Source organism: Chrysemys picta, chromosome 22, assembly GCF_011386835.1.
Source record: "Chrysemys picta bellii isolate R12L10 chromosome 22, ASM1138683v2, whole genome shotgun sequence".
NCBI lineage: Eukaryota > Metazoa > Chordata > Testudines > Emydidae > Chrysemys > Chrysemys picta.
The window spans coordinates 21,173,756-21,227,860 of NC_088812.1; the positions used below are offsets into that span (position 1 = coordinate 21,173,756).

General features: G+C 50.8%; 1 protein-coding gene across 1 annotated transcript; it reads left to right on the top strand.

Annotated features, from left to right (window-relative positions):
- The first annotated feature begins 3,548 nt into the window (after positions 1-3,548).
- LOC101937260 (adhesion G protein-coupled receptor E3-like) lies at positions 3,549-32,428 on the top strand. Its single transcript, XM_042858943.2, has 16 exons — positions 3,549-3,644; positions 8,940-9,005; positions 12,418-13,647; positions 16,068-16,144; positions 16,733-16,822; positions 17,385-17,568; positions 18,501-18,620; positions 19,656-19,855; positions 21,121-21,291; positions 24,843-25,037; positions 26,279-26,514; positions 27,249-27,315; positions 28,767-28,858; positions 29,603-29,771; positions 29,882-29,986; positions 32,025-32,428. Exons 1-16 carry the CDS (start codon positions 3,614-3,616, stop codon positions 32,058-32,060), a joined length of 3,069 nt encoding a protein of 1,022 aa, XP_042714877.1. The 5' UTR covers positions 3,549-3,613; the 3' UTR covers positions 32,061-32,428.
- The last annotated feature ends 21,677 nt before the right edge of the window (positions 32,429-54,105 follow it).

Sequence of the window (54,105 nt, forward strand, 5' to 3'; positions counted from 1 at the left end):
ACTAATCAGGAAAAAGATCTTGGAGTCATTGTGGATAGTTCTCTGAAGACGTCCACACAGTGTGCAGTGGCAGTCAAAAAAGCAAACAGTATGTTAGGAATAATTAAAAAGGGGATAGAGAATAAGATGGATAATATCTTATTGCCCTTATATAAATCCATGGTAAGCCCACATCTTGAATACTGCGTATTGTATGTGGTCTCCTCATCTCAACAAAGATATACTGGCATTAGAAAAGGTTCAGAGAAGGGCAACTAAAATGATTAGGGGTTTGGAATGGGTCCCATATGAAGAGAGATTAAAAAGGCTAGGACTTTACAGCTTGGAAAAGAGGAGACTAAGGGGGGATATGATAGAGGTATATAAAATCATGAGTGATGTGGAGAAAGTGAATAAGGAAAAGTTATTTACTTGTTCCCATAATATAAGAAGTAGGGGCCACCAAATGAAATTAATGGGCAGCAGGTTTAAAACAAATAAAAGAAAGTTCTTCTTCACTCAGCGCACAGTCAACTTGTGGAACTCCTTGCCTGAGGAGGTTGTGAAGGCTAGGACTATAACAGGGTTTAAAAGAGAACTGGATAAATTCTTGGAGGTTAAGTCCATTAATGGCTATTAGCCAGGATGGGTAAGATATGGTGTCCCTAGCCTCTGGTTGTCAGAGGGTGGAGATGGATGGCAGGAGAGAGATCACTTGATTATTGCCTGTTAGGTTCACTCCCTCTGGGGCACCTGGCATTGGCCACTGTTGGTAGACAGGATACTGGGCTGGATAGACCTTTGGTCTGACCCAGCACAGCCATTCTTATGTTCTTAACATTAATACCAAAATTTTTATCTCAGGTGTGCGTTTACAAGTATCTTTATGATATCATGCCCCCTGTTCAGATATTCTAGTTTGAAGTTAGTTTGTTCATTACCCATGCTGTCCTTTGACTCTCTCCCATGTAATCAGTCACTGGATTTTCTTTCCCTCCAGTGTTCCCCTCTATGTGGGCTCTTAATTTAATCATGTTTCTGGAATTTCGCTGCCTCAGAGTCTGGCAAGATAGGTGTTTAGGGGGATCCTGCACATTGGCTGGCCCTTTGGGGAGTGGTTAGGGTGACCAGATCACCAATGACAAATATCGGGACGCGGGGGGGGGGGGGGGTGACGTGGGGGGGGCGTGGCGGGGGGCGGGGCCAGAAAAAAAAAAAAAAACCCTTCCTCCGCAAGTGCTGGAGGGAGGCCCGGGAGACTCAGGGGAAGCGCGGGGCCGGGGTGAGTAAGAGTCCGGCCTGGTCCCGAGCAGGCAGGACTCAGTTGGGTGGTAGGGCGAGGAGGGGGGCGGCCCACGGGGCCAGGCAGTGGCTGTTCTCACCCCTGGGCAGCGGGACTCGGGAGCAGCCACTGCTGCAGCTCCCACTGCCGCGGGGGAGGAAGCGGCCATGGCACTTGGCGGCTGCGGCTCTGGCGCCCCCGAACCCCCCGAGCCGGGGCCTGCTGCGGGGACCCAGCAGCGCGCACGCTGCGCCCAGCCCCTGGCCAGTGTCTGGGCTGCTGCCCAGCTGGTGCTATCGCGCGGCGGCCCCGGAGTGGGGGCAGCAGGCCCCAGCCCCCCCGTCCCGCAGGGGAACGAACGGGCCTGGGCTGCCGATGCCTCCGCCCCGGGGCCGCCGCGCAATAGCACCAGCTGGGCAGCCCAGACGTGCCTAGCCAGGGGCTGGGCCCAGCGTACGCGCTGCTGCAGGCCCCGGCTCGGGGGGTTCGGGGGCGCCAGAGCCGCCGAGCGCCATGGCCGCTTCCTCCCCCGTCGCCTGGCCCCGCGGGTCGCCCCCCTCCTCTCCCAGCCACCCAACTGAGTCCTGCCTGCACTGGGACAGGCCGGACTCTTACTCACCCCGGCCCCGCGCTTCCCCTGCGTCTCCCGGGCCTCCCTCCAGCGCTTGTGGAGGGAGGGGGAATGGTGAGCCTGGGGAAGAGGCGGGGATTCGGGGAGGGAGCCAATCGGGGGAGGAGGGGGCGGAGTCGGGGCGGGGGGGGGGGGGGGCGCGAGCACTTCCGGGCTCGAGGCTCGGGGCATTTTCTTGTTTGTCCGGTTGTCCCGACCGCACGTCGGTCGGGACGCGGGACAAACAAGGAAATATCGGGACGGTCCCGATAAAATCGGGACGTCTGGTCACCCTAGGAGTGGTCTCCCAACCCCAGGACTGTACATATGCAGAAAATCCAGCTCCCCTTTTGGGGTTCCCCTGTGTTTCCTCCTCCCAGCACTGAGACCTTCTCTGCCCCCTAGAGGGCTGTACTGTGTGCTCTCTGGGCTAGGTGTGTTTACCCTTCGATCATATTCACCTTCTCCCAGCAGCTTTCCCATAACTGCTCCCTGTCTCTCACCAGCCTGGGGGAAAACACCCCCTTCTCTGTCAGTTGGGTCATTTTTATTCTGGAAGACTGCCACCTGGCAATTTCCTGGTCCAATCTCCTCTGTTATCACAGGCATTGGAGTTGCATCTTGATTTCTAGAGACACAGTTACTTTCCAAAAGCTTATGAGAAATAGCATCCTGAAAAACTGGGACCTGGATTGGGGTATCCTTCTGTCACGGAGTGTAGGGGAATCAGTGCTCTGCACCCCTCTTCCTGAGATTCACTGTGACTCTCAGCCAGCCAGGAGAACAGAAGGTTTATTGGACAATACGAACGCAGTCTACAGCAGGGCTTGTAGGTACAACCAGGACCCCCTAATCAAGTCCTTTTGGGGGTTCAGGGAGCTTAGACCCCAGCTTGGGGTTCCCTGCATTGCACCACCCAGCTCCCAACTCAAAACTCCCAAATCCCTCCAGACGCTTTCTTTTCCCCTCCCCTCTGCTCCGCCTCTCCTTTGTTCAGTCTCCCGGGCAGAAGGTGTCATTTCTCCCACCCCCCTCCTGGCTCAGGTTACAGCTCAGGTAGCTCAATGTAACTCCCAGGCAACATTCCCAGGTCAAATCCGCCCCGCGGGTCCCCACTCCGTCACACCTTTGCCACTCCTTTCTCTGTCCCTGAGAAGTCAGCCGTGTGACTGCTCCCCTCCAGGAGGTCAGTTACACAGTTCCTTCTCAAAGCCTGGGTCACAGGCTGAGTGCCTGGATGCACAGATGCTGACCCAGCCATCCTCCTAGTGTCCTGGGCATCCTGCCCCAAGTGACTAGTGAGGAGACATTCCTGTACCTCCACTATTCCTTCCCCAGTTCCCTCCTCTGGGCCCCCCCCAAGACACATTCCACTGTGGGTCATCAGCAGAGATTGTACCTAGAATCTTCTGCACTAAAAGCATGAGCCTTTTACCCCTTTAGCTAAGAGATATGGAGCATAAGGACTGTCTGATTCCCTGTTGCCCTGTGAGGGCACCCAGCACACTGCAGGGGTGAGGGAAGATAATAAATAATAAAGGGCCCATCCCCTTAGTGGGATCAGTTACTGACTCCAGTGAGGTGAACTTGGCCCAAAGACTCTGCTTCCAGACACCAGAGATAAATAGACAAAAGAGGAAGATGCTGTGACTGAGTGTGTGTCAGTTCTGCTTTTGGTCTTGTTTCTAGTTAATAAGGAAGCTGCCAGGGTCAGAATCCCAGAGCTTGTCTTCTGAGCAGCCATGGGACGCCGAAGCTTCGCATTTCCTCCAGGTAAGTAGAACTCAGTTAGTGATGACAGAGCCATGATGTAGGGGAGAGTGTGGCAGGCAAGCCACTATCCTCTGAATAGCTGGGAGTAGCCAGCTGGCAACTAATTGGAGATGCCAGGGAGGGGAAGCTAGAAGGGTTCTGTCCTCAGGTATTTCGGAGGTTCCCTGGCCTATCAGGGGACATCTACAGAGCCTGTGGCAGGGACCCTTGACAGACTCGGGTTTGTGCTACCATGATAAAAATGGCTGTGCAGACACACTTTTAAGTTGTGGTTTGGACCAGCTGAGGCCCATCCCCCTCCCTACACTTCAGACCCTGACCTCCCTTCCAAGCCACAACTTAGAATCTTGGTGTACGCAGCTACTTTTAGCACAGTCGCACGAGCCCGAGTCTGTGGAGCTGGGTTCTGAGTCTTGCTGCTGCAGGCTGCTGCGTGGTGTAGATGTACATTCTGTGACCAGTTGGGCTTCACAGGTGGTCAAAGAGCAGCTGCAGCACCAACTGTTGGCTAAAGAGATTAGCAAAATACATGCTCTCCTGCAAACTTATTGTGCATGTTACCCCTCTCTAGGGTGTGTGTTTGCTTCCTTGCTTAGCACTGGGCTTGCTGACCCATGAGGAACAGATGGGAGAAGGTTATATCTGACAGAACCCAAAATGACAAGGGCAAAGGGGGAAAGTCCGTGTGGGGATTGTGTGAATTTTGGTAACGATTTATGATTCCTGTGCATGCTTCAGTTTCCCTCTGGCCTTTGTATTTCTGTGCATTGAGCGTAAAGGGACGTGATGTGGTAATTGACTCAGCAGTCTGGTTGGAGACCAGAGTCACTAACAAACTAAGTAAAGAAAGTCTACACATGTGAATGGAGGGTCTGGAAGAGACAAAGGAAACCCCAGTGGGCAGGACATTCACTCCTAGTGACCAACAGCTGATAGGAAGGAGATTTCCCGGCCCCTTGCAGGGCAGCAAACCAAAAGCCCTGAGTGGGAGAAGAAATGGGAAAGGTGACTGGTGGCTGGGTTTAGAGCTGAGCTTTCAGAGGCACAGGAAACACACCTGGAACTAAAGGAACAGAGATGGCGAGAGAAAGCCAAGATGGTTTCTTTCTATAGCAACCTGGCCCATGGGAGCCCTGGTATTGGTCAGCATGGACCATGTCTTAACCTGGGGAGTCTGGCCCAGAGAGGAGTCAAAGACAATGCAGGGATTGGGAGTGTCAAGCTGCCCTGCAGGGACTCCAGGGCACAAGTCCCAATCTCGGGGCAGACTTGTAGGAAACGGGGCACAAACCCCAGATTGGTTCTGAGTTCTATACTTCGATTTCAGCAACCAGTATCCAGTGTGACCTCCTCAGGCACTAGAACCACCTCAACATGGAGTCACCGACAGTCCCCTTAGGCACTCTGATCTACCTCGCTACCCAGGGGAGCCTCGCTTTGTGACAGATGGTCCCTTACACCAAGAGTCACAGCAGTATGCAGGTTACTGCCAGTCCCAAAGGACCCCAGGTCAATTGTGCCCTAGTTTCTCACCAAAGAAAGAGCATGTAGCCAGTCCTGTAATAAATTAAGTAAAGATTTATTAACTGGGGAAAAGAAATGAGAGCTATTTAAGGTTTTTAAGGTTTTTGAGGTTTTTAAGCCATGGTTTGACAGCAGAGTCAGACTCCAGTGGGAGGTTCGTTCTTTACTCCTTCAGGGAACAATGCTCTCTGAATATTTCAAGTAATGCCAGGCAGCCTTTTCAAAACAAGGTAAGAATGTATTAGCCACTTGGCCTACAGAATCTGACAGTACTTACTTTAGCATAGAGAGAGGCACAGAATCATAGAATCATAGAATATCAGGGTTGGAAGGGACCTCAGGAGGTCATCTAGTCCAAGCCCCTGCTCAAAGCAGGACCAATCCCCAACTAAATCATCCCAGCCAGGGCTTTGTCAAGCCGGGCCTTAAAAACCTCCAAGGAAGGAGACTCCACCACCTCCCTAGGTAACGCATTCCAGTGCTTCACCACCCTCCTAGTGAAATAGTGTTTCCTAATATCCAACCTGGACCTCCCCCACTGCAACTTGAGACCATTGCTCCTTGTTCTGTCATCTGCCACCACTGAGAACAGCTGAGCTCCATCCTCTTCGGAACGCCCCTTCAGATAGTTGAAGGCTGCTATCAAATCCCCCCTCATTCTTCTCGAGACTAAACAATCCCAGTTCCCTCAGCCTCTCCTCATAAGTCATGTGCTCCAGACCCCTAATCATTTTGGTTGCCCTCCGCTGGACTCTTTCCAATTTTTCCACATCCTTCTTGTAGTGTGGGGCCCAAAACTGGACACAGTATTCTAGATGAGGCCTCACCAATGTCGAATAAAGGGGAACGATCACGTTCCTTGATCTGCTGGCAATGCCCCTACTTATACAGCCCAAAATGCCGTTAGCCTTCTTGGCAACAAGAGCACACTGTTGACTCATATCCAGCTTCTCGTCCACTGTGACCCCTAGGTCCTTTTCTGCAGAATTGCTACCTGCGTTGTCTCCCTGTGTGGTTATTGCCAGCTTGCTCAGGAAGGATAGACAGGGGAAAAAGGGAGGAGGTGTTGCCTTATATATTAAAAATGTACACACTTGGACTGAGGTAGAGATGGACATAGGAGACGGAAGTGTTGAGAGTCTCTGGGTTAGGCTTAAAGGGGCAAAAAACAAGGGAGATGTCATGCTAGGAGTCTACTACAGGCCACCTAACCAGGGGGAAGAGGTGGATGAGGCTTTTTTCAAGCAACTAACAAAATCATCCAAAGCCCAAGATTTGGTGGTGATGGGGGACTTCAACTATCCGGATATATGTTGGGAAAATAACACAGCGGGGCACAGACTATCCAACAAATTCTTGGACTGCATTGGAGACAACTTTTTATTTCAGAAGGTTGAAAAAGCTACTAGGGGGGAAGCTGTTCTAGACTTGATTTTAACAAATAGGGAGGAACTTGTTGAGAATGTGAAAGTAGAAGGCAGCCTGGGTGAAAGTGATCATGAAATCATAGAGTTTGCAATTCTAACGAAGGGTAGAAGGGAGAACAGCAAAATAGAGACAATGGATTTCAGGAAGGCAGATTTTGGGAAGCTCAGAGAGCTGATAGGTAAGGTCCCATGGGAATCAAGACTGAGGGGAAAAACAACTGAGGAGAGTTGGCAGTTTTTCAAAGGGACACTATTAAGGGCCCAAAAGCAAGCTATTCCGCTGGTTAGGAAAGATAGAAAATGTGGCAAAAGACCACCTTGGCTTAACCATGAGATCTTGCACGATCTAAAAAATAAAAAGGAGTCATATAAAAAATGGAAACTAGGACAGATTACAAAGGAGGAATATAGGCAAACAACACAGGAATGCAGGGGCAAGATTAGAAAGGCAAAGGCCCAAAATGAGCTCAAACTAGCTACAGGAATAAAAGGAAACAAGAAGACTTTTTATCAATACATTAGAAGCAAGAGGAAGACCAAAGACAGGGTAGGCCCACTGCTTAGTGAAGAGGGAGAAACAGTAACAGGAAACTTGGAAATGGCAGAGATGCTTAATGACTTCTTTGTTTCGGTCTTCACCGAGAAGTCTGAAGCAATGCCTAACATAGTGAATGCTAATGGGAAGGGGGTAGGTTTAGCGGATAAAATAAAAAAAGAACAAGTTAAAAATCACTTAGAAAAGTTAGATGCCTGCAAGTCACCCGGGCCTGATGAAATGCATCCTAGAATACTCAAGGAGCTAATAGAGGAGGTATCTGAGCCTCTAGCTATTATCTTTGGAAAGTCATGGGAGACGGGAGAGATTCCAGAAGACTGGAAAAGGGCAAATATAGTGCCCATCTATAAAAAGGGAAATAAAAACAACCCAGGTAACTACAGACCAGTTAGTTTAACTTCTGTGCCAGGGAAGATAATGGAGCAAGTAATTAAGGAAATCATCTGCAAACACTTGGAAGGTGGTAAGGTGATAGGGAACAGCCAGCATGGATTTGTGAAGAACAAATCATGTCAAACCAATCTGATAGCTTTCTTTGATAGAATAACGAGCCTTGTGGATAAGGGTGAAGCGGTGGATGTGGTATACCTAGACTTTAGTAAGGCATTTGATATGGTCTCGCATGATATTCTTATCAATAAACTAGGCAAATACAAATTAGATGGGGCTACTATAAGGTGGGTGCATAACTGGCTGGATAACCGTACTCAGAGAGTTGTTATTAATGGTTCCCAATCCTGCTGGAAAGGCGTAACGAGTGGGGTTCCGCAGGGGTCTGTTTTGGGACCGGCTCTGTTCAATATCTTCATCAACGACTTAGATATTGGCATAGAAAGTACGCTTATTAAGTTTGCGGATGATACCAAACTGGGAGGGATTGCAACTACTTTGGAGGACAGGGTCATAATTCAAAATGATCTGGACAAATTGGAGAAATGGTCTGAGTTAAACAGGATGAAGTTTAACAAAGACAAATGCAAAGTGCTCCACTTAGGAAGGAAAAATCAATTTCACACATACAGAATGGGAAAAGACTGTCTAGGAAGGAGTACGGCAGAAAGGGATCTAGGGGTTATAGTGGACCACAAGCTAAATATGAGTCAACAGTGTGATGCTGTTGCAAAAAAAGCAAACATGATTCTGGGATGCATTAACAAGTGTGTTGTGAGCAAGACACGAGAAGTCATTCTTCCGCTCTACTCTGCTCTGGTTAGGCCTCAGCTGGAGTATTGTGTCCAGTTCTGGGCACCGCATTTTAAAAAAGATGTGGAGAAATTGGAAAGGGTCCAAAGAAGAGCAACAAGAATGATTAAAGGTCTTGAGAACATGACCTATGAAGGAAGGCTGAAAGAACTGGGTTTGTTTAGTTTGGAGAAGAGAAGACTGAGAGGGGACATGATAGCAGTTTACAGGTATCTAAAAGGGTGTCATGAGGAGGAGGGAGAGAACTTGTTCACCTTAGCCTCTAAGGATAGAACCAGAAACAATGGGTTTAAACTGCAGCAAGGGAGGTCTAGGTTGGACATTAGGAAAAAGTTCCTAACTGTCAGGGTGGTTAAACACTGGAATAAATTGCCTAGGGAGGTTGTGGAATCTCCGTCTCTGGAGATATTTAAGAGTAGGTTAGATAAATGTCTATCAGGGATGGTCTAGACAGTATTTGGTCCTGCCATGCGGGCAGGGGACTGGACTCGATGACCTCTCGAGGTCCCTTCCAGTCCTATAATCTATGATTCTATGATTCTATGATCTTAGATTTTAAACAAGTTTTGTTCATCTTCTCTCAAGTATTTTTCCTCCTTGGACTGTTCTGGTTTCTACCACCAGCAAGTGCCCAGAGGACAAACACAACTGGTAAGTTCTCAGGTTAGTGAAACATAATGCCTTGTGTAAAGTTTCTGTGCCCATAATAAGTGAGTCGCATATTAAGTGTCTGCAATGAAACTGGTATTGGCTTGGCAGTTCTCAGCAGCATTATCTGGACTCTAATGTGTGGGTTCACTTCATCTGGGTCATTAGGAGTAGTAGAATGCCCAAAGGGGTGGGTACATCTCAGGTTCTAAACAGGCTCTGAAGGGAAAACCCAGAATTTCGAGAACAGGAAAGATTGGGTGTCAGGGATAATTCCTCCTTCTCTGTGTTCATTTATTCATTCACTCCCTCTTTGTCCCTCTGTCACTCCTTAGGGTATTCCAGTTTGTCTGCTCATACTCTGTCCCCTGGTGGACAAGAACCTCTTTCTGGAGCTATGTCCCACTGAGAGGTCTTTTAATAGTGTCACTAGGCCATACTGAAAAGCCAGCTGGAGACTTCTGGAGGTCTGTCAGAAAGGAGCGAGGGAGAATGAAGTAGCAGTAACTCTGGGTCTGTCCTTTTGGCAGCTTCCCCTTTAAGAAGCTGTTAGTATTACAGGATTGCAAATGAAAATTGAGTTCATGATTAATTTCATGTGGAAACTAGAAGCACTGTAAAATCCTACAAATGGAGCTAAATTCTGAGAGGCATTGAGGACCGGCAGCCAGGGCCGGCCCTAGACCAAATGGCACCCCCCCCCCCGCCTCCATTTGTTAAACTTTTAAATACCTTATTTTTTATTGCATTTGTAGCTCATTTCATGACATTGATGCGTGATTTGTATGCATGATTTATCCCTGTCTCATAAGACTAACTGGAGATACTAGGATTGCCAGGTGTCCGGTTTTCGACCAGAATGCCCGGTCGAAAAGGGCCCCTGGAGGCTCCGGACAGCACCGCTGACCAGGCCTTGAAAAGTCCAGTTGGCAGTGCAGTGGGGCTAAGGCTGGCCCTGCCAGCCCTGGCTCTCTGAAGCTCTCTGGAAGCAGCCGGCATGTTCGGCCCCTAGGCGCAGCGGTGATCAGTGAAGCTCTGAGTGCTGCCGCCGCTCCCAGCACCAGCTCCGCAGCTCCCATTGTCCGGGAACTGTGTTTGATGGGAGCTGTGGGGGCGGCAGCTGTGGGCAGGGGCACTGCGCAGAGTCAGCTGGCTGCACCTCCGCCTAGGGGCTGAACATGCTGGCCACTTCCGGGAGCAGCATGGAGCCAGGGCAGGCAGGGAGCCTGCCTTAGCCCCACTGCACCACCGACCGGGAGGTGCCTGAGGTAAGCGCTGCCTGGCCGGAGCCCCCACCCCCAAACCCCTGCCCCAAGATGTAACCCCCTCCTGCAATCCAAACTCCCTCCCCCAGCCGGCATCCCCTTCTGCACCCCAATACCCTGCCCCAGCCCTGAGCCTTCTCCTGCACTCTAAATCCCTTGGTCTTTGCCTGGAGCCCCCTCCTGTATCCCCAAACCCTCATCCCCACCCCTACCCCAGAGCCCGCACCCCCAGCCGGAGCCCTCACCCCCTCCTGTACCCCTATCCCTGCCCCAGTGCAGTGAAAGTGAGTGAGGGTGGGGGAGAGTGAGGCGCTGGAGTAAGTGGGGGTGGAGCCTTGGGGAAGGGGCGGGGCCAGCGTGTTCAGTTTTGTGCAATTGGAAAGTTGCCAACCGTAGATGATGCCCTGCTCCGTGTATAGTCGCGAGAGCATGGCTGACAACATTCTAGGAGGCTGGAGGAAAATGTAGTTCTCAGAAAATCTGGAAGGTTCCATGAGATCCTATAAAGGTTCACAACATTCTAGGAGGCTAGTGAAAAATGAATCCACATATGGAATACCTGAAACATTTTACTTCAAACATTCTGGTTTCCCTTTTGTCTCTAACAACAAAAACAGGACTCCAAGCCCACGGCCCCACAAGCCTGGCACCCAGGTGGTTGCCTGGGTCACCTGCCCCTAAATCCAGCCCTGCTGCCACCTCCCATTGAGCCTAAGAATGATGGGCCTCAATCTCTTCTCTCATACATCAGTGTAAATCAGGAGAAATACACTGAAATCAATGGCCGTCATATGGTGTAAGGGACAGGAGAAGAAGGCCCAGCATTTCACAATATCTCCCCTCATGGATCGTATTAAAGGGCCTGAAGCTAGACAGCCAGATTCTCAGCTAGTGGAAATTTAAGAAGCTATATTACTTTTGGCCTTAATTTTGTTTCCACTCAGGGCAGAGAGAGCGAGCTCTGGGAGTGAGGATAAAATGTTTATTGGGAGATAAGATGTTTCTGTATCTCTCTATAAAGAGCCAAGTGGGATGTCAGCTGGGGGTAATGGGCAGAATCCTCATCTGTTGTAAATCAGCAAAGGTCTGTTGTAGTCAGTGGTGCTACACTGATTTACACTAGCTGAGGATCTGGCCCTATATAACTAAAAGGGAAATGAAGGAAACTCATTAAATAAAAGTTTTATTTAACTTTTTAAATTGTAATTTTATTGATCTGTTTCTTATGTGTGTTTAATAAAAGGTTCTCTCTCTCTCTCTCTCTCTCTCTCTCTCTCTCTGTATATATACATATAACAGTGGTGCTTACAACAGAAGAATGTACCAGTGATAACTTGATACAAGACCCCAAACCACACTTATGTGTTTAATGTTGTAACAGTACAAAAGGGTTTTATTATCACCTCAGCCCAATAGGCCCAAGGCACCTGCCCTTCTCAACACAACAGACTAAAGTTCTCTTCCCAGCATTGATTTTAATGGTTAGAGCACAAGAGACTGAGAGTCAGGAAACCTGGGTTTTATACTTAGTTCTACTGCAGATTTGTGGGGTTAGTTTGAGCAAGCTCCTAACCCTCTCTGTCCCTTAGTTTCCCCCTCAGTGCAATGGGGACAGTAATATTGACGCATCTCCTGGTGGGACTGAGAATTATTTAATGTCTGTCTGTAAAGTGTTTTGAGCTTAGACAGGAGGTGCTAGGGAAGGCAAACAATTATTCTTAGAGCTGAGTCCAAATCATTAAGTGATCATCTGGATCTGAAATTTTTCTGTGTTTCCATGAGTGTTTAGATCCAGGATTCTGGTTCTGAACTATTATAGAGATCAGGGACAATCGTCGAGTTCTGATCCAGATTGGAACATTCCCCGAAGTCGTGTTTGGTTCCAAGGCCTTTGTTGGGTTCTAAGCTGTCTAAGTTGTGCTTGTTCATTATTTAAAATAATGTTTACTATTAATAAAAAATATTTTAATTTAGATTAAAAGTATAATGGGAAACATTTCTAGCTACATTAAGGTTTTCAAGCTCCTTTTCTTTTTTGCTGGACCTTAATTTTTGGCCTGAACAATGTTGATCCAGTCTCTTTTACTCTATCTACCTCTTGCCAGTATCTCTCTCCACCTCCAACGTTTTATTGCTATTTTTCCTTCCAGGCACATGTCAGACTGAGACTCTGGGAAGAGAATTCATCACCTCCTACATGGACGACTGTGGGAACTCTAGTCAATTTGAAGTGCAAATTACTGGCTACTTTGCCTTCACTTCAGTGTCTGTTTCCATCTCCAATTACACGGGTGATGGGGGAAGGTTTGAGGAGAAGATTATGGTAAATCAGGGAGAGATGGTGCGGGTCAGCCTACCAGAGTCAGTGGGAATTAAGGGCACTACCAATTTCTCCAATGTGGTCCTAGTCAAGGCTGACAAAGATATCTCAGTAGTGTCCGTCAGCAACAAACATGTGAGCCCTGAGACCACTGTGCTGTATCCTGTCTCCAGCTTGGGAAATGAACACTACATAGTGACTCCCTCTACAGAATCCTTAGCTAGGTACCCAGAGTTCTCTGTTATGACATACCAAGAGCCCAATTCCGTGGAGGTCCATGTGAAAGGCAAGTTACATTACCTAACACAGGTCCACCCCACTGGCTCCAGACTGACAATTAACCTCCGCGCTTTCCAAGGCATCCAGTTTCAAGGCATAGGAGATCTGTCTGGCACCAGGATTGTCTCAAAAAAGCCAGTGGCCATCTTGGTTGGCCAGAGGTGTTTTTGTAATAACACTAAATGCAACCATGTCTTTGAGCAGCTCCTACCAGTTTGCAGCTGGGGTACAACATACATCATTCCTCCCTTACCCAGGCAGAAAGTAGATGAAATAGTCTACATCACTGCTTCCCAGAGCACAACTGTGTTGTATCAACTAGGGGAACAGGCAGAGACTGTTACTCTAGCAGGAGGCAGTGTACTCCAGCGTCCTGTCAAGCCCTCGATCCCAGTCTACATCTCTGCTAATGTGGGCATCCAGGTGGTGTTCTACAGCATGGGTGCAGCTATGTCTAATTCCTCCCACGCCTTCCTGATGAATGTTCCAGATGTTGCCAGTTACTGCCGGATGTATTCTATAAATGCCCAGGAGGGCTTCGAAAACTTTGCCTTGATGGTGGCCAATACAGCAGAGACTGGCGCCATCATCCTAGACAATCAGCCTGTAAGGGATGTGGTGTGGAACCGAGTCGCTGGCACTGAGTTCGTTTGGAGCATGCATACGCTTGCATCTGCCATCAGATCCCATGCTGTGGAACATCCCAGCTCTCCATTTGCGCTCCTGAGTGTTGGCACTGCCGCCATGGACAGCTATGGGATTCCGGGTTCCTGCAGGAAGAGTGAGTAGCATGGGTTTTAAATCTATTTTGACCACAGTTTGTGTCCATGCTGCAAAGAAAACAGTGTCACAGCCAGGCAGGAAACCATGGGCCTGGTGTAAAGTCTGTTGATTTTGATGGAGCTCCATTGAGTTACACCAGCTGAGAATTTGGCCCAGCACGGCATCCTAGGCCACCACTAGCCACAGTTACTCAGGCTGTGTCCATACTACAGCAGTGACAGCAGCACAGCTACAGCGCCGCAGCTGTGCCTCTGTAGCACTGTAGTGTAGCCACTTGGGACAGCGATGGAAGGGGTTTTTCTATCACTGTAGTTAATCCACCTGCCGAGAGGTGGTATCTAGGTTGATGGAATAATTCTTCTGTCAACCTAGTGGTGTCGACACTGGGCTCAGGACGCCTTAACTAAGTCTCTCAGGGGTGTGAGCTGCACTGATCTAGTTTCAGCCCAGCTCATGCAGTTACGCAGACAGGGCCTCCGGGGGGGGGGGGGGGGCAAGTGGGGCAATTTGCGATTGGGTCTTTGGCGATATTTTGGCGGCGGGGGGCTGTTCAGTGCTGCCGAAGACGCGGAGCGACTGAAAGCGCCCCCGCCGCCGAAGACCTGGACCGCCGCCGTGTGAGTACAAGTGCCGCAGCTCCCCCGCTTTGCCCCAGGCACCCTGACTCCTGTGGGCGGCCTTGTAGGCAGATGCTCGCCAGCTGTTCTGAACTGGTTAAGTACTGTTGCACTTTTCCTCCGACACTTGGTTGTAATGCCCTCTCGGTACCAAAGAGAATTTTGGTGCCTGGTTCTTACTTGTGCCACTCCTGTGCTTTTGGCAGGTAATAGAAAGGGTGGAGGAAAAGGTAGCTTTAAGCCACCTTTGTGCTCTATGCATTCTGGGACCATGCAGGGATGCTGTAATTTACCCTCTGCTTCCCATGGCCCCTGAGAACCAGGAAGTAGCTTTAGCATGGTGCAATCTGACCACATCCTTGATCTGCCTTGCATATGAAGCCAAGTTCATGTAAAGGCCCTTCTACCAGTTCCACACGAGCTGTGGAGGGTCCCTCCACAGGGAACATTCTTAGGAGCCATTTACACCCAGTTTAAGCACCTTTTCCAGGCCAGAGCAACATAAAGCTTCTAGTGTAATTTAGGCTACGTCCTCACTACGGGGCGGGGTCAATTTAAGATACACAAATTCAGCTACGCAAATAGCGTAGCTGAATTCGACATATCGGAGCTGACTCACCCCACTGTGAGGACGTCGGCAAATCGACCTCCGCGGCTCCCCCGTCGACGACGCTTACTCCTACCTCCGCTGGTGGAGTACAAGCGTCGATTCGGGGATCAATTGTCGCGTCCCGAAGAGACGCAATAATTCGATCCCCGAGAGATCGATTTCTACCCACCGATTCAGGCGGGTAGTGTAGATGTAGCCTGAGGCCTGCTCAATACCTGCAACTTCAGTAAACCATAAGTCAACCTAAGCCTCAGTGTAGGTAGCACTAGGTCAACAGAAAAATTCTTCTCTTGTCCTAGCTACCAGCTCTCAGAGGTGGATTTACCACAGCAATGGAAGAACCCTTCCACCACTGTAGTCAGTGTCTACACTACAGTGGCACAGCTGCAGCTGCGCCACTTTAGCATTTCTAGTGCAGACACACCTTGATGAGACTCAGGCCTTTTAGAAGTACAATAGCAGGGTTAGAACACTTCTGGGGAAGGGAAACTTCTCGAGTCTCGGTGTAAGAACAAGTCATGTTGGTTATCTCCAAGGATCAAACCTAGGACCTTGTAACTGCATGACCTACTACTGTTTGAGCTATGGGACGAACTCCCATAGCTAGAGATGTAGCAGAACCAGACCCGTGGTGGACCATCCCCTAGAGGACACATAACACACACTGATCAATGAGATACACAGACAAAGCTTAAGTGAGTATTAACCAGGTGATGTGTGGACACACACCAGGCTTTTAGGGCCGAATGTATTGCTGACTGTTTAGAGACTCAGTTGAAAGTTGTCAGATGGACAGAGTTTAAGGGATCAATGGAGTTAAAGGGAGACAGCACCTGCTGGGTTTAGGTAGATCATCAACTTTGTATTCTGGTAGGAAGAAAGGATGGCCCTTGTGGCTAAAATGCTAGGCTAGGACTGACGTGATCAAGCTTCCATTCCCAGCTCTGTCCTAGAGTCACTGTGTGTGTGGCCTTAGGTGTGTCACTTAGGCCAAGGTTTTCAAAATTGCCTTGTGATTTTGGTTGTCTAACCTGAGACCTTAAAGGGGCCTGATTTTCAGAGGGTGAGTGCTCAGCACTTTTGAAAGTCAGGGCCCTTTTAATATGTCTCAGATCACGAGACACTTCTGAAAACCTTAGCCCTGCAGATGTTGACCTGATGTAATTGTCCTGCCTCTCTTTCTGTTGCTAGATGTTACCTTTAAATGCCAGACTGAGACTCCACAGATACAAAAGCAGTTGGAGATGTGCAAAGATGTCTTTCTGAAGGTACGTGGAAGGGGTTTATTTGGGTTTTTGAGGGTTTTTACAAAGAGTACATAGAATACTTTGAGCCTGAGGATTCTCTGTCTATCCAGGGTTTACCACTGACTTCAGTGGGAGCAGAATCAGTCCAACACCAAGTGCTTTTGAAAACTCAACCCTATCATGGTGTGTGACACCCCCACAGTCTATCAGAGTTCTGCAGTTAAGCCACCAGCCAGAGATATAGGAAGTCAGAGTTTGGTTCCCATCTCTGCCCCAGACTCACTGTGGGAATTTGGGCAATTTTCTCAGTCTCTCTGTGCATCGGTTCCCCACTTGTAGAAGGAGGATAATAATCTTTACAAACCCCTGTGAGGAAGGGAAGGAGAAATTCATTAATATGCATGAAAGCTTCAATACTATGTGATATATCAGCGTGTCTGTCGGCTTCACCACACTTAGCCTTAACATGTCGTAATCTTTAGGCATTTCAGTGGCACAGTCCGCCAGCCATAGGTCAAAGCAACATCGCTCTGCAGAACCATTAACCTTAATTTTGGTTGGCATTTCCATGCTTTCAGAAATAACCCATTACCTCTGATTGTTCTGCAGGGCGGCACCAGTGAATTTTGCTCCTTCATGAATTCAACCTTAGTGAATTTGGAGACCATGTGTGCCCAGGACAGAGCAGCATCGCTGGAGGTCAGAGCTTCTGCCCCTACATGTGTGGGCACTCTATGGCCAAATGCCCTGAGCACTGGAATAGCAGTCTCAATTTGGGGGGAGTTGTAGCTGCTCTTCAGAAAAGGTGTGTGTGTGTGTGTGTGTGTGTGTGTGTGTGTGTGTGTGTGTGCGTGCTCTCTAGCTTAAGTGGCAGGGGATCTGGGTTCTGTCCCCACTGGTCCTAGGAAGATCCAGATTGCTTCCAGGGGCAACACAGAGAGAACCTAGATGCCTGCTGATTTGTTGCAATGTTCTCTGGCACCTACACTGAAGGGACCAGGGATGAGGAGGGAATGACACAGGGTTTTGGCCCTACCCTGGCTTCAGCCTACTGTGGAGTCCTGAGCAAGCTTCAGTAGCCTCACTCGCTCTGTAAAGGGCTCCCTCTTTGAGAATGCTGCAGTCCCACTGAGTCGGGAAGGTCACTATGAACCCATACGTCCCCAAGAGGGTCATTGTTTCCCTGGGAGTCTGAAGAATTTGGCTCATGAACCACTGAAATCCTCCCTCCTTCTCAGGGTGTTTCCTTTCCCAATCCTAGGAAGTTGCTGGCCCCTTTGGTTCCTTCCTGAATAGCTCCACCCTCAGTGCTGGTGGGAACGAGAGCAAGAGGGAGGTGGCCTCCGCCGTGACGTTCCTCCTGCAGAGTGTGGAATTGGCTGCACTGACTGCTGCTTTGAAGTCTCCGGAAATGAAGATCCAGACCGTGACAACAGAGTCTATGGGTGAGGAAGATGGGAGACTCCCACATCGCCTCGTGGCGGCTCTGAGATAGGGGGTTATACTCTTTTCAATATAGAACAGTCCTGCAGCCTCTCTCGGGGTTTATAACCCAGCCATGGGTGGCTGGTGAATGAGCCATTGAGAGACACTAGCCCCCGACCCCTCCCTCTCTGCCCATGGCCCCACCCCTCCCATTCCACCCCCTCTCTTCCATTGGCGCCCAGAGCAAACTGCCGCCCCCTGTGTTACCCCAGCCCCATCGCGTCAGGCGGGCAGTGCAGCGGTAGTGCCCCCACTCCTGGAGTGCCGGGCAGCTGAAGCATCGGGCGGATGGGCAGGCAGCGTGACACGGCATGGCCCCAGCCCCAGCGCCCCCAGCCCTGGGCCTTGTTAGCACTGGCCCCAGCCTGCCTGCCCCAGCCCCTCAGCCACGGAAGAGCGGGAAGGGAACTGGAAGCGGGCAGGAGAGGGCCTGAGGACAGAGCATGAGCATGTGCATGCCAGGGTGTTTGGGGAGGCACAGCCTTCCCCAGCCTATGCTACCCGCCACCCATAAACCCAGCCCAGGGGCTTTGCAGCAATGGCAGCTGCCTGAGACGGTTTTAAAAGCAATGCCAATCTCCTGTCGCCACAGGCAGCTGCCATTGCGTCCTCCTTTCACTCCCTACCCCAGCAAAACCCCTTCCTGCTGCTTCCCCTGCTAAAGCGCTGAGGTGCGTCAGCAGGGAGAAGTTGTCTTCTGCCTCTTGGCACATTGACATCTTCATGGGGACGCAGGGATGATGGATCATAGAAGGTCAGCCAGAGGGGCTCAGGGAAACACAGAGAAATGGAGGTGAGGAGAAAGGGGTGGGGAGTGGTGGGATTCAGAGAGAGTGGAGCTCCAAACCTGCCTTGCCCTTGCAGCAAGAGGCTTTGCCATTTCCCTCCCCAGCTATCGAGACGCTCCTCGTTGTCCCGGCTGCTGGTCCCTGTGATGAGGTCTTCAGGCTGAGAGCTCTGAATGAGACAATGCACATTCACTGTGATACGGTCACCCCAGCACCCACAGAAGGTACTATCCTGGTGGTTCCCAGGCACTAACCCCTGTAACTAGACACCAAACCCCAGCCCTAGTTCTCCCCTTCCTCTCGCTCCAGGCTAGCCTGCTTGCCTCTGTTTTCCTAACACTAGTGCGGATCTTGTTGGCTGAGCCAGTGTTTCTCAGGCCATTGAGCTCTGCAGAGTCCTTCCCACAGCATGAAAACTGTGCAATGGGGGGGGGGGGGCAGGGAGGAGAGAGAAGCTTTGATAGGCATATGAACTGGTCCAGAGAATGGAAAGATCAGAGATCCGTTGGTCCAACACATGATGTCCTAATGATGAGCCCAGCTAGGCCCCAGGTTGACGTGTGTGACTTCCTGGAATGGAACCAGGATGATATTTACTGATTTTACTCCAATTTTCAGGCCAGTATGACCTAACTGGGACTGGTTCTTAATTCTTTATCACCAGGGAAAGCTCCTCACTAACCAACCCCTCTGCCTCTCCTAACCAAGAAAAACTATGGCTTCACATCAGTGCCTTTCACGTCGGGCTGTCTACTTAGCTGGATAATGTGCAGTATGGGGGTATGATTTTTAAAGAGCATTAACGTACTGTGCATTAATTGTTCCATATAGACCCTACTAGTGTGCACTAAAGGTTCCCTAGTGTGCTTGAATGTACATTAATGCACTTTAGGAATCACACTCCCATAGGGCACGCCAGATGTTTCCAACACAGAAGTTCTGTGGAAGAAGAGGGAGGAGGCAACATACTCTAGTGGTTAAAGCTCAAACTGCTAGCCAGGACTCCTTGGTTCTTTTCCTGCCTCTGCCCCAGACTCGCTGTGACCTTTGGCACCTGGCTTGCTCTTTCTTTGTCTCAGTGTCCCTGTGTCTATGATGCATCCGAAGAAGTGAGGTTTTTACTTACGAAAGCTTATGCCCAAATAAATCTGTTAATCTTTAAGGTGCCACCAGACTCCTTGTTGTTTTTGTAGATACAGACTAACACAGCTACCCCCTGATACTTGTGTCTATGATGAAGCATCATTTCATGTTTTCAGATTCTGTGGCTGTTGCTTTTATTTCTTACTCCACCCTGGACTCCATCATTGACAAGAGATTTGTCAACGAGGGAGATCTAATGGCTGATGAGAAATTGAGGAATTTTCACCTGAATTCCAGGGTGGTGAGTGGGGCTGTCGGAGATGGGAGGCTCATGAACCTCTCCAAACCTGTGAACTTCACCCTGCGCCATAGACAGGTGAGTGTAGATCCTTTTAATTTGCTCTGTGCCAGGGACTCCAGCTGGTCACTTCAAAGGTGCGTCTCCTGCAGGGCATCTGAGTTGTGTTGTCTTTCTGGACTGAGAAACTGTTATCTGAGAAAGAGAGGGAGCTTCTTCAGTCCTGACACGGGGGCTGTTCTGGGGAGGACGTTACATAGGGTTCACAACAGGCCTGATTGGATTATGATTCATCATGTAAAATGCTCAGGAGTAACAACTGTCTGGCTCACCTCTTAGAGCAGGAATAATTGGAAGGCATCTCCCTATAGCAGTGGTCCCCAAACTTTTGAGGGTCGCACCCCTCCAGCCCATTCACGCTCCTCCCCCTGAGCCAGGGCCGGAAGCGGGGCTGTGGCTTGGGGGGGATGGGGAAGGACATAGACAGGGGTAAGGGGGCTGAGGCTCAGGCCACAGCTGGGGGTGAGGCTGGGGCTCAGGCTGGGAGCAGGGCCAGAGCCATGGCCGGGGGCTGAGGCTGGGGGCAGGAGTGGAGCAACAGCTAGGCTGTGGTGGGGGCCAGCAGCTAAGCCCATGGGCAGGTGCAGCTCCGCTCCCAGCCCCACCACTGCCGCCAGCCTGGGCTGGGACTGGAGCCGCAAGGGGCTGGGGCTGGGAGTGAAGCCATGCTGAATCTGGGGACGGTGCCAGACATGGGGCTGGAAGTCAAGGATGCAGCTACTGGTGGGACCAGAGCAGAGCTCAGGGTGGGGAAGGGCTGGGTGGTGCTCCCTTTTCGCACCCCATGGGGGCTGACCCAGGACCTGTCATGTCCCTCTGATGGTTCCTCCGTGTCCCCATAGGGGGGCGCACCCCACAGTTTGGGGACCTCTGCCCTATGGATAGTGGAGTTCAGGGAAACAGCATGAGATGGTGCCTTCTTTGATGAAATAATGAACTTGCTAGCGTGCATGTGGGTATTTGTGGGCAGGTGTGTGAATGCCTTTTAATGCCACAAATCAGAACTGCACAATTGTGTGTCATAGACCCTACAGTGCTGAGAGTTAAGGGAATTACCACTTTAGCTCTGGGCTCAGGGGCTTGTGCTATTGGAGCTGGAGGATCTCGCTTGTATTTCCACTGCCAATGGGAAGTCCCAAATGGCTGTTACGTGCAGCACAATGAGAGCCATGAACCCTTTGGTGAGATCAGGTTTATTACTGTCTATTAAAGATATGTGACAAAAGAAACAGTGTTCTCCCCATGATCCAGTGAGGATGATGATGGGGTGTTTTTGTTTCCAGGCAAAGAAAAAGGAGGAAGTGGTTCGCTGTGTTTACTGGAAATTCAGAGCTGGGAATGGCACCTGGGCTGAGGATGGCTGCACCATTCTCTACACGAACAGCACTCACACCAACTGCAGCTGTAACCATCTCACCAGCTTTGCACTCCTTATGGGTCTCACCAGAGTGGAGGTATCTCACTGTCAGACTCAGCTCAAAGGGCTGGACTCTGAGCTCCTGACCTGGGCAAAATCAGTGGGAATTTTGCCTGAATGAAAGCTGCATAGGAACCTCAGGGTATAATCTGTGGCCACACAGGATGGGTCAGGGTCAAGGGGGCTGGGCTGGGATTGTGATCTGAGGTGCTTAGAGTAGCCCACACTGACAATGCCAAGGCCAGGATAGGCTGTAAAAAGGAGAGCAGATTCCCCCAAAACTGGTGATCGTGTTTTCTAGAGCATTACACTGTTGACTCATATTTAGCTTGTGATCCACTCAAAGCTGTCCTTAGGCATATGCAGCTGCATAGGTGGCAGTGTAGGGTACCTGAAAATTTGTGGCACCCCTGGATCCTAGTATCCACCTCCCACCTCTTCCTTTCCCTGTTCTGACCCTTTCTGCAGGCTCCCACAGCTAGCTGCTGCAGCCTGGTGACTCTTACTCCGGAGGGGATCTAGTAACTTAAAAGTGAAAAAGTCTCCAGCCTGCCAGACCTATTAGCACAACATTGAAACTGTTAAAGAGTCATTCAAATGGTAATGAAGCCATTTAACAGGCATTTGCCAACCTCCAGGTATTATACTGTCAGGTTCTGAGTTTACTGACAAAAACAGTTGTGCATTACTGTACTATTTATACTGTATTATTTATACTCTGGTTTCTCTTCAGATCGTATAAATCTTTCGCCTTTTACTCAGAACATGTTAGTCTACAGGACCTTACTTTAAAATTTGCTTTAAAAATATATCATTAGAAGATTGATGAAGATTATAAAATCACATCTCTAAAAAATCCTTGTATAGGTTTTTAGATCCACAATTTGAATACTCATCTTTAGCCTTAAATGCTTCGATCTTCAGACTATAGTTTTTTAAATACATCCTTCAAAAGACCACTCTTATCTAAAATACACATTTTAATTTTAATTACTATAGTACAAAAAACTTGCTTCCAAAGTCTTCCTGTCCTGTCTGTCCATCCCTTTCTCCGGTCACCTCCCCCCGCCCCCCAATTGAAGAGAGGCTAGTTCTTAAAGGGACAACATCCCTTTCCTTCCAGATAGCTGGACAAATGAGTTTCCCTTTCTTTACTTCTGACTATTTGATGAACTAGTTTTAAGAGAACCCTCCAGCAAAATCAGTACCTTAGTAAGATATTAAATCCTTTGTTATGCCTAAAATCTTTGGAAACATATTTTTTAAAGTTAGTGAAATTTCATGTCTGTTGTCATGGAGATCACACAAAGTAAATTAGTGTTCCCTTTTTCTAAAAGCAATGAACATTGTTATGAACACACTAAACCTCTGTGACTGATTCATTTAAACTAATGTCTTTGTTTCAGTGAGTTAAATACACCTCTACCCCAATATAATGCGACCCGATCTAACACGGGTTCGCATATAGCGTGGTAACCCTGGGGCTCTGGCAGTGGGGCTCGGGCAGCGCTTTAAAGGGCCTGGGGCTCCGGCTGCTGTGTGGAGCCCATGGCCCTTTAAATCACCGCTGGAGCCGTGCTGCTGCTACCCCTTGGGCTGCAGTAGCGGGGCTCAGGTGGCCATTTAAAGGGCCCAGGGCTCCCCAGGGCCGGTGCCCCGAGCTCTTTAAATCACTGCTGGAGCCCTGCCGCCGCTACCCCGATATAACGGGGTTTCACCTATAACGCGGTAGGGATTTTTGGCTCCCGAGGACCGCGTTATATCAGGGTAGAGGTGTATGTAGTAATCTGGAATGGTTGCTTTATGAAGGCTTAAGAGTACATTTAAAATATAAAATCAGCTTAGAAATACTGATTAAGAAAATGTAAAACAGAGAAGAGCTGCATCACGTATTCCATAATATTTAATGTTGTATTCAGCAGGACAGCTGACTTGCCCTTACTACAAAGTTTTTGCAAATAAATCTCTGACAAACTTCAGGGTATATCAAAATACCTGTGACGGACCTTTTTTTATTCCTAAATGTAGTGCTTTTAATTAGGTACCGTCTGCATGTCTGGTCTTCATCTTCTGGCATTCAGTGGAAAACAAGCTCCATTTTCTTTTGAAAAAAAAAATACTCTTCTGCAATTTCTTTCTAATGTCATTAGCTTCATTTGGGTTCAGGGTTGGCTGGAAGGAGGTGAGCAGGGAGGGGGAGGGAAGAGAGGAGGGAGACAGTGGGGAGGGGCGATGCCTGGGCAGAGTGGGGGCAGAGCAGGGGTGGAGTATGGGTGGGGCCACAGGCAGAAGAGGAGGCTGGGGGGGAGCCTTCCCAAGCTGCAGCTTCATCCACTGCCCAAGACAGCAGGTAATAGCGGGTTGGCTCCCACATACCCAGCAGGCGCTGCAGTGTCCTTAGGCAGGGACCATATTTACAGAGCTGAATGCGCCAGTGCCGTGCTGTGATGGATTCGGTCACAGAGACCCCCTTGGGACTGTCACCTGAATTGCTGAGATTACCTCTGAGACCGTTTTCCCTGCCAGCTTGGGACTCCAGAACCCTGCCTTGTTGAGCCAGACATGCTAACCTGCGGCAACACAGACTTAGGGTCTGAACCACACCCCCAAAGCTGCAGTCTTTAACAGAAAACCACTCAGCAGGTCACCTATCTCCATCACCCAGACACCCAGTCCCAACGGGATCCAAACCCCAAATAAATCTGTTTTACTCTGTATAAAACTTATCCAGGGTAAACTCATAAATTGTTTGCCCTCTATAACACTGATAGATAGATATGCCCAGCTGTTCGCTCCCCCAGGTATGAATCACTTATTCTGGCTTTAGCAATAAACAAAAGTGATTTTATTAAGTATAAAAAGTAGGATTTAAGTGGTTGCAAGTCATAACACACAGAACAAAGTAAGTTAGCAAGCAAAATAAAGCAAAACACATAAGTCTAAGCCTAATACATTAAGAAACTGTTTAAGGGAAAAATCTCACCCTCAGAGATGTTCTAATAAGCTTCTTTCACAGACTAGGCTCCTTCCTCATCTGGAGAAAATTCTTTCCCCGGTATAGTCCTTGTTAGTTCCAGCAGGCATCTTAAGTGAAAAGCAGGTACTTTCTCATGACTGAGACCCCCCCTTGTTCTGCTCCACCCCCTTTTATAGCTTTGGCACAAGGCGGGAATCCTTTGTCTCTCTGGGTCCGCACCCTTCCTTCTAAATGGGAAAGTACCATATTTAAGATGCATTCCAGTATCATGTGACATGGTCGCATGTCCTGTGTAGACTAGCCCTGACTAAAATCAATATATACCACATCTACCGCTTCCCCCCATCCACAAGGCTTGTTACCCTGTCAAAGAAAGCTATTAGGCTGGCTTGACATGATTTGTTCTTGACAAATCCATGCTGACTGATATTTATCACCTTATTGTCTTCTAGGTGTTTGTAAATTGATTGCTTAATTATCTGCTCCATTATCTTTCCCAGTACAAAAGTTAATCTGACTGGTCTATAATTCCCCAGGGTGTCCTTACTTCCCTTTATTTACTATATAGCGTCCCAGGGCTCACTGGTGATTCTCCCTTTGCTGTGTTACAGGACAGTGACCCTCTGACCATCATCACCTATGTGGGACTGACCTTCTCCCTGCTGTGCCTCCTCCTCGCCATCCTCACCTTCCTCCTGTGCCGCTCCATCCGCAACATCAGCACTTCCATCCACCTGCAGCTCTGCCTCTGTCTCTTCCTGGCCAACCTGCTCTTCCTCACCACGGTGACCCGCAGCAGCAGTCGGGTCTGTTATCCACTTTTATTCTTGGTTTAAAATTGAGCTGTGTACATATCCTCTGTCAGCATTTCTAAAGCTCCCCTCACTCCAGCACCTTTTTATACCCTCAGCTGGACGGTAATGTTTATTCCATGCTCTTTAGTCCTGCAGAAATAATTATTTACTCCCCATCCAAAAGAAATCTCTATGGGTGAAACCAGTCCTTCCCTTTTCCTTGTGGGCTCCATCCTTCATCATTCAGACAAAGGAGCCCCGATTTCCAGAGTCCTCTCTGCCCCCACACTGATGGGCAGATGGAAGACACCTATACCCTGAAGCCAGGGCTGGCTCCAGGCACCAGCCTACCAAGCAGGTGCTTGGGGTGGCACCTGGAGGGGGGCAGCGTTCAGGCCCGAGAGCGGGGCCGCAACTGGGCTCGCTGCCCTCCTCCCGGCGCTCCGGCCGGTCGGGGAGAGCGGGGCCCCGGCCGGGCTCTCCGCCCTCCTCGCCGCGCTCCAGCCGGCCAGGGAGAGTGTGGCCGCGGCAGGGCTCTCCGCCCTCCTCCCGGTGCTCCGGCCGGTCGGGGAGAGCAGGGCCCCGGCTGGGCTCTCTGCCATCCTCACGGCACTCTGGCCGGTCGGGGAGAGCGGGGCCCCAGCTGGGCTCGCCGCCCTCCCAGCAGCGCTCCGGTCGCCAGGGAGAGTGGAGCCGTGGCGGGCTCACCACCCTCCCCCGGCGCTCTGGCCGGTTGGGGAGAGCGGGGCCCTGGCTGGGCTCGCCGCCCTCCTTGCAGCGCTCCTGCCACCGGGGAGAGCAGAGCCGCAGCCGGGCTTGGCGTCCTTCCCTGCTGCACTCCCTGCCGGGGGGGGGGAGGGGGGAGATATAGAGAAGAGAACCTACACCCTCCAGGTCTCTCCCTATTATGAGGACCGAGAACTTGTTTATATCCCTGCTTCCTTTCCTAGGATTCCTTACAGTATCCAACAATTTCCATGATTCATTTGGGAACTACAACCCCCAGAAACCATCTTTTCTGAGTGGAGATCAGAACTGGGCTGGACTCTAATGATTGAAAGGGCCAGCCAGCTTGCCCTTAGACAAGCCCCCCTTAGACTGAAGAATGTATGGTCTCTGAGCGAGCTCTGTAACTGGAGAGATGTGTTAATAAAAAGCCCTATGTGATCCTCACAAAAGTTCCCCCACCTCCAAATTCAGTATTTCCTTTCCCAGAAGCAGTGTCCCAGAGCTCTCTCTCATCCTGTCCTCAGGTGGTGTGTGCTGTCATTGCTGGCTTCCTACACTACCTCTTCCTGGCCTGCTTCACCTGGATGTTCCTGGAGGGGCTGCACCTCTTCCTCACTGTCAGGAACCTGAAGGTTGTGAATTACACCAGGGCCAACCGGTTCAAGAAGAGATTCATGTATCCATTCAGCTATGGATTCCCAGCCCTGGTGGTGGCCATTTCGGCAGCGGTGAATCCTGAAGGCTACGGAACTTCCAAACAGTACGTGCAGCGCCCATCCCAAAGTGGAGCTGGGATGTGGCTTCCATGCGTTTGTCCGGCTCACCCCAGGTCTGACTTAAACCTAGATTTCCCTGCTCAGCCTCCCTGGAGGCTGAATGACCCTTCCCATCCCCAGGGACACTAAGCTACCCCGAGTGCTTTAGTTGAGATGCGCACCTGTCAGACAGTTACACGCCTCGCCCCACTAATGATGTGGAAGAACAAGCCAGAAAGATCCCAGCTTGACTCCCAGGTCCCAGGCTGGATTTGTGGTGCTGGTGGGTAGGAAACAAATGCACCTTCTTACTGTGTGCAAATCCCTGAGAAGCCTCTCTCTAAAGTGAGCGACTCCATTAAAACAGGGTGTGGTGTGTTCTAGACACCTCAGGCTTGATCCTCAGCTTGTGTAAATCAGGGCAGCTCCACTTCCTTCAGTGCAGCGAGGCCAATGTCCATCCGCTGCATGTCTGGCCCATCATCAATACTGCGCCCATCCACCAGAAAGGGTCATTTGAGGAGGTGGAAGAGGAAGTGGTGGCTGAAAGCAGGAGATGCTGAGGTAGATGCGGAGGGCTGTTTCCTTGCTGTCTGCAAGAGAGTTGGCCATGTCACAGGCAGGCTGAGATCCATTTCGCTTTTGAGAGCCAGCTGTCCCGTGACACCCCCTCTTTGCCCCCGGGGCTGAAAAAGGGTAGTAATCCCATTAAAGTCACCTTCTTCCTCCCTCCCTGTAGCTGCTGGCTCAGCCTGGAGAGAGGATTTCATTGGAGCTTCCTGGGTCCAGTCTGTGCCATAATCCTGGTGGGTACCTCCCAGAACCACAGGGCCCCATTCTCCTCTCACCTCTGCAACCCTGTGGACTCCAGTGGAGCCAAGAGAAGAATATCTCCCAGAGAATTTAAGATGAAAGAGTCCTATAAGATCCCATTTCATCCACCCCTCTTTGGCCAGTGCAGGATTTCCCCCAACACAACAGCCTAGATTCTATGGAGGCAGTTAGGCCTAATGGGTCGGGCACTGGGTTGCATCAGGAGACCTGACTCTGCCACTGGCCTGCTGTGTTAACTTGGGAAGTAGCTTCCCCTCGCTGTACCTCTGTTTCTCCTCCCACCCTTTGTCTGTCTTGCCCATAGGCACTGAAAAAAATTAGTGGATGCTCAGCATCCACTGGCAGTCAGCTCCCCCACTCATCATCCCCCCCCCAATACCTCCCGTCCACTGGCAGCCATGCCGATCAACTTCTCCCCCTCAATCCCAGTGCCTCCCACTTGCCGCAGTCAGCTGTTCTGTGGTGTGCAGGAGGCACTGGGAGGAAGGGGGTAGAACTGCGTGGGAAGAGGTGGGGTAGGGGTGGGAAGAGGTGGGAGCTTGGAGAAGGGGTGGGTGGGGGCGAGGCTTGGGGCCAAACAGGGGTGGGAAGAGGTGGGGTGGGGGCTTGGGAGAAGGGGTTGGGTGGAACGGGGCCTCGGGCAGAATGGGGGGATGGAGTGGCCCGGGACCTGGGGGAAGCTGGTGCCTGTGGTCTTGCCTAGTTATTTTGCAAACAAATGCTCCAAGACAGGGGCTTCCCCTTTCTAGGTGTGAGTACAGAACCCAGTGCAGTCTCATTGGAGCCTCTAGGTGCTACCATAATATGATTAATTATAATATGTCATTACTTATGCAATGCTACAATGGAAGCAAGTGGAACCTCTGCCGGAATGAGGATAGTTTTGTCCCTTGCCTTGTCTGGGCTGGTTGGTAAATAACCCAAGTGATGGGGAAAGGGAGGTGGCTGCAGCATCGGGAGTTTGAGGATGGAAGGGTACATGTGTTGCAAGAGATAAAGATAGCAAATGTACTTGCAGATTCCTCCCCATATCAGGCAGCGGGTTACGAATTAATTTCACCTCAGAATTGAAGGGAATACTCTATAGACGGGATCTAGAAGCTTTGGGACAAATCACAGGGCTCTAAATCTGGAATAACTGCAGACCCCACTGGAATCAGTGGAGTCACTCCAGATTCAGATAAGAGCAGAATGTGGCCCTCTGGCTGTAGGATCACATGTGATGCATTGTAGCCCTGCCTATGCCAATAGTTCCCTACACAGCCTGGGACCAAGGTCTGGCAGGGAATGGTGTGTGACCCACCTTGACGAGCAGTCACTGCTCTGCAGCAGTCTGATCCCATAGGATTGTTCCATGCCTCAGCCAGAGAGACTGGCCTTGGCTGACATGTTTTACAAGGAATATTTCATGCTGTTTCCACAGATAAATTTAACATTTTTTCTTGTAACCCTCTGGATCCTGAGAGACAAACTCTCCTCCCTTAATGAAGATGTGTCCACTCTCAAAGACACCAGGTAGGACAGCGCTAAATCTACTAGAACAGAGGTGGGCAAACATTTTGTATTGAGGGCCACATCCGGGTGCGGAAATTGCATGCAGGGCCATGAATGTAGGGCTGGGGCTGGGGGTTGGGGAGGAACAAGATCAGGGCTGCCAGCTGGGAGTGCTGGATGGAGACATGAGAGGGGAAAAGATTTTAGAACCAGATCAGAATATTGAGGCTTCAGAAAGCCATGGTATTACTGCACATGCCTAGTGCTTTGTAAGGAGAAAGGCAAGTCTGTGCTGCTATTCAGAGCTGGGCCATGTGCTACTTAGGGAGGAAACTCATCTCTTTTCCCTGGGGCTGTGGATACTGTCGAGGTAAAGTGCCATCCATTGAGGAGGAAGGCAAGTGTGGCTTACTGTTGCTTTGTAGCAACCCCTCTGTTTATTTATGGAACAACATACATAGGTTCCCAGGAGCCCAATATCCTGTTCCCACTTGATTAAAAACAAAACCGTAATGAGAGATTGAACCATTTACTTTGGAAGAACCACCTGTGAGAGGGGAAAGTATGTGTCTGGGAAGATGGTTGGGCACGATATTGTATTTTGGATTCATAGGCATATGTTGCCATTGTGTTCGCCTTGACAGTAACCCTAAGACACAGTAAAGTGGGTGCCAGCTGTTTTGCCCCACACCACCCAGAGCCCCCTGACTCAGTAACTCATCATAGGGTCATTATAACAGGATCTCTCCATCTGCCTTTATCCAGACTACTGACTTTTAAAGCTATCGCCCAGCTATTCATTCTGGGCTGCACATGGAGTCTTGGTCTCTTCCAAGTCGGCTCAGCAAAAATGGTCATGGCGTATTTATTCACCATTGTCAACAGCCTGCAGGGAGCCTTCATCTTCCTGGTGCACTGTCTCCTCAATCGCCAGGTAATGCCCCTGGCACGTCATCAGCCACCCAGTGACTTCACGGGCCTAGCAGTGGCCTGGTCTGAGGGTGTTAGTTACATGATGTAGTGACCATGTCCCTTATTCTCCAGGTGAGAGAGGAGTACAGGAGATGGATTAAAGGCACAAGAAAACCCAGCCCCCCAACCCAAACGTTTAGTCTGTCCGTGTCCACTGTCACAACCAGCCCCAAGATGGTAAGAGATCCTCTATTCTGTTCCAATACCAGCATCCAAAAGTCACATCCATCTGGGCCTGTTGTAGCTCCTGAGGTGCCTTGTCCTCTGAGTGACACATGCTTGTTTTAATCCATCTGAGAATGGCATTGGGAGTCTTAGTGAGATTCAATTTCATCCAATTCAAGGGGGAATCCCAGGTCTCCTAGAACCCAGCACAGAACTCCTCCTTTCTTGTGCACCTCCACGTTCCCTTCCCTTTGCTTCTTTGCAAGCTCCATGCATCACTCACTGTGGAATGGGCTGAGAAGGTGTTTGGCTTTGACACACATTCAGGTAATTATCCAATTGGGGAAGCTCACAAATCAAAACCTGGGTGGAAATCTTGTCAGTGCAGATGGGCCATCCCCAACGCAGCGTTAGCACTGGATGGAATTTCCTCTGGCTCCATTACCTCTACTGGGAAAGGATCCAGAAGCTTTGTCTGGAGGGAAAAGTGGAGCCTTATATCTGGAAAAACCTCCCTGCTCCAGTCCCAGCACGACACACCACAACCATTGTCTGGAAGTGGACATTTCTGGTTTATTTAGAGCAGCCTATATTAACTGGGGCCATGCTCCTCTTGACCTGCTGCTTACACACAAGGAAGGATTGGTAGGGAAGTAGAAGTGGGTGGCAACCTAGGCAGCAGTAACCATGGGATGGTTGAGTTCATGATCCTGACAAAAGGAAGAAGGAGAGTAGCAAAATACGGACCCTGCACTTCAGAAATGCAGGGAAATGATGAGCAGGATCCCCTGGGAGGCTAATATGAGGGGGAAAGGAGTCCAGGAGAGCTGGCTGTATTTTAAAGAAGCTTATTAAGGGTGCAGGAACAAACTATCCCACTGTGCAGAAAGAATAGCAAATATGGCAAGTGACCAGCTTTGCTTAACTGTGAAATCTTTGGTGAGCTTAAACTCAAAAAGGAAGCTTACAAGAATTGGAAATTTGGACAGATGGCTAGGGATAGGGTCCAGAGTGACCTACACAAATTAGAGGATTGGGCCAAAAGAAATCTGATGAGGTTCAACAAGGACAAGTGCAGAGTCTTCCACTTACGATGGAAGAATCCCATGCCCTGCTACAGGCTGGGGACCGACTGGCTAAATAGTAGTTCCGCAGAAAAGGATCTGGGGATTACAGTGGACGAGAAGCTGGATATGAATCAGCAGTGTGTCCTTGTTGCCAAGAAGGAGAATGGCATATTGGGTAGAAGCATTGCCAGCGGTTAGAGGGAAGTGATTAGTCCCCTCTATTCGGCACTGGTGAGGCCACACCTGCAGTATTGTGTCCAATTTTGGTCCCCCCACTACAGAAGGGATGTGGACAGATTGGAAAGAGTCCAGCAGAGGGCAACAAAAATGATTAGGGGGCTGGGGCATGTGACTTACGAGGAGAGACTGAGGGAACTGGGGTTATTTAGTCTGCAGAAGAGGGGGGATTTGATGGCAGCCTTCAACTACCTGAAGTGGGGTTGCAAAGAGGATGGAGCTCGGCTGTTCTCAGTGGTGGCAGATGACCGAACAAGGAGCAATGGTCTCAAGTTACAGTGGGGGAGGTGTAGGTTGGATATTAGGAAACACTATTTCACTAGGAGGGCGGTGAAGCGCTGGAATGGGTTACCTAGGGAGGTGGTGAAATCTCCATCCTTAGAGGTTTTTAAGGCCCGGCTTGACAAAGCCCTGGCTGGGATGATTTAGTTGGTGTTGGTCCTTCTTTGAGCAGGGGATTGGACTAGATGACCTCCTGAGGTCACTTCCAACCATAATATTCTGTGATTCTATGATTCTATGAACTGCTACTTTATGGCTTACCTGTGCGTGGGTGGGGGAAGGGAGCTGGTTTTGTCTACACTTGTTTAGGTATTTTCCTGCACTTGATGTCACTTCAGTGGAGGCTGGCTGAATTTTGCAGACTCTGTACTATTCCTGAATGAGGCCCCAGTCCTGATCCCATTGACGTTGACTGGAGTTTTCCCATGAGATTGACACTCAATGTATATTTGTTTTGCTGGCAGGTGAGTTGGGGAGAGCCCTCCACTTCATCTCTGTGAATCAGTCACCTCTCCAACCACCGATGTTTATCATACAGCCGGCTTTGCTGTGCCAGTGGGGCAGGTGCTTCAGCTGCCATTCTTCATTGCAACTACATACACAACCTGGAAGGGGAAGCAGGATTGGAGCAAATCCTCTCGCTGATCCAAATCCACAACTCCTGAATTCAAAGGCCACCGTAGGGTTGTCGCTGGCTGTCTTTCCCAGATTTAAAGGGCCAGATGCCAGGTCAGAGAGCAGTTATTTCTTAGGGAAAGCACACCCTGGGGGGCGGGGGGATACGATTTCAGAGCCCTTGCGTGCTATGTGTGTGAGCTAGCTCTGCTGTTTCACTGTAATGTGTAAATAATAAAATAACCTGCTTATGGACCTTGGTTGCTTCTTTGGTTTGAGGGTTTGCTATTCTGCCTGTCCTGGAAGCCTAGGGCTCAATTCTAAAGCCTCTTTATGCCAATCTGGCAGTGTAAAGGGGCTTTAAAGTGGGCAGAAATGGCCTGTGATTAGCGCTTCTGTGCAGGAGTCCTTCTGGCTGCTGTAGAGCTGGCATAAAATCTGTACATTAGCCCCGCTCCCAGCCCTGGCATGGAGGTTGTGACTGGTGGGGTGGAGGTGCTGCTGAGGACATGGCTGAAGCACACTGCTTCATGGCTATTGTCTGCTTTCCAAGGCCCAGAAGGATCCCTGAAAATGCACTAGTTTACCCCAGCTGAGGACCTGGCCTGTAATGGATTTTCAGCTCCAGCTCTGTCACTGCACCACTAAATGCTCTTCCACTTTTTTTTTTAAGAAAATTTGTTTTCAAACCGTGTTTTCCCCACAACACTATGAAATTCGCTGATGTCATCTTTCCGTAAGAAACTTCTCCAAACTGAGAGCAATGACTGTGTCAGCCCACTGCTCTTTCCCCATATTTATTTATATTATCTGGGCACGTACAGTCCCACGATGGTTGGTTCTGTACATACACACAGTCAGAGACAATACCTGTCCCTAAGAGTTTACAAGCTAGGTAGACAAGATGGACACAAGATGGGAGAACAGAAGGATTATTACCCCTGTTAGACAGAGGGGAAACAGGGGATCAGGTGACTTGGCTAAAGTCACATAGGGAGCCTGTAGCAGAATCAGGAACTAAATTCAGTTCTGCTGCCTTAGGATGTTTTTTGATTAAGACGTTGGACTTTCGCCATATCTCCCCTATCTCCTCAGCACCATTCAGATATTCAGCTGGTGATAATCAACTTTGTCGTTCTAAGGAGATGTTGCCTAATGGTCCCTGTAGATTCAGGTGTGTGGAAGGATATCAGGCAGTGCAGCGATCTTGTTCACTTCGGAAGAGCTGCAGAAAAAGTGGCTGTGAACTTCCAAAAAGGAGGTGTGCTCAGGGCCTAACTCAGTACAAGTTTTTCTAAAAATAGATTTAAGTTGCACCTCTTTCACTGCACATTGGCCCTTGGCGGTAATAGGGGCTGGGTTGAGATGTAGCTGTACAACGAAGTGTTGATTAAAGTAGGACTCAGCTCTCTGCTTGATCTGCAGGATGTTCATGTGGCTATGACCATGGAGTGGGATGGTAGATCTGCAGTCTGTTCTTGACTCTGCCACAGATGCCCCATATGTGGAAGGGGTATGCAGTGCATGACATTAAAATACACACAGACACCCTACGGATTCTGGGTGTGGAGAGGGTGTGTTAAGATGAAGCAAGACTCTGAGCCAATCCGTGTGAAGGGCAAAAGGTTCCCCAATTGCAAACGTGCTCCTGGCACCATTCCTCATCCCCATAGTGGATCTAGGTTCTGCCTCCTCACCAGACGTCCTCATCAGATTCAAGGTTAATGGATTTCCTCCAATCTCAGGAGCTATGCATCCTGCTTTAACTGACCTGTCAATAAAACTGTCCTCCTGCCTCCAACAAAACATCTCTCCTTTTACATGACTAACACGTCTGACATATTAGCCGGAGACAATGGTGAACGTGCTCCATCTGTACCTGCTACGAACACTCCAGGGAATTGTCTGTTCCCTCACATGCACCTCCTGTCAGAAATGAGGACTGGTCCAGCTTCTGGTGGGGTTCTAAGAGGGCTTATCATGCTCAGCAGAGACAAAGTCCTCTCTCTTCCCCGGCTCCCACCTCACACACAGATAAGCCAACAAGTAGCAGCTATCAGCTGTTTTCAATAAAGCAACAATTTTGTCTTCCATGCAAAGGCTTCAGTGTCTGGTGCTGGACTGGAGCAGGGAGGTGCGTCAGACGCAAGAATCTGCCCTTTTCCTCCATGTTCTTCATTCCTGGAAAGAAAAGCAGCAACATGATGATGGGGTCTGAAGCCCCTGTGAGTGTCATGTACAAATTGGTGACAAAAATCTAAGCTCCCGGCTCCTTACTCAATATGGGTAAAGGACCTAAAGGATATTCCTCGAAGTGCTGACTGCTCACTGGGCCTGCTCCATCTGGACTGACAAGGTTTCATCCCCAGGAAACAATCCTGATCCAATACGTCCAGATCATTACATTGCAAGTGCCAACAACACCCACACAGTCGACAATCAGTGACCACCAGAGTTCTCAGTGGAGACAAGGAGAGGGAATGTGGAGCTGCTAGGAAAGGATCATTCGGTGTTGATGCCTAAGACATGTAGGATACCCTTCAATCACGATGCGATTGACTAACACTCTTAATGACATTCCCAGCTGGCTTATAACAAATCCTGGCTCGCTCAGGGGACAAAGCACCGTTAGAGCAGTAATGAGACCCAGCTACAGATGACTGTTTCACAGGCTGGTACTGGAACAGAGCAGAGGACCTCTTACCGTCTTGGTGCTGGTGGTGGGGACAGCAGACATGGATGGATCCGATGTCTGAGATTTCGTGCTGGACGTTCGGAATCCCTTGATCCATCTCCTGTACTCCTCTCTCACCTGGAGAGTGAGGGACATGGTCACTGCACTATGTAACTAACGCTGAGAAGATCAGACATGGCCACCTCGAGACTACTGAAGGTGCTGGGGGGGTGGGTTGATGACAGGCATGGGAGTTACCTGGCGATTGAGGAGACAGTGTACCAGGAAGATGAAGGCTCCCTGCAGGCTGTTGACGATGGTGAATAAATACGCCATGACCATGGCTGCTGCGCCGACTTGGAGGAGACCAAAGCTCCATGTGCAGCCCAAAATGAAGAGCTGGGTGATGGCTTTAAAGATCAGTAACCTGGATAAAGGCAGATGGAGAGATCCAGTTACAATAACCCTATGGAGAGCAGTTGGGTCAGGAGGATCTGGACAGAGCGGGGTGGAGCTACTGGCCCCGGCTTTCCTGTGTGGGACAGGGTTACTGTCAATGCGAACACACTGGAAATTCGTTCCAATGGATCCTAAATATGCTGTTCCCGTCCTGCAATTTCTCACTCCCGCCCGGTGCCAAGGACCTTCCAAACCAAGGCATCTGACCCTCCAGGATTGCTTTGTTGCCTTCTCAACTGTGGTCTTTGAGAGTGGACACATTTGTGCTGAGGGAGGAGAGTCTGTTTCTCAAGATCCACAGGGTCAGGGCAAAGAATGTCATATTTATCTGTGGAAACGTTTCATCTGGGGCAGATGACTCCAACTGAGGCATAGAACGATCCCAGGGACCGATCCAAATGCTGCAGAACCAGGGACCGCTCATCCCCTCTCCTGTAATATCCTCTGGCTGCTCTCGGTCCCTCCCCATGCACGGAGCTGATGGCACAGCAGGGCTGAGATGGATCAATGGGATCACAGAGGCCAGATTCTGCTCAGAGTTAAAAAAGTGACTCCAGCCTCCAGTGGGGTCAGTTTACACCAGTGTAATTGAGAGCAGGATCTGAGTCAGAGTTTCCAGCGCCCTGTCTCTAGGCTCTTCCCTGCCACTTTCAGGCTGTAACTAATCTCCGCATCCCCGGGACCTGGGGAAGAAATTGCATGGACTTTGTCATCTTCACTCTACCCAACGTAGGGCCTTTCCCCCACCAAACACTGCATGGTTCAGCCCTTCCCTTCCTCATTCCTTGGGTCAGTAACTGGACTAGACCAAACTCTTGCTATCCTCAAGGTGAGCTCCCACTGGTTTCTGTGGGAGCTGTGCCCAAGTAAAGGCTCTGGCCTGGGGATACAGCACAGGGACTGATCCCAGGACTAACCAAAGCAGATGAGCCATGTGGGACCTAACAATCTTTCACTGTGTTTTATGGGCCATATTCTCCTCCTGGCTGCTCTGAAATCAATGGGGTCACAGAGGTGAGAGGAGAATGGGGCCCTGTGGTTCTGTGAGGTACCCACCAGGATTATGGCACAGAGTGGACCCAGGAAACTCCAATGAAAGCCTCTCTCCAGGCTGAGCCAGCAGCTACAGGCAGGGAGGAAGAAGAAGTACATTATCCCAGCTCAGTGACATTAATATGAATATATTACCCCTTTTCAGCCACTGGAGCAGAGACGGGGATTGTGTCCTGAAACAAAAAATGGATTAGACTGAAAACCTTGAACACAGTCCCAGAGCTAGGTGTGGACTCCAGTTATACCAGTGTGAATCCAGAGACACTCCATAAGAATCCATGGAGTTAATCCAGGTGTAAACACTCAGAGCTCAGATACCATGGTGATGGGTGTGGAATAAGAACCTGGGGGGATAGAGCGAGATAAGAGAGATGTGAGCAAGTCTGGCCTGCTGGTGCCAACGGAGTGTGCAGATTACTCTCTCTCTGGCAGATTCGTGCAGTATTGATGGAGAGCCAGAGACTCAGCTGATGTAAATCGGCTTAGCTGCATTGAAAGCAGTGGAACTACGCTGATTTACACCATCCGAGGAGCTCGCCTGGAGTGTCTAGAAGAAGCCACACCCTTCTTAGTGGAAGTTCCTCATTTTAGAGGAGGGAGAAGGCAGAGGGAATCCTCAGGGCTTTGTACACAGGAAGAAGGTCATTTGTTTCTTATTCACGAGAACCACAAACCCAGTCTTGGACCTGGGAGTTGAGCTGGGATCATTAGTAGGGTGAGGTCTGTAGATAGGGTGACCAGATCACCAAAGACAAATATCGGGACGCGGGGGGGGGGGGGGGGGTGACGTGGGGGGGGGGGTGTGGCGGGGGGGGCAAAAAAAAAAAAAAAAACCCTTCCTCCGCAAGCGCTGGAGGGAGGCCCGGGAGACTCAGGGGAAGCGCGGGGCCGGGGTAGTGAGAGTCCGGCCTGGTCCCTTGCAGGCAGGACTCAGTTGGGTGGTAGGGCGAGGAGGGGGGCGGCCCGCGGGGCCAGGCGGTGGCTGTTCTCACCCCCGGCCAGCGGGACTCGGGAGCAGCCGCTGCTGCAGCTCCCACTGCCGCGGGGGAGGAAGCGGCCATGGCGCTCCGCGGCTGTAGCTCTGGCGCCCCCGAACCTCCCAAGCCGGGGCCTGCTGCGGGGACCCAGCAGCGCGCACGCTGGGTCCAGCCCCTGGCCCGTCGCGTCTGGGCTGCTGCCCAGCTGGTGCTATCGCGCGGCGGCCCCGGAGTGGGGGCAGCAGGCCCCAGCCCCCCCGTCCCGCAGGGGAACGAACGGGGCTGGGCTGCCGATGCCTCCGCCCCGGGGCCGCCGTGGGATAGCACCAGCTGGGCAGCAGCCCAGACACGACTGGCCAGGGGCTGGGCCCAGCGTGCGCGCTGCTGGGTCCCTGCAGCAGGCCCCGGCTCGGGGGGTTCGGAGGCGCCGCAGCCGCGGAGCGCCATGGCCGCTTCCTCCCCCCGCGGCAGTGGGAGCTGCAGCAGCGGCTGCTCCCGAGTCCCGCTGCCCGGGGGGACAACAACAGCCGCCGCCTGGCCCCGCGGGCCGTCCCCCCTCCTCTCCCAACCACCCAACTGAGTCCTGCCTGCTCGGGGCCAGGCCGGACTCTTACTCACCCCGGCCCCGCGCTTCCCCTGCGTCTCCCGGGCCTCCCTCCAGCGCTTGTGGAGGGGGGAGGAAGGGTGAGCCCGGGAAAGAGGCGGGGATTCGGGGAGGGAGCCAATCGGGGGAGGAGGGGGCGGAGTCGGGGCGGGGGGGGGGGTGCGAGCACTTCCGGGCTCTAGGCTCCGGGGCATTTCCTTGTTTGTCCGGTTGTCCCAACGCGGGACAAACAAGGAAATATCGGGACGGTCCCGATAAAATCGGGACGTCTGGTCACCCTATCTGTAGATCTATGGCAGGTGGGCAACTCAACTACAGTGCTCGTGGCAGCTTAGTGTAACTGGGGAGGGCGACGGGTCTGCACTTCCTGTCGGGGAGTTCTGTAGCCATCTGGGTTGAATGCTGCAGAAATAGCCATGACCAGGGCTGGGAATCCGTAGCTGAACGGAGACATGAATCTCTTCTTGAACCAGAATATCGAGGTGAAGCAGGCCAGGAAGAGATAGTGTAGGAAGCCAGCAATGACAGCACACACCACCTGCGGGAGACAGAGAGTCTAGGGATACTGCAGCGAGGAAGGTAAATGCTGCGTATGGGGGAGACCTGACTGGGGGGTCACACTGGGATTCTTGTTAGCACAGCTCTCCAGTTATAGCGCTCCGTGACCCAGATGCAGGAAAGGAGCAGAGATTAGTGGTTAGAGCAGGGGTCAGGGGATCCTGGTTCTGTTCCCAGCCCTGCCACACATTCCCTGGGTAATAGTGGGCAAGTCACTTAGTCTCCTTATGCCTCAATTCCAATCCTGTGACACAGGAATAGAACTGGCCAAACTCCTGGGGATGGGGAGACTGAGTCCACTGTGCCCAGTGTGAAGGGGCCTAACAGGGGGTGGAAACATCCCCCTGAGAATCCCCTCTGTGTCCTGCACAGCCTAGAATCCAGGGAGCACAAAGGTGTTCAAAGCCACACACCCCAGCCCTGCTGAGAGTGGAGGAACAGAGCAGGGGAGAATCAGGCCGTACCTGACTGCCGTTGCGGATTACCATGGTGAGGAAGAGCAGGTCGGCCAGGCAGAGGCAGAGGCAGAGCTGCAGGTGGAGGGAGGTGCTGCTGTTGTGGATGGAGCAGCACAGGAGGAAGGTGAGGATGGCAAGGAGGAGGCACAGCAGGAAGGGGGTCAGTCCCACGTAGGTGACGATGGTCAGTGGGTAACTCTTTTGTAATACAGCAAAGGGAGAATCACCAGTGAGCCCAGCCCAGCCCGCTTGGCCCTGAGATCCTGAGGTTCCTACTCAGACATTACCCCAGAAAAGCCACCAATGGCTCAGGGTCCAGCCCTTTGAGCTGAGTCTGAGAGTGAGACACCTCCACTGCGGTTGGACCCATAAGAAGAGCGAAGCTGGGGAGATGGTCACAGCTGCAGGTGGTGTGAGTGCTCTTTGTGTGCAGAGCAGTGCAGCCAGCTGGAGACCAGGTGCCTTTGCCAGTGATGAATTTCCAGTGGATGCAGAAAGCCTCTTCCTTGGCTGTCTTTGCCTGGAAAAACAATAACACCATTATCATCCTCACAAGATCACTGAGACAATGTTGTTTCTGTTATTGTGGGTCTATATCCCAAACAGTAACAAACTCAAGGCAACATAGTGCCCCATGACTCTCCCCAAACAGCACCCAGTGCCCATGGGTCATTTTATGATGACGGTGGAGAGAGAATTCAGATCCCAGAGCTCCAAAAGCAAAGTCCTTGCTACCTGAGAGCCCTTGTTAGCTAGAAGCACTACAGGGCATGTGGCCCATGGCCGAGCTAGTCTCGTTCCATCCAGTAGATGGCAGTAGTACAACTGCCCCGCTCCCAGCTCATTTCTGTATCAAAGAAAGCACTGTTTCATGCTGATTCCCTGAACCCCATGAGCACTTTGCACGATGAATCATAACCCAGTGTGACACGATGTGAACCCGTGTAACATCCCCCAGTAAAACAGCCCCAGTGCATCAGGAATAAGCAGGTCTGTCCACGTCTCAGACGCAGTGGGAGCCCAGAAAGGCAGCACAATCCAAACGCTCAGTAGGGGAGCCCCAGACAGGGAGCAACGTGAGGGGATCTCCACACACCTCTCTATGGTGCAGGGTCAAGTTCACAGGTCTGGAGAGGTGAATGGGTCTCCGATGGCCCCACTCACCACCCTGGAGTTCAGCCGAACATTCCTCAGCTTCTCACCAGCTGGTAGATTTCCCCTCACTGAGAAATGTCTCGTTAATGATGGAGTCCAGGGTGGAATAAGTAATAAAAGCAACAGCGGTGAAACCTGTTGGAACAGGAGATGATACCTCGTTCCGGAGATAGGGACGCTGAAGGTGAAGAAAGAGCCAGCCAGGTGCGACTAGCAGGGGAATTTCAGAGAGCATAGCTGCAAAGCCCAGGGTTGGAGGTAGAGGGACTTGGCAAGTTGTCTGGTGTTGGTTTGTTTGTCTCCATGTAGCTGCAGTTTGGGGCCCCTGGACAGGTCAGGTGAGAGAAGTCTGTTCATGTCTCAGGGTGGGGAGGGGTGGAGGGGAACAAGAACCAACATCTGGAAGCTGAAGCCAGACAAAAGGAAACTGGAAATAAGACACCACAGCGAGAGCAATTAACCATTGGAACAAACTCCCAAGGGAACCACTGGATTCTCCAGCCCATGCTGTCTTCAGATCCAGACAGACTGCCCTTCTGGAAGGCACTCGGCAATTTAGACAAGCACAAGTTATTGACCTTAATACCTGGAGCCTGTTCAAGCGAGGTGGAAAATCTATGGTGCACCAGCTTGCTGCGCAATAACATCCCTTGAGGGCACTGCTATAGCACCCTGAACTGCAGCAACGCTCCCAGGGGATTTTACTGAGCCGCAAGCTGGTGCGCTGGAGATTCACAACCTGACTTGCAGTGCAGTAACTTGCCAAGTAGACAAACTCTCAGTTAAGTCATATCAGCCCAAAAGTGGGAGTTGAGGGAAAATGTTATTCTGGTTCCTACCCAGGGAGATGCTCTTCTTCAGCCTGGGGGTTTAGCTGGGCTAAGAATTCCCTCCCCTTTCCATTCTCTGGGCCCACTTTATACCACAGAGCCCCTCTGCTGAGCCATCTCCCCTCTGAGCCCCCACCTCTGTGAGACAACCAGAAATGAAGGTGTCTGCACAGTCCCATGGCCGACAGCCTGAGAACCACTGGCTCAGTCAGCAAGGTCCATACTAGTGCTGGAGCCAGAGACGAGGGTCCTGGCCTGGGGATCCTGGGGACAGAGCAAGGATAGAACCAGGACTGGGGTTTGGTGCCTGGGAATCGCTCTGTGCTGCAGTTTGGTCCCTGGGCATCTCCATCCCCTGGATGGTACCTTGTGCAGTTGCCATGGTGACTGTATCACAGTGAATGTCCATTGTCTTTGTCTGAGCTCTCAGCCTGATGGCCTCACTGTCCGCACTGCAGTTCACTGTGACGACCCGAGTCTCAGTACCTGGGAGGGGGGAAGTGACAGAGCTTCCCACTGTGAAACCACTTCCCCGGGAATCCATCCATTCTGGCCCAGATCCTTGCCCCTCTCCCACTCTGCCTGACAGTGAGAGACTTAAAGAGCTCTGTCTGTTTAGCATATCAAAATGAAGATCAAGAGGGGAATTCACCAGTTCCAGAGTCTTCAAATCCAGACTGACTGTCTTTCTGGAAGATGCTTTAGTCAAGCACCCAGGGCTGTCCCTAGACATTGTGGTACGCAGCCCACCCCCAGGCCTCTGCGGGGGGTGGGGAAGGAGCAGGCTTGTGGGGCAGATCCCCAGTTGGTAAAATGGGCAAAGATCCATTGGAGTCAACACACCAATTTATACCAACTGAGGATCTGGCTTTATATGATGAACTTCCACACACTCGGGCATAGCGTCATGCCCAGAACTAGCCCAGGGACAAGAAGGGGCAATTAACGAGAATGAGGAAGTTCTTCAGAAGTGTTCTATGTCCAACCTGGGGAAGTTAAACTCAGGCTCAGCGCAGAGGCGGTTTGAGCCAAAACACTGAGCTGATGCAGGAGGCCAAGCCCAGACTGCAAGGGCTAGTGAGGCTCCCAGCATAGGCTGAGCTACACGTCCCCACACAACACAGACCATCCACTGCAGCTGGAACGCTGTCCCCTCGCCAGAGCAGTTCTGCCCCAGCAGCACTAGCGTTGTGGATGTTTGATGCAGTGGCTGGTTGTGTCGGGAGCACTGAGTGAACCCAGCTGATGAAAGGCTGGTGTTTCGGGGGGGCTTGTGGGGCATGGAAGCTGTGGTAATGACACAGTGTGACTGTGCTGGAGAAGTTGGAGCCATGTTATGGGAACTGGCTGTGCTTTTTATTTCCTTCCTTTTGTGGGTTTCATTTTCAATGTGTTGTTCAAGTTTAACTGCAGGTCCCAGTAGGGGAGAAAATTTGGGGGAGAAGCTGCCGGTGGAAAATATTTTATCCAGCAGCTGCACTTGAGCTCTTCTCTGCTGCACGAGATGGTAGCTCTGGCCAGAGAAAGGGTTATATGCCCCTGGTTCTCAAAATCAGGCGTGCATGCACTTGCCTCCCTCCCTTCCGCACCACATCAATCAGGTTTTGTGCACCCAGGCCCCAACCAACCAATGAAGTTTGTGCACAGCTGGCTGTGACATTGCTCTCTATATGTTTATGAAAATATGCTTATGAGTGTGAATATAATGTAACTGGGATATGCTTCATGCAAAAGGTCTCTTGTAAGGTATCATTACAAAGCTTATAATCTACTGAGTGTGTTCATCCTATTTCTATGTATGTATTATTCTTGTATCTAAAACTAGAAATATGAAGTATAATTCTGAAGTCCTATTGTAATTATGCAAAGTGTGGGCCATTAATAATGGCTTGGAATCTTGATGGCTCCCATTAACTCTGTTTATCTGCAAGCCTCCACTGCAGACATGCGGGCCAGTCTTGGAAGAATGGAGACTAGGAGTCTCACAGGACATGTGACCATGTCACATAATACTGGAATCCATTTTAAACCTGGTGCTTTTCCATTTAAAAGGAGCGGTGGGAACCCAGAGAGAGACAAAGGATTCCCACCTTGTGCCAAAGCTATAAAAGTGTGTGGAACAGAACAAAGGGGTCTCAGTCATGTGGAATCCACTGCTTTTCACCTAAGATGCCTGCTGGAACTAACAAGGACTGTACCAGGAGAAAGGATTGGGCCCAGACTAAGAAGGAGTCTAGTCTGTGAAAGAAGCTTATTGGAACATCTCTGAAGGTGAGATGTACCTGTATTCAGTTTCTTAAATGTATTAGGCTTAAATTTGCGTGTTTTGTTTTATTTTGCTTGGTAACTTACTTTGTTCTGTCTGTTATTACTTGAAACCACTTAAATCCTACTTTTGATACTTAATAACATCACTTTTGTTTATTAATTAACCCAGAGTAAGTAATTAATACCTGGGGGAGTAAACAGCTGTGCATATCTCTCTATCAGTGTTATAGAAGGCGGATAATTCATGAGTTTACCCTGTATAAGCTTTAAAGTAAGTAAAACAGATTAATTTGTGGTTTGGATCCGATTTGGAGCTCGGTGTCTGTGTGATGGAGATAGGAGCACTTTTTAAGCTGTTTTCAGTTAAGTCTGCAACTTTGGGGGCGTGGTTCAGACCCTGGGTCTGTGTTGCAGGAGGCTTGCGTGTCTGGCTGAACAAGGCAGGGTTCTGGAGGCCCAAACTGCCAGAGAAAACAGGCTTAGAGGTAGTCTCAGCACATCAGGTGACAGTCCCAAGGGAGTCTCTGTGACCAAACCCGTCACAGTGGCATAGTTGTGCTTGGATACATATTACCACAGTTTAATTGGGTTTTTGGATCGGAACCACACACTTGTCAAAATTTAATTTTTATATTGGAGAGTTTAAGGGTTAAAAATCAGTTACAGTGAGTGACCCATGATCGGGATCCTGACAGAAAAAACCTGGAAGAATTTTACTTACAGAGAGGGTTGTATTTTAAGCAAAAGGCTCCAGAGGGGTTGTGATGCATGGCTAGAAAGGGTTAAACATCCTGTAAAATAAATAACCCTCAAAAGACATGTAGGGAGATAATGTTTGTGTTTTTGTGTGTTTACATATGTATGAGTAGGGTTCACAATGTAATCAACAGTCCCTGTCTATGCTGTATTCTGATATAATTTAAATGAATTGTAAATGTGGGATATCTCAGTATTCATCTCTCTTTAGGGTGACCAGATCAGAGAGGCGAAATATCGGGACGCGCGGGGGGGGGGGGGGGGGGCGGGGGGGGAAGGGGGCGGAGCCAAAAAATAAAAAAGCCGGTAGGGAGAAAAAAAAAAAAAAAAAAGCACGAACAAGCGGAAAGCGCCTAGGCTGGTGCCGGTAAACAGCGGCCCCCGGGTCCCGGGATGCAACAACCCCTGCCCGGAGCCCGATGCCGCGGAGATGGGCACGGACAGGGGGAGCACCCCCGCCAAGTCCCTGCGCGGAGACCGTCCTGGGCTGGCCGCGGGCGCGCCAGCGTGTGGCAGCCCCTTCCCTGGCAGGCTTCAGCTCCCCGCGGGCCCGGGAGTGCAGCCCGACCGGCCCTTCCAGCTGCTACTCCGCCTCTCCCTCGCCGCGTGTCAGGCAGAGGCATCTGCCTGGCACCCAGCGCCAACTACACCCCTCCGGGGCCGGAGCGCACGTGGCGGAGGTGAAGCCCCGAGGAACCAGAGTCCCCACGCGGACAGCTGCTGCCCCCCCACCCATGGGCGCGTAGGGAGCCGGTTCCCCAGGCTGGACCCGGGGCTGCCCCCCTGCAAGTACTCCCCACCCTCCTGCCTGCGATTGGGCCAGGGCCAGGCCGGACTCATCCCGCTGTCCCCGGGCCTCCTCCCTCCAGCGCTTGCCTGGGAGGGAGGAGGAATGTGGCGTGCTTCGGTAGGGGGCGGGGATTTGGGGAGGGATCCAATGGGGCAGTTGAGGGGGTGGGGCCAGGCCGAGGATTTGGGGAGCTATCCAATGGGGGAAGGAGGGGGCGGAGTTGGGGCGAGGGAGGGGGCGCGAGCCAGAGCGGAGGGCAAAAATTGCTTGTTTGTCCCGCGTCCCGACCAAACATTGGTCGGGACGCGGGACAAACGAGCAAATATCGGGACAGTCCCGACAAAATCGGGACGTCTGGTCACCCTATCTCTCTTTGAAATGTACTGTGAATGGTGGAGGAAAAACCAAATGGCCTTATGTTAATTCGTATAGCTAAGTACCTCCTTCAAAGTCATCCTAATTATCTTTTGTTCTCCAAGGGAATCCAAACTTGTCAAAAAGGAAATGAAATTGTGTAAAAGATCCTTGGGTCCTGATTCTGTCATCTCAGATCTGCTTAAACTTCATCAGGGGAAGTTTAAGTCGCAAGACTGAGGTCCCAGTTACGCATGCATAGTGTTAGCAATACTGCACCCCATCATGTTTTCAGGCACCCAGGGACCAGAACTTTCCTAGACCAGACCAAAGGGGTACAAGAGTCTGGTAGAGGGCAAATATACTGGTCACTGGATGAGTAGTTTTCTGTTCCCTGAGTGACCAGAGCAGGGGATGCACTAGAGTAATCAGGAACCTGCTAGAACCAGTTAAGGCAGGCAGGCTAATTAGGACACCTGGAGCCAATTAAGAAGAAGCTGCTAGAATCAATTAAGGCAGGCTAATCAGGGCACCTGGGTTTTAAAAGGAGCTCACTTCAGTTTGTGGTGCGAGTGTGAGGAGCTGGGAGCAAGAGGTGTGCTCCTGTGTGGGGAGGCCCAGAAGGCCTACCATGATCTGCCTGAAGAGACTGCGGCAGACTATCCCCAGCTGAAAGCAGAGATCCTGGCCAGATCTGGGGTAACAACAGCAGTGTGGGCCCAGCAGTATCACGGTTGGAGGTACCAGGAAGATAAAACCCCGTGTTCCCAATTGTACGACCTCATCCATCTCACACGAAAGTGGTTGCAAACAAAGTCCCCGGAGTCCAGAAGAGATACTAGCAGTTCTGGTCATTGACCGATACATGAGGGGACTACCACCAGACCTTTGTGCCTGGGTAAGCCAGAACGAACCCTCCACCTATGACGAGGTTGTCGCCCTGGTAGAGAGGCGAAGGACAGCGAGGAGCTGACCCGACCAGTTAAGGAAGAGGCACCCCGGGTTAAACTAGCAGCACCAAGCCCTAAAGTTCAGGTGACTGGGCCACCAGGAGGGCCCAGATGGAAAAAGAGAGAGGCTGAAGGCCCATCAGAGGCCACAAAGAGTTGGAGCACTGAGGGAGAAGAGGATCGTGATGTTAGACTGCCCAAACCAAGAGACCAGGGAATGCCTAGGGCTCCATACAGATGTTATTCCTGCGGGGAGTGGGGACACATAGCTGCACAGTGTCCCAATGCGGAGGAGCCTATGCAGTGTAACCTGGGGAACTGGACAGATCCATGCTCTCTAATCCACCTTGTGGGGGTCTCTCTAACCCCACATATGTATACCAGACCAGTGAAATTAAATGGGGTAGGGACCACGGCACTGGTTGATTCGGGAAGTGCTATCACGCTTATCTCAGGGAAGCTCGTGAAGCGTAGTCAACTGCTGCAGGCTAAACATACGGGGATAACATGTGTCCATGGGACAGTTAGTTACTACCCCACCATCCCAGTAAAAATTGAGATCCAAGGGAACGCTACTGAGGTAGCAGCAGGTGTAGTCACTAAACTCCCATACCCGGTGCTCATAGGGAAGGACTTCCCAGAGTTTGGAAACTTACTCCCAGTAGGGGGATTGGAGAAAGATGGGGACCCTAAAATTGCTGAGGCATCCACAGCAGACTGTCAACCCCCAATCTTCTCTGAAATATCCCCAGATTTGTTCTCCACTCCCAGACAGGGTAGAAAGACAAAAAGGGAAAGAAGGGCAGCTAAGGCCTTGGGAACCCGAATACTGACCCAAAGCCAGCGGGTCGCTCTTGTAGGTAGGCGGACCCGCGCAGCTGAAAAGAAGGCCACGCAGGAGGGAGAAGCACCTGAGTCTGACCTCCACCCTAATGCTTCTGAAATAGTAGAGGCAACAGAGACTGGGCCCCTAGATTTTGGGCAGATTAGCCCCGGGAGAGGAAATTTTGGACGGGACCAGGCAGAAGACCCAAGGTACGACAACATTAGGAAGGAGGTGACTGAAATAGATGGGGTCCCCGTGGAAGGGAAAACCCAGAGACCAGGACCCTACTTCATAATGAAGAAGGATCTCTTATACCGGATTGCACCAGTACAGGGGCAGAAGGTACAGCAGATCCTAGTACCTCAAAAACACCAGAACGCTGTATTAAGTCTTGCTCATAGTCATCTTTTGGGGGGGCACTTGGGGGTAGAGAAGACTCTGGCACGAGTCCTATGACCGTTCTTCTGGCCCGGAATACGTGAAGAAGTGTGGAGGTACTGTGCCTCCTGCCCGGAGGGTCAGCTACACAGTCCCCGTCCCCACTTGGGGGCACCTTTAGTACCTCTTCCCATCATAGAGGTCCCCTTCGAGCGAATAGCCACGGACCTAGTGGGACCCCTGGAAATGACGGCTGGGGGCCACCAATATATACTTGTTGTTTTGGACTATGCTACTTGCTACCCAGAAGCCGTCCCCCTGCGGAACATGGCCTCTAAAACTATATCCAAAGAACTGGTGGGGATCTTTGCCCGAATGGGGCTATCAAAGGAGATATTAACCGACCAAGGAACCCCATTTATGTCAAAGCTAATGAAGGACCTCTGTACGCTGCTCCATATACATACCCTGAGAACTTCGGTCTACCATCCGCAGACTGATGGGTTGGTAGAAAGGTTTAACCGAACCCTCAAGGCTATGATAAGGAAGGTGGTAAGTCGGGACAGGAAGGATTGGGACACCCTACTACCCTACCTTATGTTCGCTCTCCGGGAGGTACCTCAGGCCTCAACTGGGTTTTCCCCCTTCAAGTTATTATACGGGCGTCACCCCCGTGGCATACTAGATATCGCCAAAGAGATCCGGGAAGAGGAACCCAATGAGGGGAGAAATATAATAGAGCATGTAATGCAGATGTGAGACCGGATAGCCCGGGTTACCCCTATTGTACGGGAACATTTGGAGAAGGCACAGGAGGCCCAGCGAACCCATTACAATCGCCAGGCAAAAGTGCGACAGTTCCAACCAGGGGATCAGGTTATGGTGTTGGTACCCACGGCAGAAAGCAAGCTTCTGGCCCAATGGCAGGGGCCCTATGAGGTGGTTGAACCCGTGGGGGAAGTAACCTACAAGGTGCGGCAGCCAGGACGCAGAAAACAAGAACAGATTTATCACATTAACCTTCTGAAACCCTGGCATGCACAAGAGGCATGCACAATGGTCCAAAAAGACCTAACCCAGGACAACAAGCCTTCCAAACAGGTGAGAGTGTCTCCCGATTTAACACCAGACCAGAAGAATGAGGTGTCTGAGATGATCTTCTGGAACCAAGATGTGTTCTCGACAAAACCGGGTCGAACAACCGAGACATATCACCACATTATCACGAACCCTGGGGCCAGAGTAACAATGAGGCCCTATTGGGTGCCAGCGGCAAAAAGGGAGGAAATAAAAGCAGAAGTAAAAAAGATGCTGGAGTTGGGAATCATTGAAGAATCCCACAGTCAGTGGTCCAGTCCAATCGTGCTGGTGCCCAAACCTGAGGGCACCACAAGATTTTGCAATGACTTCCGGCGACTAAACGAAGTATCCCAGTTTGACGCGTACCCCATACCTCGCATAGATGATCTAGTGACCGTCTGGGTAATGCCCGGTACTTGACTACCCTAGACTTGACAAAGGGGTACTGGCAGATTCCTCTTGCAGAAGACACAAAGGAAAAGACTGCGTTCTCTACACCAGAGGGTCTTTTTCAATATACTGTCCTCCCTTTTGGACTACATGGGGCCCCAGCTACCTTCCAGCACCTCATGGACAAGCTATTACGCCGGCATAACAGTTATGCTGCTGCCTACTTGGACGATGTGGTCATTCATATCCCAGACTGGGAAACCCACCTGGAGAAGGTGGAGGCAGTTCTCGATACCTTCAGGCGAGCTGGCCTTACAGCAAACCCTGCCAAGTGCGCTGTAGGGTTTACAGAGGCCAAATATCTTGGCTACATTGTGGGAAAAGGTCTGGTAAAACCCCAAGTGAACAAGTTAGAGGCCATTCAAACTTGGCCCTGACCAAGTCGCAAGAAACAAGTCTGGGCGTTCCTAGGTGTGGTGGGGTATTACTGACAATTTATCCCCCACTTTGCCACAAGGGCAAGCCCCCTGACAGACCTAGTGAAAGCCCGTGGACCTGATCTGGTGAGATGGTCTGACGCAGCAGAGGAAGCATTCACAGACCTACGGACTGCCCTCTGCAGTAACCCCGTACTGATAGCCCCTGATTTCACCAAGGAGTTTATCCTGCAGACGGATGCATTGGAAGTAGGGTTGGGGGCCGTTCTATCACAGATGGTCGGGGAGGAGGAACACCCAATTCTCTACCTCAGTCGGAAATTCCTTCCAAGGGAACAAAAATATGCAGTGGTGGAGAGAGAATGCCTCGCTGTAAAATGGGGCATGGAAACATTGCGCTACTACCTGCTCGGGCGCAGATTTGTCCTCGTGACCGACCATGCCCCTCTTCAATGGATGCAGTGGAACAAGGAGAAGAACACAAGGGTGACCAGATGGTTCTTATCCCTTCAACCTTTCCAGTTCCAAGTGCAACACAGAGCAGGTAGCCATCATGGCTTGTCACGTGTGCACTGTCTGGCGTCCCAAGCTGACCAACCCCTTGGCGTTGAGCGGGGGGAGGGATATGTGACAGACCCATACCAGTGGGGTACAGGAGTCTGGTACAGGGAAAATATATTGGTCACTGGATGAGTAGTTTTTTGTTCCCTGAGTGACCAGAGCAGGGGCTCCACTAGAGTAATCAGGAACCTGCTAGAACCAGTTAAGGCAGGCAGCTAATTAGGACACCTGGAGCCAATTAAAATGCTGCTAGAATCAATTAAGGCAGGCTAATCAGGGCACCTGGGTTTTAAAAAGGAGCTCACTTCAGTTTGTGGTGCGAGTGTGAGGAGCTGGGAGCAAGAGGCACAAGGAGCTGAGAGGGAGAGGGTGTGCTGCTGGAGGACTGAGGAGCACAAGTGTTATCTGACACCAGGAGGAAGGTCCTGTGGTGAGAATAAGGAAGGTGTTTGGAGGAGGCCATGGGGAAGTAGCCCAGGGAGTTGTAGCTGTCATGCACCTGTTATAGGAGGCACTATAGACAGCTGCAGTCCACAGGGCCCTGGGCTGGAACCTGGAGTAGAAGGCGGGCCCGGGTTCCCCCCAAACCTCCCAATTGACCTAGACTGTGGGTTCTTCCAGAGGGGAAGGTCTCTGGGCTGTTCCCCAACCCACATGGTGAATCTCTGAGGCAAGAAAATCCGCCAATAAGCGCAGGACCCACCAAGATAGAGGAGGGCCCGGGTTCCCCCCAAACCTCCCAATTGACCTAGACTGTGGGTTCTTCCAGAGGGGAAGGTCTCTGGGCTGTTCCCCAACCCACATGGTGAATCTCTGAGGCAAGAAAATCCGCCAATAAGCGCAGGACCCACCAAGATAGAGGAGGAACTTTGTCACAGTACCTTAACCTAACATATTTCACCCTTCCTTGAGGACCTGGTAATAGGAGGTGAAGGACCAGCCTTACTCCTGGCATGCCCGATAACACAATGGTTCCCCAATAGTTAGGAATGTTGAGTAGTTATACTATTCTACACAAGCTGAGCTGATAGCGTGACAGAAGATAGAATGATAGGTAAATAAAAACATAGTCTATCTATAGAATATAGGAGGACAAAGAAAAGAGAGAGCTAAAGCCTCCCTATGATATCCTTACAAGGTATTTTATAGGATCCTGACACTATGTAATTCAGGCCCAACCTACTATACCCAAATCTTATTTCTGTACCCTGAGAAATTTATGGGTACCCTTATCCTATAGGTTAGTGGATTATGACACTTACTCTTTATATATATAAAATAAGGATTATCTCACTCCAAAAATTGCCAGCCTAGGGTCTCTTGGCGACTTCCAGGTTTGTGGTAAACCCTGCGGTTACCAACCGGTTGCAGACGCCAGATACACCTGTTCAGTGTTGTGTATAGTTCCTCCCTTTGGTTCCCCAAAGTTCAGGAACTATTCCTATCTGTGCCAAAGGTTACCAGCTTTTATGCTGATTTACCTTAACTGATTGTACTTTTAGCTATTTAGTGCATCTTACCGGATACAGGCTGGTAGGCTTCTTGCATTTCATCAGAACTTAGTCTATATATAATTATTAGGAAACACGTATCATATGCCTCAACACATCCTAATTTCATAGGAATTAATACAGATAAAATGTAAGAATGAAATGGATTAATTCAGAAAGAGAAACATATTATTTGATATGGCTGGCTGGATTAGTAGGATATAATAGCAAGCAAAATAATCCTGTGGGCTACAGTGGTGATGTAATTGGCAGTTCCCCGACTGTCGAGGAGCTCATCAATCCACGACATCAGATAGGCATCAAACTTCGACATAGCATTTACCTTCCGAAAGTCGTACAGAAGCGATGGCTCCCATCAGGTTTTGGGACCAGTACAATGGGGCTGTGCCACTCGTTTCACGACCGCTCGATGACCTCCAATTCTACCATCATTTGGACCTCCTTCTCCATGATCTCTCGCATCTGCCATGGGAGGGGGCGTGTCGCTTCCTGGACCACCTGTCCCGGGGTTGTCTGGATCATGTGCTGTACGACGGTGGTCTGGCCAGGGTGTGTGGTGAAAGTCTTCCGGAAGGCTTCCAGGAGGCACTGAGCTTGTTTCCATTGATCAGTCGACAGCATCTCACCCAACTGGGGCTCTGTCTTGTCCAACTTAGGCACTTGGGGCCCTAGGGCTGGTTCGGGTGGGTAGGGGGCGATTAGCAATCCTTCCCGGGCATGTCAGGGTTTCAAGAGGTTCACATGGTACACCTGTTTCTTCTTCCTCCAGTGCAGCTGGTGAACCTCATAGGTGACAGGCCCCAAATGATGGACAATTTTGTATGGGCCTTGCCACCAGGCCAGGAGCTTCGACTCTTCTGATAGGAGGACTAGAAGTACCTGTTCCCCAGGCTCAAAGCTTTTTATTCAGGTCCAGTGGTTATAGCACCGCTCCTTGATCCCTTGGGCCGCCTGAAGATTTTCTCAGGCAAGGGTCCTGGCTCGGTCAAGCCGGGCTCGCAATTACAGTACATATTGGAGAAACCCCATGGTGATTGAGGGGGTGTACTCCCAGGCCTCTTTCCTCAGATCCAGTACCCTGTGGGGCTAGAATCCAAACAAGAGTTCAAAGGGGGAGAACTTGATGCATGAGTAGGGTACTAGGTTCGGACCTTCTGGTTCTGGGGGTCCTGCTCTACCCGATATAGGCGATCGGCTGTAATCTCAAACTGTGGCCACTGCAGTGCTCTCTGAGGGGTCTACTACAGTCCTGTTGATGTGGGACACTTGGTTATAGGCATGCTTAAGGGTGGGATCATCCCACTGGTCTTGAGGGAAGTTGGACAGGGAGGTTCTCGCAGAGCCTTCCCCTGCTGGATCTGGGGGCTAGGTTTGGGTCTGGGACTCATCGGGGTTTTCTTTTCCCTGTTCCTCTTCCTCTGGTTCATGGTGTCCCTCTCCATTGGCCTCAGGGCCCTGGTCTGCCATTGCGTCTTCCCCTAGAGCTGTCAGGGGAAGAGTCCCCGAAAGGCTGGCCTCCCGGAGAAGGTCATTAAAGCCCAGCCAGTCCCGGCCAAGAATGACGGGATAGGCAAGGATGGGGGTCAACTCTACTATCACCTCCTCGGTCACCCCATTTGTCATTAAAAGTACCCGGACCTGGGGGTACACTTTTATGTCTCCGTGAACACACTGGAGTCAAAACTCTCCTCGGTTCTTTTCAGGTTCGGGATGACTCCCTGCCATACAAGGATCTGCCAACATCCCGAATCCAGGAGGGCCATGCCTGGCTTGGGGCCTACTTCGACTGGCATTGTCAGCTTTGGGGAGGATGGCTTGCGGGCCCAGGATTCCCCGGTGCAGACCTGGCCAAAGTTACAATCCATCTCAGGACATTCGTGCTGTAAGTGTCCGAATTGGCCACATGTGAAGTAGGGCCCCACTTCTGAATGCGCTGGCTGGGTCACCGCTTCTAGAGGTGGGCTCCGTTGATAGTCCAGGCCCGGCGGGCTCAAGGCTCCCCAAGAGGCGTGCCCTGTGGATGATAGGAGGGAGGCAGGTTAGAGGTGTGGTTCTCTGAGTTGCCGGCGCCCGGGTGCTGTTTAGTCTGGGTCTGGTCTCTGGGTCGATGCTGGGGTCATCACCGTAGTTGTGGCACCCAAAGTCTAGGCCCCTGGCTCAATGGGATCTTCAGCAGCCAAGAAGTCCTCCACCAAGGTGACGGCCGTGCTTAAAGTTTTTGGGTGATGTCAGAGTACCCATGCACTACCGCGGGGCTGGAGAATCTGGGTGAATTGCTCCAGGGCCACATGCTCGGTGACTTCTCCCGCTGAATGCCTCTCTGGGAGCAATCACCACCAGCAGAGGTCCTCTATCTCATGGGCAACGGTGCGAGGTCAGGCCCCTAGAGGGTAGGTCGCCTTTCGGAGCTGCCGCCAAAAGGTCTCGGGTGTAATTATAGAATCATAGAATCACAGAATATCAGGGTTGGAAGGGACCTCAGGAGGTCATCTAGTCCAACCCCCTGCTCAAAGCAAGACCAATCCCCAACAGAATCATCCCAGCCAGGGCTTTGTCAAGCCTGACCTTAAAAACCTCTAAGGATGGAGATTCCACCACTTCCCTAGGTAACCCATTCCAGTGCTTCACCACCCTCCTAGTGAAATAGTGTTTCCTAATATCCAACCTAAACCTCCCCCACTGCAACTTGAGACCATTACTCCTTGTTCTGTCATCTGCCACCACTGAGAACAGTCTAGATCCATCCTCTTTGGAACCCCCTTCCACGTAGCTGAAAGCAGCTATCAAATCCCCCCTCATTCTTTTCTTCTACAGACTAAATAATCCCAGTTCCCTCAGCCTCTCCTCATAAGTCATGTGCT

Bases quoted from the DNA above. Each gene is read 5' to 3' on its own strand.
- LOC101937260 (XM_042858943.2), top strand. From the start codon at position 3,614: ATGGGACGCCGAAGCTTCGCATTTCCTCCAG. The intron at 16,145-16,732 runs GTACGTGGAAGG...ATTGTTCTGCAG, and splicing joins GCAAAGATGTCTTTCTGAAG to GGCGGCACCAGTGAATTTTG. The intron at 17,569-18,500 runs GTGAGGAAGATG...TTCCCTCCCCAG, and splicing joins CGTGACAACAGAGTCTATGG to CTATCGAGACGCTCCTCGTT.